This window comes from Ovis canadensis, chromosome Y (genome assembly GCF_042477335.2).
Source record: "Ovis canadensis isolate MfBH-ARS-UI-01 breed Bighorn chromosome Y, ARS-UI_OviCan_v2, whole genome shotgun sequence".
Taxonomy (NCBI): domain Eukaryota; kingdom Metazoa; phylum Chordata; class Mammalia; order Artiodactyla; family Bovidae; genus Ovis; species Ovis canadensis.
This window is the reverse complement of record NC_091271.1, coordinates 12,760,847-12,832,935: the sequence shown is the minus strand read 5'-3', so window position 1 is coordinate 12,832,935 and position 72,089 is coordinate 12,760,847. Positions and strand designations below refer to the sequence as shown.

The 72,089-nt window shown below is 43.5% G+C and overlaps 2 pseudogenes; one reads left to right on the top strand and one right to left on the bottom strand.

Annotated features, from left to right (window-relative positions):
- Positions 1-22,663: 22,663 nt before the first annotated feature.
- On the top strand, positions 22,664-23,413 carry LOC138431317 (testis-specific Y-encoded protein 1-like; annotated as a pseudogene).
- Positions 23,414-40,629: 17,216 nt separating this feature from the next.
- Positions 40,630-50,676, bottom strand: LOC138431315 (zinc finger protein 280B-like; annotated as a pseudogene).
- Positions 50,677-72,089: the final 21,413 nt, after the last annotated feature.

Genomic DNA, 72,089 nt, shown 5'->3' with positions numbered 1-72,089 from the left:
ATATTTAAAAACAGAGACATTACCTCGCCAACAAAAATCTTTCTAGTCCAAGCTATAATTTTTCGAGTAGTCATGAATGGATGTGAGAGTTGAACTCTACAGAAAGCTGAGCTCTGAAAACTTCATGCTTTTGAAGTGTGGTGTTGGAGTAGACAATTGAGAGTCCCTTGGACAGCAAGGGAATAAATTCAGTCAGTTAGAAATTCAGTCCTGAATATTTATTGGAGGTACTGATGCTAAAGCTGAAGCTAGAATACCTTGTCTACCTGATGTGAAGAACTGACTCTTGCAAATGACCCCAGTGCTGGGAAAGATTGAAGGCAGGAGGAAAAGCAGATGAGAGAGGATGAGATTGAGTCCATCACTGACTCAATGGAGATGAGTTTGAGCAAGCTATGAAAGTTGGTGATGGACAGAGGAGTGTGGTGTGCCACAGTTCTTGGGGTTACAAATAGTTGGACTGAGCGACTGAACTGAACTTGTGTTGGGGATAGAAAGTCAATTCTGAGTCAGATTGGTAAGAAGTCTCGGCTCCCCAAAGCGGAGAAAGGTGTCTAGATTGCTGAGGAGGAGATGGAGGGTTCTGGAATTCTCAAGGAGGAGAAAAGGGCAAAGATGTTTGTTTGCTGGTTGTTTATTTTTCTCTATATTCCTATATTCTCTATATTCATTAGTCTTGGTCACATAAAGTGCTTTCTCTCCCCCCCCCTTTATACCTGGAACTGACAATTACATAGCAAACAACTCAGTTTAAACTCTGTAATTGGGATTACATAGCAACAATGTATCATGTTTGAGGACAGTTTCTCCTTCCTGAAAACCTTCTGACTAATCCTAATATTTTAGAAGGTGTATTATGGGAGTGGGTCTGGTAGGGTCTTTCTATTGTTAAATTCTAATCCTGTTATCCTAAAATATAAATTGTGGAACTAGGTCTGGTAAAATTTTCACAAACTTGAGACATTATTTCGATTTATTATAATGACTATATTAAAATGTGTATAACTCCCTTGCTTACACTAGCAAGGGGACATTCTCCGGTTCCCTTCTGATGTCCATGTCAGAAGCTTTCTCTGTCCCTTTTCTTACTTTAATAAAACTCTGCTATGCAAGCGCTCTTGAGTGATTAAGTCTGGTCCCTGATCCTGTAGTTAAATCTTCTTCTTCAGCGATCATGAATATGGAACTATTCATCTTAAGCTGTTAGAGAAGGAGAAGTTTCCATACCGCAGGAAACCCTCTCAGAGGTTGATTCAGTGGGCCACTTTGGAATCTCAGAGGGTAGTATAAGCACCCACTCCCCCTCAAACAAAAATCATCTCAGAATTCAAGCCAAAAAGGCAATTATCAGTGGAGAATTGCCTCACAGTCTCATGTTCAACCACCTTGAGTGGGGGCTATGTACAGAGGCACCCTCTGCATCTTCAGTCCTTAGAATAAAGAATGCCCTGAGGACACTCTGAGAGGATTAATGTGATATAGCAGCCAGAAAGACAGAATGCTAGAGAGACAAAAATAAAAAATAAATAAAAGGAATATTCCCATGGGAAGGCTCTAAGACCACACTGTGACCCCTGACCTGCTCATAGAACAGACTGTACCCTTGTATTTACCAAAGGAGAGCAAGTCAACTTCCATTATGGCCCTCCCAGGAGGCAACGATTCAGAATGTTGACAACCAGAGGCAGAAGACCATAATCTTTTAGGCCCAGGAGACTGCATCTCCTGCCAAGCTGTGAGCAGACTCTATCCATGAGCAGCCCCTAACCACAGCTTCCTGGGATGTGGGACAGTGTATAGCTGCCAAGAGTGTCATAACCTGAGATCAGCTCCTCTGAGGAGATGCACAGCTCACCATGGACTGTATCTTTGTGGAGTATCTGAGAAACCACCCAGATTGAACCTGAGCAGTGCACAAAAATGATGGCCCACCAGGGACTATGACATCACGGCTTATGCCAGACATGTTTACACTTGACAAACCAGACAAATTATGTGTATGAAACAAATGGCCTAGACTCAACACAAATATTAAGCTGTGAAAGAAAGAAAGAAAGAAAGAAAGAAAAAAAAATTATTTTCCAGACATAATGAGTCTAATTGCTAATTAAATATAGTGTATGGTCCTGCATAAGACTTCGATTTGTGGAAACAGCTGTAGGTAGTGTTAGGAGCATTTGAAATTGGAACATGATAGGTCATCTTATTTAGTAATTTTGGCATATTTATTGATCATGTTGTTTAAAAGTGCTTTCAACTCAGATTTTTTGGATTGAAAAACAGTTTTGTTCTCTTGAATCATTCTTTTCCAGTTAATGATTTTGGGCCTGAATCAATGTATATTTGTAACAAGATGACTATTTTTGTGTAGATGGGTTATTTTTATTTGTTTAAAATAGCTAAAAATTCCCAGAGTGATTTGTGAATAAAAGTAATTTATGTGACAAAGAACTATGCTTTTGTAATTTTAAAAGACTTTAGTTGAAGTAAATATTGTATACTTTAGTATACTAAATTAGAAAATTTGACCCAAACTGAACTGCCTAAATTTAATTTTTGCTTAATATACTGTAGCTATAAGAAGACTTTGTCACGTAGGCATGAGCACACGCACATCATACACACATTGCTGCACATGCATACAGGACAAACACACACACACACACACACACACATATCTGAGTTTTCTCCTAATCCTTAGCAGATACTTTTCATACACTGTGTGAATTGTATTTTTTGTATCACATTGCTGCTGCTAAGTTGCTTCAGTCATGTCAAACTCTGTGCGACCCCATAGACGGCAACCCACCAGGCTCCCCCATTCCTGGGATTCTCCAGGCAATATCATTGGAGTGGGTTGCCATTTGTATCACATTAAGTATGGCTTAACATCAAACACTTTTGTTTGTTTGCATTTTAAATACAATATACTGTGAGATTTATTTTATAGATTTGGATAAATACTTCAGATATTATATTGGTTGGTCTTTGAGATTTTCAGGTAAAAATTGCACTTAAATTTATAATGTTCTTGAATTTAGAAATCATTATTACCAGTATTTCACTGATGCGATAAAATGCATTTGACCTGTTCTAGCCAGTTATGATTCTCATCCTTCCGGCATCACAATTTGTTACTATCCGCTTATGTTTAAGACGATAGGATTCTGGCTGACTGACGGTATATGTGTTCTGTGGGAAGACTGGTTGTTTCTTTTCTGATTTTAAATATAATATGCAATATATATCCTCTAATAATTTTGGATAAATACTACAGCTCATCATTCTGTCCTCATCTAAAGTCCAAGTATATTCAAGGTTCTGTGCTAGGTTTTCAGGGTTTATGCTGCAGGCTGACTTCAGTTTTCTGTAGTAAAGCAAGGAGATATCTTTGTATTTTATGATATATATTCCACAGAGCTATATTATTCATTTTCCTTTCAATATTTTTTTTCTTAATTTTTGACAACAATGCAGCTTGTGGGATCTTAGATACCCAGTCAGGGACTGAATCCAGAATACTGCTGTGAAAGCCCTTGGTCCTAATCATTGGACCACCAGAGGATTCCCTCCAGGTTTGCTTTCTAAATCTTTTTGAAAAAGTCCTTTGCTGAAAAAAGAACAGTAGCATATGACAGTGATTTTCATTAGCATTCTCACTCATCAAAAGAAAAAAAAATAATAAGTTTATATTAGGTTCTCAGTTATGATTTTTCAATTTAAAGGTCTCAGATCCAAGTATGAGAAACCACTGCTGTAGATGATGTAATTAAATGATACAAAACCTCTATCTCCAAAAAAAAAGGATTTTTGGGGGGCTTATAGGAGAAAGGTAAGGCATAGACTAGGTCTTTTAGAGTGTAAGTTATAAATCTGAGATGAATACTTAGAGAACTACCTGGTGGTTGGTCATTATGACCTCAGTGTTTGGAATATGACTTGTGAAACAGAAATCCTTTTGATTTCTGTATCAAACCCATTGCTTGTGCTTAATTAAATTTTGAGTGAAATGATTGCTGTTTCTCTCTATTCTATTACCAGGTCATGTGTTCTGTAAATACCTAAGACTTTCTGATTTGTAAATTTTCAGTCTTCTGTTTCCTTGTTTAGTTTTTGGTGTGATTGTTCTATTAGTGATTTACAGAGACAGTTTGAAGTCAGCCATTCCACTTTTCATCTCCACTAGGTTTCTTTTAAAGAATCTATATGACCTGATTCTTTAGTGAGATATTCTTGAAAATTAAAAACAAACAAACAAAAAAACATTGTGCACATTGTTTCTTGTATTATTTTTGTCTGCACTACCTGATGTAACGTCTCTGTTAGGTACAGCTTTAGGCTTTCTGAGCCATGCTTTGTATGAACTGCTCATTTCCTTATATGTGACCAGACATTTTCTCCTATTTCTTTGTGTGTCTCTTGATTTGTTGTTGTTGTTGAAAACTAGAAAATGCAGATATAACATGGTGAGACGAGACATCAGATTTCTTCTCGCAGAGTTTTTTCTTGTCATCGTTTTGCTAGGTTGCAAAGAGCAAGAGCGGCTTTCGGTAGTTTTACACTGTGTTCTCTTGCAGTAGTTTTAAGATTTCAGCTCTGTGTTTACATCTCTGATCTATTTCAGGGTAATTTTAGGTAGATTCTGGTGTAAGAAAGGAGGTCTACTTTTACGTTAAGCGTTGTTTTTCCAGTCCTGTCTATTGGAGAGGATGTCTTTCCTACAGTGTGATCTTGGTTCCCTTCATAGGTATTAGTTGACCGGTTGTGAAAACTTTTATTTCTGAGTGCTCAGTTTTGTTCCAGGATCTGCATTACGGGGTGGAATGCAGTCCCATATTGTTTGGACATTTGTGTTTCAAAAGCAGGAAGTGTGTGTCCTCCAGCTTTATTCTTTCTCAAGATTGCTTCGGCAGTTTGGATTGTTTGAGGTTCCATATAACTTTGTCTGTGGGGGGGATAAATGCTACTTGAATTGTTATAGGAATCACATGGAATCTGTACATTACTTTGGGTAATATGAATGCATTAATATTATAACAGGTTTAAGTATGTTGATTTATATCCTGATACTTTACTGATTTTTTTTTTCATTTGTATGTTTTGTGATCTAGAACATCCATTGATAACCTTTCCATTTTTTATATTTGATGACTAAAAACATATAATCTGTCCATAAATGTGTATATTCTCATGTCCATTTATTTTAGTTTAACTACATATAATCCTGCAAATGGATCAAATAATAATTCCCAGTTTAATTCTGTTTGATGGGCAATGTAACCACATTTATATTAATCCCCTAAGGGATTAAAATACTAACTGTAAAGTGATACCCACATATAGCTCTTCTGATTATAATCTGTTGTGGATAATTACAAACCTTTGCTACTCAAATCATAATCTAAAAGTAATAGCAACATCACTACTCCATGGAATTGTGTGAGCAGATTTTTTGCCTATCTCTTCACTACTGAGTTACATTCAGTGTTTTACCAGAATACTTATGTGTATTTGGTGCACATAGTTTGAGAAGTGTTGGTTTGTATTACACTGCAGTTTCATGACTGTGATATTTTCAGTTGCCTTTCTTTAGGCCCTTTCTAGCTTAATTGTAAGTATTCAGAATATTTTCCTCTGTGAGTGACTCCGCTTCTTTATAATGGAGAAAAGTGAACTCCTTAAAAGGCAGTAATTCTCAGGCATAGTCGCATCATAAACTCACAAAGACTTCACTTCAGGCCTGTCAGGTTTAAGGAATATAAAAAGCACCACAGATAATTCAAATCAGTAAAATACTCTAAGAATTGTGGATTATAGAAAGATTTCTCTTGGGTTATAATACCACTTTCAGTTTGAACTACAGTGTTAGAGTGTGAACAAGGACCACATTGCCACCCCACATTTTTCCTGTTCTTTCTTTGCTTCAGTGCATTGTATACATAACTTTCCTTGTTATTTGGAAATAACTTTATTTGGTCACGCATGCAAACTTCATCACGATGATTGTGCCTGTGTGTGTTTGCAGATGACAGAAGGAAGGTGAGAGAATAGGGAGGTTTTCCTTAAGGGTGTTTAATTTGAAAGTAATGTATGAGACAACTGATGATTCTTTGCATAACTGGTTTTGATCCTTCCTGTTTTTCTCCAAGGATAACAAAGCTGATGTAATTTAAAGTAAAATGCAGATGAAGCTAGAAGTCTGAAGGCTTATAGAGAGCTTCTGGAATATGGTAGTTAATATCAAAGTGATTACCTTTCCCTGTCTTTTCATAGTATTTACTACTTTGTATTTAGGTGAAACAGTCATTTCAGAATTCTCTCCTGTCTGTATTTTTGCATAGATGCTTAAATTCGCTTTAAATTAAATTTAAATGTATTAAATACTTCAGAATATTAACAACTTAGTAATGAATTCTCTTCCTAATATATGTTCTTTTGGTGGGGAATTAAAAAACTCAGAAATCTTAGACTTATACGTAATAATTGTTAAAGGAATGCCTCTTTTACACTCTTAAAAACAATTCTTAAGAGATTGTACCTGTTTTAAGCTAATCGAGGACACCATTTATGGTATTGGTATTAATTTTTTTGGAAAAGAGTATTCAGGTATTTTTTAGTATTTAGAGTACTGCCGTGGAGCTTTGGGGACAGTGTTTTTAAATCCCTTTTATTTCTTAGAACCAAAAGTATTCTATTCTTCCTCTAGTACACTTGGAACAATTAAAATAAGTTTCTAGTAACAAAAAGAGGACGTGTACTAAACTCACATTTTGAATATGATAACTTTTTAAAATTCTATTACAGTGCATTTTATTATAAATTTATGCATTTTTGATTAAGAGTGAAGATTCTGATAAGATACAGGCCGTTTAAGAAATACTAAGATAATTGGGAATCAGATACATACTTGGCAGTGAATTTCTTTTAGCAGTTTAATTGTGAGTTTGTAGTTAGGAAGACTTTTCTTGGACTAAAACTGTTGAACCAAGGATTGGTTACAAGCAGGTTTTTGTTTTTTTTTGTTTTTTTGTACAGTTCAGTGTTTCAGTATTAATCCAGTGTTATTTATTTAAATAGACAATTAATCTAGTAACATCTTGGTTTTATATCTCTAAGAGTGTGTTCTTATTGTTTTTAGCTGAACTTGAACAGATACCTTTCATCCTGAAGATGATAATGAAATCCAGTTTAAGGACCTTGCAGGTGAAAATGAAGATACTGAGGTTTAAGTCCAGGCTGAACCATGTGTGTCTGTGTGTTTACTGTTTTATATAAGAAAGTAGTCAGAAATTTCACCGTCTTTGGCCTGAGAAGGTTGAATGTTGAATTGAAGATATAGTGAAAATTATGTATCCATGAATTTGAATGTTCATTAATATTTAGAAGCCAGCTTGGCAATGTTTCTAAATTTTCTAAAACTTTATAATTCTTCGGATCCTTTTTTTTTCTTTTTTAATTAATTAGGTCTGATGCTAGGTACTCCATAATGACACTTTATCAAGCAAGGGGGTCTACAGTGATGGTGGTAAGAAGTTTAGCAGGAAGTTTTAAAATGTATCATGTCCCAAGGCTGATACATTAAAAGAAGAAAAGCAAATTGAAGCCAGCTTGCTGAAGCATTGGGATTTCAGTGTACTCCAAAGCATTCTTAAAATGAAGGCCTGTTTTTTGCTCATGGATTTAGAATTCACATTAATTGCCTGGTATCACTCTAGGACAAACTTCTGGCTTTCAGTTTGTGGGAAATGGTTGTGTATCATGGTAAGGAAATAGTGATGATAGGAGTTTTATATGCCTCACTTTTCTGCTATGGATGTATTTAAGTAAACATTTTATTGATTTGTATCTCGACTTATTGGACAGGCATATCAAGTAACTGGAATGACAGTATGGCTTATACTCTTGCAGGCCATCTTAGACTTCTTATTCTTTTGGTACTTCTGTAGTAAAAATGTACGGTAGAAGCCAAAAATGTAAAAGAATCAATGAGTGTTTGATTGAATAATAAGGCAGAAGGTTAGGATTTAGGGAACAGATTTTAGGAAGTCTAAATTGGATCACTGACCTCCAACACAGTTTTCAAGATCTTTCAGTCATCAGCATTCTTATTAGGAGCATTTTCAGACACTCAGAGAAAGTGAATTTTAATTTGAAGAGAGCAATCATATATTCACCAAGATTATACAGTTTACAATTTTCTACTCAGTGTGTCACATCTATCCTGTTCATACCAGTCCATATTATACGTTGACGGATTTCCAAATCATTTAGGAAATAAAACCAAGACACTACCCTGGTGATCTAGTATTTTAAGATTTTCACTGCAGCGTTCACGAGTTCAATTCCTGGTTGGAAAAAAATGACCTGTGTCCTGTGGCGGCATGGTCACAAATAACAATGAAAACCCAAATTGTTTCAGATTACTCACTCCATGAATTAAAACAGCTGAATATGTATCTTTAATGGTGAAATTTTTACCAGAATTTTTTACCATATTTTTATAGATTTTTGAACATATGATAATACTCTACTATAGTGAAAGTGAAGTCACTCAGTCGTCTCCGACTCTTTGCGATCCCGTGGACTGTAGCCTCCCAGGCTCCTCCTTCTGTAGGATTCTCCAGCCTAGAATACTGGAATGGGTGGCCTACCTTCTTCAGGGGATCTTCCTAACCCAGGAATGAAACATGGGTCTGCATTGCAGGCAGGCATTTTACCCTCTGAGCCACCAGGGAAGCCCAATACTCTACTGATATTGTAATGCATTCTAAACCACATGAGAAATATGAAATGAAAAAAAAAATTAGAAAATGTTGAAATATCATTAAATGTTTTTTTTTTAATTTTTTCTATCCCAGTTTTGCTATCATTTCTCAGAGGCTCTAAAAATATAACATATGTTTTTATTTTATGTATTTATGATGTTTTTGTCATCATCTTTTATGTATTTGGAGTTATGAATTATGCAAATGTTAAAATGAACATCTTAAAGAATCATCAGTTAAATCTTGACTTAAAAAAAAAGTCAGTTTTATTTGAAAAAGTGGACCCCAGATTTCATGAAACAGTTGCAAATGACAAAGTATAAAAGGATTATATACAAAGAAAGAATCCAGTAATGAAATGTGTATTAAGTAGATGTCTATGTAGTGATGACTTTGTAGTTTATAGGTTGTTTATAATGATGACAACAGATTTCATAGAAGTCCTGTCCTCTTTCTGGCATTTTGTTTAGTTTTGCCAGAGATTCCTTGTGGCTAAATTAATACTGTGGAGGTACAACTGACAGTTATTTTCTTTGGTAAGAATGTGAAATTCACCAGTTGCATAGTATGTTATTTGAGACCTGAAGGTTGTCATCACTGAGCTGGAGATAAAGGCAAGGAATCTAACCAAAGGGAACACTTGAATACCAAGCCCCACAGATGCAAGCCTGTCCTTAGAAGGAAAGGAGAATAGCTTTCTGGAGCTGTGACTAAGCAGCTCAGTTGAGGAAAAGACTAAAGACAATGGTGATGAAAAGAGTCTGTATTAGTTTGGAAATTTTGTTTATGATTCTATGCTTTACATCAGAATCCCAGGTCTTGCCAGAGTCATTTATCCTGGTGATTTACTAGAGTGTCACTCCTGTGATCAGATTGAGTGAGAAGTATTTGATTGTGTACCACCCTTCTCTCTTTAGGAGGAAATAAGATGCTAAACTCCAATTAAAATGAATGCTGCTGCTTCTAAGTCGCTTCAGTCATGTCTAACTCTGTGCAACCCCATAGAGGGCAGCCCACCAGGCTCCTCTGTGCCTGAGATTCTCCAGGCAAGAATAACGGAGTGGGTTGCCATTTCCTTCTCCAGTGCATGTATGCATGCTAAGTCGCTTCACTCGTGTCTGACTTTGAAACTCTATGGACAGCAGCCCTCCAGGCTTCTCTGATCACAGGATTCTCCAGGCAAGAATACTGAAGTGGGTTACGATTTTCTTCTCCCATTAAAATGAATAAGTTAATTTAAAACATTAAAACAAAAATAGCTTGTATAGCATGTGATGTTCTCATGCCAATCAAAGTGATTCAGTGAAAACAGATAGGAACTGAGAAAACAATCTGGGTTGTGTCCTTCACGTTAGTACAAAAGGATTGATTTTCGAAGTAGTGTAAAGAAGATCCATTATCTATTATTACAAGAATTAATTTTTCTGTAGGTCTGATGTTCTTTTCACTTACAGATCTGAATTGAACTCAGATGTCTTAGGATTGTGCTATAGTTTGAATTGTGGTCATCACCTGTTAAGAAGAGTAACACTTCAGTATGAATGTAATTTAAAGTACACAGTGCCTTAAATACCTGCTCCAGTGTTCTTGCCTGCGGAATCCCAGGGACGCGGGAGCCTCGTGATCTGCCATCTATGGGGTCTCCCAGAGTCGGACACGACTGAAGCGACTTAGTAGCAGCAGCAGTGCCTTAAATAAACAATAGTGTGTTTTCATTGTTTTAAAGTATCATATTTCTTTTAAAAACTTATGGAGCTGAATTATTTCGAGGAAAATGTTAACACTTTGTTCTTTCAATATAATGGAACTTAGGGGTAAAGACCACAATATCTGCTTAAAACTCTAGGAAGAAAGAAAGAAGAGAAAAGATTCCTCTCCTGTTTTGCCTCCAGGTAACGAGTGTTTTGAATAAATTGTCTCATCATCATAAGCCATAGTATGAACTCATCTGTTTGCAGAGTCTTTCTATATATTCCAATTATTTATATATTTTCTTGAGATTTTTGATAGAATTTAAGGAAAGCAGAAATATGCATTTGAAGTTAATAAAAGGGGCTATTTTCTTAAAAACGTTGCCCAAGTGTAGTTTTATACCATTTGCTAACATATATTTTTTTCATCATTTTGTGTTGCCACTGTCATAAGAAGGGCATTTCCAATGTAAAGCTATCAGAAGACAGACTGATTTTCAATTCAAGTGATTAGAAGTTGCAGAAATTCTATACTAAGTAATCCTCACTTTTCTTAATATTGAAAGCTTTGATCTGTTTGCTCAGAGTGTTTTTGCTTAGCATTTTAAATATTTCTCAAGTACAACAGACATTAAGGTAATATAACTAGCTGATTCCTTATAGAAAAAAATAGATTGTATGTCATTTTATTCTCAAAAGTCATATGTTTTGTAAGTAAATGGTGCTAAATTTGATGAATCATATAATTAGGTTGTGTAAGTGAAAATCTAATTTCATAACTAAATTCTATAAACTAAGACTTTCGTAAATTTATCCCTTAGCTGAGATAAGGGAAAGGAAGGAACATCCGCTGAAAAAATTGAGAAAGTGTTGCATGCAGTGTATTTTGGCCTTACTTTTTGTCACTGGTGTATTTTTGTGCGTGCGTATTTTCCTGCAAATTAGAAAAGAACCTTGCTTTTTAACAGTGTGCTTTGAATATATCCTCTGTAGTAAGAGGAAATGAAATTCAGTGCTAGTTCATTAAACTCAATAAAATTATACTCGTGTGTAGTGAGAGACCATTCATCAAGTAATTTCTGAAACACATTTCTTCTGAGAATTTATAGGGAATACACATTTAGCTGGTTTCTATAATATAAAAAAGGCGGGAGTACACCCTCAGATGGTTTCATTTCATGTTGCTGGAGTTTTCTTTCCCAAGCTGATAAACTGAAGTAGTAGTGAAGTCGCTCAGTAGTGTCCCACTGTTTGCGACCCCATGGACTATAGCCCAGCAGGCTCCTCCATCCATTGGATTCTCTAGGCAAGAGTACTGGAGTGGGTTGCTATTTCCTTCTCCAGGGGATCTTCCCAACCCAGGAATCGAACGCAAGTCTCCCACATTGTAGGCAGATGCTTTACCATCTGAGCCATCAGGGAAGTCCCGATAAACTGTTTACATAAATAAATCCAAGAGAAAGTTCACCGATGTGATTTGCGGTGCTTCATCTGTGGAGTTCCTGAACCCTTATATGCTGAATGTATTTGAGATGCAGGATTACTTTTAGTATGCTGCAGAAAAACCTTGAGAAGCTGACTTCATGGATAATCAAAACTTCCTAGTTATTTAGTCTTTTTACATATCTTTCTTCAACCCTTTGCCAAAAATATCAGAATCTGTACACATGACAAAGTGAAAAACTTCTCTGCGGACTTTCTCAAACACATAGAGGTTTGCCCAAAGATTTAATCTACCCTGAAATTGTGTGCATCAGTTGTCATGGTCTGATCGTTGTACACTTGTTTGTTTGTTTGTTTTTATCTTTCTAAAAATTGTATACTGATGCCCTAACCCCAGACGATGATAGCATTGGGAAGCAAGCCCTCTGGGATGTCCTTCTGCCGCCATGGAGAAACTCTTGGGAAAGGAATGTCTCCACATATGAAGGAGACCTCAGGGGGTTTGCCATAGCAGAGGGAGCAAGGACTCAGCAGTTTGCAAAGCAGAGGAGGATATACACCAGAACCATAACCCTACCAGCACACTGATGCTAGACTTCCCATGACTAGAAGTGAAACTTTCTGTTGTTGAGAAGGCAGTTTGTAGTATTTTGACATAAGAAATTGAATGAAGGGAAACACTGGTGACAGCACATTTTATTCTCACTCTTTAGTAACTGTGAGGCCTAGTGTTTCATTTTGAGTTGCTTATGTGCATTTTACATGGAAGACTTATCTTGATACATGTCATGTAGAAATTGTATAGATACATTTTTGTTAGGCCTAGAAACTTTATTCAAAATTGAATGTCCCACATTAATTGGTGCTAAAAAGTGAGTAATCTCTTTTGCTCCCTCTCCAGTCATTTGAAACATTCTATAACATGCCCTGAGGGGAGCACAAAGTAATATTTTAATGGAAACTTAACAGTTATGTTTTATAGGATTTTAGAGTGTAAGAACACATTTCTTGGCATTAAAACTTGACACTACCCTCATTCAAATCAGATATTGTTACATAGATTCAGAAGGCAGGCTGGACCATGGACCCCCAACACTGACATTTCAGAAAGCAACCTTTTCATTTTTTTCAAATTATTTTAATGGGAAGACATTCAGTTTACAATATTCGGTTAGTTGTTGCCTTACATCAACAAGAGTAGGTCACCAGTGTTCCCGCATCCAGAACCTTCCTCCCACCTCACTCCCCAGACTATTGCTCTTTGTTGTCCCAGAGCACTAGCTTTGGGTGCCCTGCATCATGCACTGAACTTGCACAAGTCATCTGTCTATGTAGGGTACATCTTTCATTGCTATTCGCTCAAATCATCCCACCATTGCCCTCTCCACAGTCTGTTCTTTCTATCTCTGTCCCTTTTGCTGCCCTGCATGTTGGGTCATCATAACCATCTCTCCAAATTTCATACATATGCATTCCTACACAGGATCTGTATTTCTCTTTCTGACTTTACTTCATTCTGTAGAAGAGGCTCCTGTTTCACCCACCTCTCTAGAATTGACTCAAATGCATTCCTGTCCACAGCTGAGTAATAGTCCACCATGTATATATACCACCACTTTCTAATCCATTCATCTGCAGTGGATATCTAGATTGTTTCCTTGTCCTAGCTATTGTAATTAGTCGGGGGATGAATATTGGTGTACACGTGTCTCTTTCAGTTCTGCTTTCCTTAGGGTGTATGCTGGGGTGATTACTGGGTCCTACAACAATTCTATTTCCAGGTTTTTAAGAAATCATATGGTCTGTTGTGGCTTTACCAGTCTTCCTTTCTACACAACAGTGTAAAGTTGGTTACTTTTCACTCTCTCTCCTGTGTTCCTTATTTGAGACTTTGGGTGATGGTCATTGTGACCAGTGTGAGATGACACCTCATTGTGGTATTGACTATCATCTCTCTGATAATGAGTGATGTTGAGCATCTGTCCTGTGTTCATTAGCCATCTGTATATGTTCTCTGGAGAAATGTCTATTTAGTTCTTTTGCCCACTTTTTGATTGAGTTGTTCATTTTTCTGGTATTGAGTTGCATGGGCTGCTTGTATATGCGGGAGATTAATTCTTGGGCAGTTGCTTGATTTGTTGTAATTTGCTCCAGTTCTGGAGGCTGTCTTTTCACTTTGCTTACAGTTTCCTTCACTGTCCAGAAGCTTAGAAATTTAAATCAGTCACTTTTGTTTCCTTCTGTGTTTATTTCCATTACTCTGGGAGGTGGGTCATAGAGGAGAAGATCTTGCTGTGATTTCTGTCAGATAGTGTTCTGCCTTTGTTTTTTTCTAAGAACATTATAGTTTCTGGTCTTCCACTTAGGTCTTTAGTCCATTTTGCATTTGTTTGTGTGTGTCCCATTAGAAAACATTTGATTATTTTAATGCGGTTGACCTGTTTTCCCAGACCTGCTTGTTCAAGAGGCTGCCTTTGCTCTGTTGCATATTTATGCCTTCTCTGTCAAAGACAAGGAGGCCGTGGGTGTGTGGCTTCGTCTCTGGGCTCCCTATTTTGTTCCATGGATCTGTATCTCTGTCTTTGGCCCAGTACCTTATAATCTTGATGATTAGCTCTGCAGTATAGTCTGAAGTCAGGAAGTCTGATTCCTCCGTTTCCATTGTTTCTCAAGAGATATTTCCTCATTGGAGGTCTTTTGTGTTTCCACACAAATTGTGCAGTTACTTGTTCTAGTGCAGTGAAAAACACCATTGGTGTTTTGATAGGGATTTCACAGTTGAATATGAGAATATCAGTGTGAATAACTGTCCTGATAGATTGCCTTGAGTTGCATACTCATGGTGACTATATTGATTCTTCTGATCCAAGAACATGGTATACTTCTTCATCTATTTGTGCCATCTTTGATTTGTTTCACCATGGTTTTATCGTTTTCTGTACCAGGTTCTTGCTTTCATTAGGAGAATATATTTCTAAATATTTGATTATCTTCCTTGGATGGTGAATGAGATACTTTCCTTAAATTCTCTTTCTCATTTTTCATTGCTAGTGTATCAGAATGAAAGGGATTCCTGAGTATTAATTTTGTATTATGCAGCTATACTCTATTCATTGATTAGCTCAAGTAATTTTCTGCTGACATCCTTATTGTTCGCTGTGTGGAGGGTCATGTCATCTTCTAAGAGGAAAATTTTTTTTTTTCCAATCTGCATTCCTTTTACTTCCTTTTTCCCTGATTGCTGTGTCTAGGACTAATTTTAAAACCAACTCCAATGTGTTTTTCACCTCAGAAAAGCTTACTGATGAAACTACGAAGCATTGAGAAATCTCAATTCTACCAGATTTCTGCAATAAAATCATGAAGATCTTCAGGAGTTAGGGGTAATTTTTTGGGCGGCAGGGAAGCAGAATCTGTTTATGTATTTAGAAAACTATATCATAATCAAGTTAGTTTGGAATACTTGTAGTCTTTCCTTCAGTTTCGGAAGATTCTAGAGCCCTAAGTGTAATGCAAGGCTTTGTAACTGAAACCAAGAAACTCACCAAGAGCTCACCAAACTCTAAAGTGCACGTTAGAAAAATTGTGTTATGGTGCTGTTAAAAGTTGTGAGCTTTATAGCCAAATTAAAGAATGGCAAAGACACCTTCAAGATGATTGTGCTGAAGATCCTGCTAAAACAGTTGAGGCCACAGGGCAAGGGAATAGGGGAGGCATGGGAGACCCCTGAATGAAGTGTGGTCTGGGGCAGAGGCAGGCTCCAAAGGCAAAGCTGAGAAGAGTCCCTTAGGGACACAGCTGTAAGTGTCACAGCCATGACTTTGGGTGTCTCCCTCAGGCCTACATTTGAGGAAAATCAGCACCTGAGGCCTCTAGGTCAGGAATGACAAGAGACAGTACACCGGAGCAGCCACCAGAGACAGTTATTGTTGTAAATGTTGATGATCCTGGAAAATAGCTGAGAGAGCGGGAGTCCAAGACCCATACCCATCAGTCAGAGCCCCTGTAGTTGCTCTCACTAGTGCAATGCAAAGACACAAAGTGGTCCACCAGCAAAGAGGAACTGGAAGGGGCTGCTATTCTAATCTGCTCTGAGTGCCAGACAAATTCAGACACATGCCTGCCATCTGTTGTGAATACAGGGAGCAGGTCAGATTCCTAGGGCTTTCTTGCTGAAGACACATACACACACAAATACATGCACACATTTACATGCACACCATCCCCTTGCTTAAAGACACAGTGTGCAACAGGGACTGCAAATCCTGACACGATAAGCAGTGACATTACACTACCCAGCACACACAAGTCAGGAGGAGGAGAGTAGCAGTCAGAAACAACCCCTGCTTAGGGGATGCAGACCACCTCAGATGCAGAACACCACAAGGAACCCAGAGCCCTAAGTATGTCTGATGGTATGGCAGGGACTGAGGACATGAGTGGTGGCTGGGCAAGTGGAAGTACCCAACATCCTTGGAAGTTCCTATGCCAGTGTGCTTCTTCCACTCAAGACTAGGGCTGTTGCTATTGGATCTTCTGGCCCAGCATGTGGCTCCTTGACCTCAAGGAGATTATGAACCACGCTCAAGTTTTTGTCATGAGCAGTGACCAAGATAAAGACTTTCTTAGCTACATGATTGACTTGAAGATCAGTGAGGGAGAGTGAGGGGATGTGGGTATGGGACTTGGTGGGGAGTTACAGGGATCATGTTATCTATGTTCATGTGATGTGAGAATGTGCAGAGGTTTTGTGGAAACTGTTAAGGCCTGCCTAGGAGGCAAGCTGAGGCACCCAGAAGGTTGCACCTTTACCCTCATCCTTGTCCTGGAAGGCGCAGGTGCGGAGCCATCCAAGGTCCAGCTGCAAGCTGATCTTTTCCTTTAGGGACAACTCCTACTTCTGGAACATGGTGATCATTAAGGAGTATTACTTTGACATCACTGGTAAGACATGGCTTCATGGAGGTGTAGGTGTGTAATGGGATGGATGATCCCCCTGCGGAATCCACCCCTGTGTTCCCTGTCTTTCTGCAGGATGTAGGGCACGTTATTCCACTCCACTCCACTGGTTCTTTGACTTTGGATGAGGAGCACCCAGCTGCAGGCTGGACATCAGGAGCCTTAAATTTCTCAACTGGTTGTCAGGCCACAACTGCCCAGAATCGAACAGGATTGCTGAGGTGGAGTTGCTTTGGGCCTGCATACAGTTGATGACTGATGTTGGAGTTCTTGAATGCTCACTAGAGTGTTCGGGCCTGGTCAGCCCTGGGCTGACCTTGCTTGTGTTGCCAGCAGATCGTTGGCGAAGACATGTGGGACAATCCTGTGATGTATTACCCTAGGAAGGAAGGTTCTGCCATGAGCGGTAACTGACAGAGACATATGTGGGGAGGGTGTCTGGAGGTGGGCCCTGAAGGGATAGCCGTATCGTGGCCAGGACACTGTCCTTTCCCAAATGGGGATGCTCAGGCTCATGCAAGCTGGCTGCAGAGCCAGATTTTGGGTCCTGCATGTAGCACATGACCTGCTGAGACTGGGGGCTTTGGAACTCAGTGTGTCCGTGAGTGAAGCAAGTCTCCCTCAGTGCAATAGTCCTAGGTGATACTACTAGAAAAGGGATGAATTAAGTATCTTTGTCAGAATCTTTTCCGTGGGTCAAGCCATTCCCCAGCCTCCTCTTACTCAATGAGTTTAAGATTGCCTGTGCCTTACACTCCCGCCCCTTACCCCAGGAAAGCCTATCATTAAAAGGGAATCCTGTCCAGTGTCCCAGTGCACCTGTGTGCTCACTTTGGGATCTTCTGTTAATTTACACATCCACCAATCGGCATCTCTCCACAACCACACCTGCTGCGCTGGAAGCTGCTTCAGGCTGCCTTCGGAAAATACAGAAATGCTCAGGGAGGAGGTGGACAGGGAGCTCCAAAGGCAGGACATGGTGCCTCCTGACACCATCTCCAACAGTGCTGGATATGGTGCCTTCAGCTCCTGAAACACCTGTGTTCCCTGTATATGTTTGTGTCTCTGTATCAAGCCTATAATTTTATACACGTGCATGCTTGTGTCGCCTGTGTTTATGTGTGTATGTGTGTGTGCGTGTCTGGTCCAGGGAAAAAGCAGAGATGAAGGCAACAAGAGAGGAGATGCCAAGCAACCAGAAGAGGAGACAGAAGGCATCACAAATCTGAGGGTGGTTGCTCACTGTACCTCCACCGTGACCTTGTCCAGGATGGTAATGAGGAAAGGATGGCCAGTAATAACACAGGAACTTGGCTCCAGAAATCTGCAATTAGAAGAAATATAGAGACACGCTCACCATTTCTACCGTGTTGTAGTATGTGTTTGGACCAGGAAGAGCGAGTGCATGGTCTCTGGATTCACCCAGGCAAATCAGGTGGTGCAGGGCTTTAAAAGCACTTCCTGTGGAGCCCACAGTCTGTGCTGACATGAGCCGGCATGTGGAAATGGTGGATGTGGATACAGAGGACCTGGGATGGTTGAGGAGGTTAACGTCTTGCTGAGAAGGACAGAGACCTGAAGGAGAAAGAGGTACATATTGCCTGCTGCACTGGAGACTTGTTCCACACACATAAAAAGGAGACCCGGGTAAGTCCTGGACCAGGGCTGCCCAGGCTCAGCCCATCAGCCAGCACGCTCTCTCCATGAGGGTGGCACACACTGGCATGATGCCACAGAAAATGCAAGACATGCTAAGGTAGGTTGTCCATTCAAAACCACGGGCATCCTAAGAGAGACAAGGTGTGAGCGTGGCATGCCTCCAGGTGCTTCTAGTCTCCCTGGTAGTGCAGAAAGGCGAAGAAAGTGCATGTCTTGGTGTATGCGTGTGCTCCTCTGCAGGGGTGTGCCTATGAGGGAGGGAACAGGGAGGAAGCAAGGATGGTGGGCTCATTGCATGTCCCAAGGGACCTCAGGAGAGTGGGAGACAGGGAAGCCCCTGGGGGCAGTTCGGGGCCTGCTGGTTTTCAGGGTCTAGGGAAAGTCCTGCCAAATATATCCCATGGTTCAGGCTGAAAGCCCTGACGTAAATTCCTTCCTTCACCTGGGCCTTGCCTGTGGCTTTTGGGGCCTGAGGGGCAAAGGTGTGTGTCTGCATCTGAGAGAGGATTCCAGCAGTCTTGCTGGTGCAGGTTGTCTGATATTTTCAAAGGGGATTTGCACCATTTGAAACTCAGAGGGAAGCTGCGTCCAGATAGAAAAGCTGCTATCTGCCCAAGGGAGGCCTGAGCTATGGGCCCAGTAAGGGCAGGTTTCCCAGGTCATCATCTGTTTGGTGATTCCGTGGGCCAGGGTAGTAATAAACAGAAGTGACTACATGTGGAAATGCCACCTTATCTTTATGGCCTCAGGTTGCATGCCTTGTATCAGAAGTGGCCCTCTAACTATGTGCACCTTCCTCACAACATTTTTATTTATTTTTAAAGCTTCATAACTTTTTATTGAAATACTCATATAGAAAAATACATAAATCATGAGTGTACAGTTCAATGGATACTCACAAACTAAACACATGCACGAAATTAGCATCCAAATCAAGAAACAGAACATCACTGGCAACCCTGAAAACTCTCTTGTGTCTCTCCCAATCACCGCACTCCAAAGATAACTAGGATATATGACTGTCAACATATAGATTAGTTTTATCTCTTTTGGACCTTTACATGAATGGAATCATACAGCATGCATCTTTGTGTCTAGCTTACTTTACTTAACACTATACTTAATGAGACGAATCTGTTTTCCATGCAGCAATAGCTTGTTCATTCTTGGGCTACAGTTCGGGATCTTTCTTCAATCTAAATCTTGGCAAATTCATCTTCAAGAAGTATATTGGAGATGCCCAGCTGGAGTGTTTTATCATGTTCAACTTTCGCTTGAATTTCCATGTTTCAGTGAAGACAGTTTCTGCCTCTTTTTTTGGAACACTATTTCACAAGTCCTGATGTAGAAAATATTCCTGAGAGTCTGAATTTTCCTTCCCAAGAATCCTTTTTATATTATCTAATTACTCTCCCTGGGACCATGATATTTTTCCAATGATAGAAGACTATTATTGTTCCCTCTTAGTCATCTTTTTGGCAGTAGTGCCTTTCTTCTTGCTTTTGTAGAACAACTTCTAAATGTCTTTCTGCCTTCTGCCATCATGTTGAATTTTAGGGTCCAATCTATCAGCAAAATTCCAAGGACCATGTCCAGCCAATGGACACACACTGGGTTGTAAACAATCTTCATCTAAGGGAAGAATTTGTTTTTGTTTTTTTATTTTTTATATTTTTTTATTTATTTTACTTTACAATATTGTATTGGTTTTGCCAAACATAAACATGAATACTTCCAACACTGGATCACACAGAGGCCCATCACAGTCCCTGGGGGCCCTTGGAGGCTCGGGCATCTCTTTGGCATTTTCCTGCTAAAGGGAGATAGCACTTGGAAGCACAGGTAGACAGGTGCACATAGACGGCTACACAGATAGAAAGAACAGGGAGCCTCACTCAGAATGTTGTGGGCCCTAACGGGTGGTAGGCTAGCAAAAGGGACATGACATTGACCAGCAATGACCTAGATAGGTGCACACCAAGAAGACAGTTCTCCAAGTCAGCTGAGCCCAGACGTCCTTGTTTTCTGGTCCCCTGAAGGATTGCACAGACAATGGATCAGAATAGCCTGATTGGTACTGGGAAGCTGTCCAAGGTGATGGGAGAATGCAGAACGCAGGTGCCTGTCACTCAGCTGTCCAGGGCGAGTGTTTCCACCTGCCCAATTCTCTGCAGATCGGTCCCTGTCACGAGCAAATGCCAAAATTTTGTAGCCTTTGAGGCTAAATCACAGAGTTAGAAGTGTAACCTGACATGATCAACGAGCATGTGAAAGAAAATAACCAGCACCAAGAAATGTGGGTGGTTACCAAAACTCATGTTCCTGGAGAAGAAAGCTTGTACTTCTGCATACCTGCAAGTTTCCTGTCAGGGATATTAGTGTGCACACATGCATGTCTGTGCATATGTCCGCACAAATATGCCTGACAGTATGCTTGTGAATATGAAGTGTTGGAAGTGACCTAGCTAGGTGATGGAAGTTGGATAGCGAAAACATGAAAGCCATAGGGAAAGGTACATACTTAGTCCATCAGAAGCACTGGAGCCAGGGTACCAATGCGTGTTATCTCACTGAGTGAGCAGTTTCTAAGTGGAATCACAGTGGGTGACCCCACAGCCCCTTGGACATGCAGCTGCAAAGGCCTTTCCATCCTTCTCGAACACTGGGCATTCTTTCCCTGACCTTATCATGAGCATGAGCAACACTTGCCATTTATGTGAGGTTTCAGAAATGGACCAGCACGGCAGCATAGGCACTTGCTACCTGAATAGTCTTCCAGTCTGAAACATCACTCTTTGTACTCTTTGCAGAAAGCATATACAAGGGGTCAGGGCTATAGGATGGATGGCTTAGATTGATCCTGTTCCTGTTCCCAGCCCCAAAGGATTGGGTAACTGGGAAGGCTGGTACATGCTCTCAGATGGAGAACAGAGCTACTTGAAAGGGCCTCGATAGGGTAAATGGGCAGACATACATGTCTCCCGCACCAGTTAGTCACGGAACTTAACAGGGAGTTGTCCTTAGCGACTCACTGGCAGGAGTTTGAACAAGGTTCAGGGAGCTTCCCCATGCCAGCAGAGGATGCCCCATTTCTCCCGCTGTGAAAAGTGTGGCCAAGCCACCTCAGGCCTGTGTAGGTTCACGTCTGTCCAGTGAGGGAGGGAGGGTTACCCGACCCCTTCTGCAGTTCAGCAGTGACTGTCCACGGTTGGCTTTCAAGATTGAGAAAGCACTCTCCAAACCTGTGGACTAAAAATATCTGATCTCCCTTTGGTGCAACTCACTCAGGAGGAGTAGGGGCTTGCCTTCACTCTAAGGATAAGCTTCTCCTATGAGTGTTGGTGTCCATACAGTGGCAAAGGGCAACGGCACCACTTAAAGAGGTGGAGACACACAGACACCAGCCCTGGTACACACAAGGAAGGATTGCTCCAAACAGTGCTATGCCAAAGCAGAGACAAAGAGACAAAGAAAGAGCTCTGTACCCTAAGGTCCTGCTGTCCCTGAACAACGGAGATCAACGTGGCAAACGGTGGGGTTTTTCCCTACTCCCCTAGCATCCGGCCAGCAACAGTCTGTCTGTCCCATGGAGAAAAGTATCCAGCCACTTGGCACCCCTGTGTATCCTTTGGATACTCAGGGAGAGCTCCCAGTTATTGAAGGTCCTGTGGGACACAGGAGTGTGCTGTTTGGATTGTGGATCAGGAATGCGTGGTTGGAATTTCCAGATCCAGATCAATGACAACGCCTGAGGTAGCAGCAGATGCAAAACCTGCTAGTTCTATGGAACAGAATCTGGCCATGTAGTGGTGCTGGATCCCAGGAACCACGGAAGATGACATCCAGTCTAGGGGTGTGTCCATCGTGTGCTGTCCACTACCCTCTCGGCTGTTGGTCTAGATTTGGGTCAGCTGCCTGTGCGTGGCTCACAGCCTAGGGCCCCGCCTGTTTGGCTGGTGTCCCAGGGCCCGTTCACCCTGTCGTGGGCTGCCACCACCCATTTCTATAGTCTCAGGCCACCCCCCACACACACCAGCCATAGCCTCTGAACCATGCCCCACACTCCCCACACCAAAAATGCTAGTGGGACCCACAGGGTTACTGCACCCTGAGCCACCATTGCTCACCACTTGCTGTGGTGCTATTATGTCCTGTCCCTTAGCATCTGACCCAGGCTGGGGTCATGGCCAGAGCCAAGAGGAGTGTGAGAGGCGGTCAAAGGAATGCCGGAGCATCCTGAGACCCCGGACCTTCTTAGTTGTAAGCCTGGGTGCTCAGGGGGATGGGGCCCCGTGGCCTGTCCTGGTGATGCTGTGCTTGGCGGGGAAGTTGCAGCCACCAGCGGTCACACCAGGCAAAGATGCCACCCTCTTCAGAGTGAAGGCAGCAGAGGACGACAAGGCCCAGGCAGATGGAGACTTGGTTGCAGAGGACATCATTGAGGATGCGGAGGTTGTGCCGGATGAATAACAGAAACAGGGGTCTTCCCTGGAGCTGGAGGAGAAGACGGTGGAGGAGCAGTGCCAGGAAAGGCCTGGAGGCCCGAGTGAGCTCCCAGCACTAGATGTGCTGCAGGCACTGGCGACCCTGCAAGTGGGACTGAGCTCTGAGCCTGAGAAAACCTGCAGGGCCTACATTTGGTTCATGTGCAAGAGCCATGAGAGGAGGAAGCGTGACTTGGCTCAGAAGAGTACCATCATCCAGGGCATCCCTGGCTTCTGGGCCAAAGTGGTATCCTTTCTGCTACTCCTTGGGGTCTGCTGCTCAGGAGGAGGGGGAGGTGCAGTGGAAGGAGCTGGTGGAGGGGTGGAGGCAAGGGCGCAAGTTAGGTGCTGGTGGACCCTGAAGGAAGTGTGGTACTGGGCAATTGGCAGGCTCCAAAGGCCCAGTGAGTAGAGTCTGGGCAGGGCCACACCTGTAAGTGTCGCAGCCATGACTTTGTGTGTCTACTTCAGGCCTGCATCTGAGGAGGAATAGCCTCTAAGTCAGAAATGACCAGAGACAGTACACCAGAGCAGCCTTAGCTGACAGTTATTGTTGTAAAGGTGATTCCTTAGAATAACGAGAGGTGGTCCTGAAAGGAAAAGTTCAGCTTGCTGCATGACCGTGGATGGCTCGCACTACGTGTTGTGGGAGGATCATGTTATCCATGTTCCTACACTGTGAGAGTTTGGAGAGGCTTCATGGAAGCTGTTAATGCCTGCCTGGGAGGCAAGCTGAGGATCCTAGAAGCTTGCACCTTTTCCCTCCTCCCTATCCTAGCAGGTATAGGTGCGAGCCATCCACAGTCATGCAGCAAGCTGATCCTTTCCTTTCAGGACCACCTCTATTTCTTGAAAAGAGTGATCATTAAGGAGTATTACCTTGACATCACTGGTAAAATGTGAGTCCAGGAATGATGATTGTGAGTGTGCATTTGTGTGGAAGATCCACCTATGGGATCCACACCCATCTCCCCTCTCTTCCTGCAGGGTATAGGGGACATCGTTCCACTCCAGTTCATTGGCCCGGCACAACAGGGAGCACGAGCTGCAGGCTGGACACCAGGAGCCTTAACTTTCTCAACTGGTTGTCAGGCCACAACTGCCCAGAATCAAACAGGATTGCTGAGGTGGTATTGTTTTTGTCCTGCATACAGTTGATGATTGTTGTTGGAGTACTTGGGTGCTCGTGTGAAGGTTCGGATCCTGGTCAGCCCAGGGCTGACCTTGCTCAGCAGCAAAGTGTTGCCAGCAGATTATCAGCGAAGACGAGTGGGATGATCCCCTGAAGGACTACCCCAGGAGAGAAGATTCTTCCATGACAGAAATGCCTGTGGTGAAGGGGTCTGGAGATGGGCCATGAAGGGATAGTGTGTACTATCCGGGACACTATCCTTTCCCAAATGGGGATGCTCAGTCTCATGCAAGCTGGCTGTGAAAGCTGAATTTGGGCCATGCATGTAGCAGGTGGCCTGCTGAGACTGGGGCTTGGGGATTCAGTGTGTCTGTGACTGAAGCAAGTCCCCTCAAATCAGCTGTGGTTGCAGAGTGAGAGTCCTAGGTGATACTACTAGAGACAGGGTGAATTAAGTTTCTTTGTCAGAATCATCCTTCCATGGGTCCTGCCATCCCCTGGCCTCCTGTTGCTCACTGAGTTTGAGATTGCCTGCACCTTACACTCCCGCCCCTTACCCTGGGAAGGCCTATCATTGCAAGGGCGTCTTCTCCAGCATCCCAGTGCACCTGTGTGCTGACTTTGGGATCTTCTGTGGATTTCCACATCCGCCACTCAGTGGCCCAGCACCACCACACATGCTGCATTGGAAGAAGCTTCAGACTACCTTGGAAAAATATGGAAGAGCTCAGGGAGGAGGTGGACCGGAAGCCACAGGACAGGACATGGTGCCTACTGACTCCATCTCCGACATTGCAGCGACCAACCACCCTTCGACTGGGGACACCTCGTGCTTCCTCTTATGGTTGTTCAGCACCTGCTCTCCTGTCGCCTTCATATCTACATCTTCCTTGGGCCAGACACATGCACACGCACACACACACACACACACACACAGCCGACACAAACACATGTGTGTATACAAACGCATGCTCAGCATGGGGACACAAACACAAACAGGGAACACAGGCTCCTGAAATACCTTTGTTTCCTGTTTGGGTTTGTGTCCCCATGCTGAGCATATGTGTGTATACACACATGTGCTTGTGTCGGATGTGTTTGTGTGTGTGTGCATGTGTGTGTGTGTGTGTATGTGTGTGTCTGGCCTAGAGCAGACGCAGAGATGAAGACCAAATACAAAAACACACTCACCATTTCTACCTTGCTATTGTGTTTGTTTGGACCGGGAAGAGGAGTTACATGGTCTGACGATTCACCCAGGACAAATCAGATGGGCTGGGACTTTGAAACCACTGGCTGTGGAGCCCTCAGTCTGTGGGCACAGGAGCCATTCTGTGGAAATGTGGACATGGCTACGGCAGGACTGGGATGGTGAGGAGGCTAAGGTCCTGCAGAGAAAGGCAGAAACCCAAAGGAGAATGAGGCACAGATTGTCAGCTGCACTGCAGTCTTGTTCCACACACGTGAGGAGAACCAGGAACATCCTGGGCCTGTGCTGCCCAGGGACAGCCCATCAGCCAGCACACTCTTTCCATGAGGGTGGCACACACTCACATTATGTGATGCACAACACAAGATGAGCTAAGGTAGGCTGTCCTTGGAGAGACAAAACCGTGATAAACCACAGGCATCCTTGGAGAGACAGGGTGCGAATGTGGCATGCCTCCAGGCACTTCCAGCCTCCCTGGCAGTGCAGGCAGACAAAGATAGTGCAGGGGTGGGTGTCCGTATGTGGCATTATGCCAGGATGTGCCTGTGAGGGAGGGAACAGAGAGGAAGCAAGAATGGTGGGCTTATTGCATGTCCCAAGGCACCTCTGGAGAGTGGGAGACAGGGAAGCCCCTGGGGTCAATTTGAAGCCTGCTGGTTTTCAGGGTCAGGGTCTAGGCAATAACAGTCCTACCAAAGATAACCAACCCATGGCTCGTGCTGAAAGTCCTGATGTGAGTTCCTTCTTTCCTCTGGGGTCATGCCCCTGGTGTGGGTCTAGATGGACAAAGGAGCACGGCTGCACCTGAGGGAGGATTCTGGCAGTCTTGCTGGAGCAGGTTCTCTGATTTTGTCTAGCGGATCTGCCCTTGGTGACACTCAGATGGATGCTGCCTTCCCAGTGACTATCTTAGATGTCTTTGGGCCCAACCAAGGACAGGCTTCATTGGCACTTCAGCTCTGTGGGCAAGCAGGTATAGCTGATTGTCTGAAGACCTACCTGGCCCTAATGAGAGCAACTGAAAGGGAGTCTTGGCATTTAGTAAATCAGTGAGGCATGGGTGGTTCAAGCACTCTTGGATCTGTCACAGAGTTAGAAGTGCAACCTGACATGATTGATGAGCAAGTGAAAGAAAACAGCCAGGACAAAGAAAGTCAGGTGCTTACTAAAACTCATGTTCTTGGAGAAGAAAGCCTGTATTCTGCATATGTGCAAGTTTCCTCGCAGGGACATTAGTGTGTTCACGCATGTGTGTGCAGATGCATCTGCCAGTATGTTTATGAGTACGAGCTGTCAGAACTGGCCTAACCAGGTGATGGAAGTTGAATAGCAAAAACACAAAACCATAGGGAAAGCTACGCAGACTCTAGCTAGCAGAAGCACTGAAGCCAGGGTACTTACTGATCCCCGTTAACTCACTGAGTGAGCAAGTCCTGAGTGGAATCACAGTGGTACAGCAAGGATGCCTGGCAGAAAGGAGAGGCTGGAAGAAAGTGCCGGGGGGTGACCAGTGAGAGTGCAGAAGATCTGAGACACAGAACAGGTTGCAATCCCAGACACAGAAGCCATGGTGGGTAACCCCACAGCCCCTTGAACACCCGGATACAAGGGCCTTTCCATCCTTCCCAAGTGCCAGGCATACTTTCCCTGACCTTACCATGAGCATGAGCAACCCTTGCCTATTTTGTGTGGTTTCAGTGATGGACCAGAACTGCAGCATAAGCACCTGCTACCTGCTGTCTTCCAGTTTGAATCATCACTCTTTGTACTTTTTGCCAAACACATATATTGGGTATCAGGACTATAGGACGGATGGCTTAGCTTGATCCTCTTGCTGCTCCCAGCTCCACAGGCTTGGGTGACCGGGCAGGCTTGAATGTGTTCTCACATGGAGAACAGAACCGCTTTGAAAAGGCCTCGATAGGGTAAATAAGCAGCCGTGCATATTTCTGGCACCAGTGGGTCATGGAACTTAATGGGGAGCTGTCCTTACCATCTCCCTGGCAGGTATTTAAATAATGTTCAGGGAGTTCCCTCAGGCCCCAGGGCATGCCCCATTTCTCCATCTGTGCAAAGAGTGGCTAAGCCACATGAGACCTTTGCAGCATTCACATCTGCAGCGAGGAAGAGACGGTTGCTCCGCACCTTCTGCAGTTCAGCAGTGACCACTCACTGTTGACTTTCAAGTTTGAGAAAGCACTCTCCGAATGTGTGGACTGACAAAGTCTGATCTCCCATGGGTGCAACTCACTAAGGAAGAGCAGGGCTTGCCTTCTCATATAAACTTCTCGTATGAGCACTGGTGTCCAGAGAGTGGCAGACAGCAAGAGCACCACTTAAAGAGATGGAGACAAACAGACACGAGCCCTTGGTACACACATGGAAGGATTGCCCAAAACAGTGCTATGCCAGAAGCAGAGATGAAGAGACACAGAGCCAGCTCTGTACCCTAAGGCTCTGGTGTCCCTGAACCGTGGAGATCAACTGTAGCCAATAGTGGGGTTTTTCCCTTCTCCCCTAGCATCCAGACAACAACAGGTTCTCTGTCCTATGGAGAAAAGTATCCAGCCACGTGGAGCCCCTGTTTATCCTTTGGATTCTCAGGGAGATTTCTCAGTTACTGAGGGTCCTGAGGGACACAGGAGTGTGCTGTTCAGACTGCAAAGCAGGAACCTGTCGTTGGAATTTCCAGAACCTGGTAAAGGACAGTGCCTGGGGTATCAGCAGATGCAAAACCCATTACCTCTCTGGAGCAGTATATGGTGTGCCATCAAACAGGAACCGTGGAAGATGCCCTATGTTTGAGGGGCATGTCCATAAGGGTGCCGCCCACCATGCTCTCGGCCATTGGATAGATTTGAGCCAGCAGCCTGTGCATGGCTCACAGCCTAGGGATCCACCTAGGGATCCGCCTATTCGGCTGATTTCCCCAGGGCCCCTTCACCATGTCCAGCACTGTCTGCCACCCCTTTCTTCAGCCTCAGGCCACTGGAAAAACACCAGCCCCCGCTTCCCTACCATCCTCCTTACTCCCCGCTCCCAAAGAGCTAGTGGGTCCCACTGGATTACTGAAACCTGAGCCGCATTTGCACACCACTTGTTGTGCTATTATGTCCCATCCCTTTGCATCTGCCCCAGCCTGGGGTCACGACCAGAGCCAAGAGGAATGTGAAAGACCGTCAGAGGAATGCAGGAGCATCCTGGGACCCCAGACCTTCCTAGTTGTGATCCCCGGTTTCAGGGCCCTGGGGTTGGTGGCCTGCCATCCTGAGGCTTTGTGAGGCTGGGACCTTGCAGCCACTAGTTGTCATGCCAGGCAAAGGAGCCACCCTATGCAGGGTGGAGGCGGTGGTCGATGGTGAACCCCTGGTGGACAGAGACGTGGTGGTGATTAGGTGGTTGTTCCAGCTGCTTGTGGAAGAAGTCATTGAGGAGGTGGAGGTTGTGGCAGACGAGGAGCAGCAATACGGGTTCTCCCAGGAGCTGAAAAGACGGTGGGGGAGCAGGGCCAGGAAAGGCCCGGGAGCACTACTGAGCTTCCAGGGCAAGATGCGCTGCAGGCACTGGCTGCCCTGCTGGTGGAACTGAGCTCTGAGCATAAGAAAAACTGCAGGGCCTACTTCCAGTTCATGTGCAGGAACCAGCAGAGGAGGAAGCCTGACTTGGCTTGGAGGAGAGCCACCATCTGGGGCATCCCTTGCTCCTGGGCCATAGCTGTATCCTTTCTGCTTCTCTTTGAAGTCTACTGCTCAGGAAGAGGAGGAGGAGCAGGAACTTTTTCCCTCCTTCCTATCCTGACAGGTGCTGTTGTGGAGCCATCCATCGTCCCACTGCAAGTTGATATTTTCCTTTCAGGACTCCCCTACTTCTTGAACACAGTGACCACTAAGTAGAATTACCTTGACATCACTTGTAAAACGTGGTTGCTGTGGTGATGAGTGTGGGTGTGCAAGGTTGTGGATTGTCCACCTGGGGGATCCACACCCATCTCCCCTGTCTCTCTGTAGGGTACAGGGCACGTTTTTCCACTCCTGTCCACTGGTTCTGTGACTTTGAACGGGGAGCATCCAGCCGCAGTGTGGACAGCAGGAGCCTTAACTTTCTCGGCTGGTTGTCAGGTCACAACTGCTCAGAATCGAACAGGATTGCTGAGGTGTGGTTGCTTTGGGCCTGAACACAGCAATTCATTTTGGGATTCTTGGCTGCTGGTTCACCTTGCTCATATTGCCAGCAGATTGTCAGCGAAGATGTTTGGGGTGATCCCCTGAAGTAGTACCCTGGGCAGGAAGGTTCTTCCATGAGAGTAACTGACAGAAACATGTGTGGAGATGGGGTCTGAACGCGGGCCCTGAAGGGACACTCGTGTGATACTACAGGGACACTGTCTTTTCCCAAATGGGATGCTCAGACTCATGCAAGAGCCTGAATTTGGGTTGTGCATGTAGCAGGTGCCCTCCTGAGACTGTCTATTTGGGGACTTGGTGTGTCCGTGAGTGAAGCAAGTCTCCATCAAATCAGCTGTGGTGGCAGCACCAGAGTCCAGGTGATACTACTAGAGGCAGTGTGTATTAAGTATCTTTGTCAGAATCATCCTTTGTGGGCCCTTTCATCCCCTGGCCTCCTGCTGCTCACTGAGTTTGAGATTGCCTGGGCACTTCACTCCTGCCCCTTACCCAGGGAACGCCTATCATTGAAAAGGTGTCCTCTCCAGGTTCCCAGTGCACCTGTGTGCTGACTTTGGGATCTTCTGTGTTTAAGGTCGGACTCCAGGGGCCATGATGGGCCGCCCCTCCTCTCCCTCCCACCGGCGAGAAAGTCCCTAATGGAGGATCCTCCCAGATGCCAGGGACCAATGACAGCACACTATGCCAGCTAAAGCCGCCCCACCCCAGCCGCATAGAGAAACCTATCAGTTCGCGACACCACGAACCAGCAGCCTATCCAAACCTCCATCCCCTAGCCCAGCCATCCCTCGCAATGTGCATATATAAACAAATTTCCAATGCGGTCCGGTCGCCCGGATTTCCTTGACCTGCCCCGCTCGGGTCTGGGAACCCTGCCCGGGAACGCTTTGCCATTAAAGCCTGTTAAACATTTTTTGGTGTACCTGGTTGTCTTTTACCTAACACTGTGAATTTCCACATTCACCACTCAGTGTCTCACAACCACCAAACATGCTGCGCTGGAAGGAGCTTCAGGCTGCCTTGGGAACATATGGAAGAGTTCGTGGAGAAAGTGAACAGGGAGCCCCAAGGGCAGGACATGGTGCCTACTGTCGCCATCTCTGACATTGCTGGCCTCGGTCGTCTTCACCTCCTGAAACACCTATGCTCGTTGTTTGCATCTGTGTCCCCGTGCTGAGCATGTGTGTGTATACACACGTGTGCTTATTTATGCTGGCTGTGATTGTGTGTATGTGTATGCGTGTATGTGTGTGTGTGTGTCTGGCCAAGGGCAGAGGCAGAGATGAAGGTGCCAGGAGAGGAGGTGCTGAGCAACCAGAAGAGGAGTCATGAGGCGACCAAGGTGAAGGTGGTTTGTCGCCGTATCTCTGCATTGACCCTGCCCAGGATGGGAACGAGGAAAGGATGGCCAATGATAACTCCAGACTGTGGCTCCAGATATCTGCAGTTAGACCAGATACAAAACACACTCATCAGTCCTACCGTGTTGTTGTGTGTGTTTGGACCAGGAAGAGGGGGTTCATGGTCTAAGGGTTCACACAGAGCAAATCGTGTGGGGTGGGGCTTTGAAACCACTGCCTGTGGAGCCCTCAGTGTGTGGGGCTGTGTGCTGGCCTGTGGAAATGGTGGATGTGGCTATGGCAAGATCCGGGATGGTGAGGCTAAGGTCCTGCCAAGATGGGCAGAGAGCTTGAGGAGAAAGAGTCATAGATTGCCTGCTGCACTGGAGACTTGTTCCACACACATGTGAATAGGACAGCTGGGAAGGTCCTGGACCAGCGCTGCCCCGGATCAGCTCTGCAGCCAGCACATGACCTCCCTGAGGGTGGCACACACTGGCACGATATGACACAAAACATGAGACGTGCTAAAGTATGCTGTATCTGCAAAACCACAGGCATCCTAGGAGAGATATGGTCTGTAAGCGTGGCATGCCTCCAGGCACTTCCAGCCTGCCTCCCTGGCAGTGCCAAAAGGCGAGGAAAGCACAAGTGGGTTTACCTGTGTGATCTTCTGCCAGGATATGCCTGTGAGGGAGGGAACAGAGAAAAGACAAGGGCGGTGGGCAAACTGCATGTCCCAAGGGACCTCAGGGGAGTGGGAGACAGAGAAGCCCCTGGGGCAGTTCAGGGCCTGCTGGTTTTCAGGGTCCAGACTCTAGGCAATAGTGTTCCTGGCAAAGATACCCCATGGTCCGTGCTGAAAGTTCTGACATGAATTCTTTCTTTTCTTTGGGGTCTTGCCCCTGGCTTTGGGGGCCTTAAGGGCAAAGGTGCACATCTGCACCTGAAGGAGGATTCTGGTAGTCTTGCTCGAGCAGAATCTCTGATTGTGTTGTAGGGGATCTGCACCCAGGTGACACTCAGAGGGATGTTGCCTTCCAGGTGACCGTCTTGGATATCCCTGGGCCCAACTGGGCACTGGCTTCCTTGGCATGGGTGCTGTGTAGGGAAGCAGGGATGTGTGCCTGTAGGGAGTCCTACCTGGGCTTAATGAGAGCAACTGAAAGAGAGCCTTGGCATTTAGCAAATCACTGAGGCATGGGTCGTTCAAGCCCTCTTGGTTCATTTGAGATAGTAAAGCTGCTTTCTATCCAATGGAGGCATTAGCTCTGGGCCCAGAAACTGCAGGTTTCCCAGGGCATTATCTGTTGGGGGACTCTATGTGCATGGGTAGTGTTAAACAGAAAGGAAGACGTGTAGGGATGCCACCTTACTTTTATGGCCTCCAGTTCCATTCTTTGTATCGGAAGAGACCCTGTATCCATGTGTACCTTCTTCACAACCTTGGATCAGACCCAGGCCTATCACAGTTTCTGGGTGCTTTTGGAGGCTCAGGCGTTTCTGGCCTTTTCCTGCTACATGGAGATGGCACATGGAGGCACAGGAAATGGTACACACAGAAAGCTACACAGATAGGAAGAACAGGGGGCCTCATTCAGAATGTTGTGGGCTGTAAGGGGTGGTAGGCTAGCAAGAGGGGCACAACATTGACAAGGAATGACCTAGATAGATGCACACCGAGAAAGCAGTTCTTCAAGTCAGCTGAGCTCAGAGGTCCTTGTTTTCTGGTCCCCTGAAGGAATGCACAGGCAATGGATCAGGCCAACGTGACTGGTACTGTGAAGCTGTCCAAGGTGATGGGAGAATGCAGAAGGCAAGCACATGTTATACAGCTGTTCATGGCAAGAACTTCCAACCCTGCCTGCTGCTCTTCAGGCCAGACCCTGTCAATAGCAAATGCCAAGATTTTGTAACCTTTGAGGAAAAGGCACAGAGTTAGAAGTGTAACATGACATGATAGATAAGCAAGTGAAAAAACAAGGACAAAGAATTGTGGGGGCTTACCAAAACTCATGTTCCTGAAAAAGAAAGCTTGTACTTCTGCATATGGACAAGTTTCCTCTCAGCGATGTTACTGTGTACACTTGCATGTTTGTGCACATGTGCCTGTAGAAATTTGAGTTCTTACCAAAATTCATGTTTCGGGAAAAGAAAGCTTGTACTTCTGCATATGGACAAGTTTCCTCTCAGGGATGTTACTGTGTACATGCGCATGTTTGTGCACATGTGCATGTAGAAACTTGAGTGCCTACCAAAATTCATCCTGGGAAAGAAAGCTTGTACTTCTGCATATGGACTGCTTTCCTCTCAGCGATGTTACTGAGTACACATGCATGTTTGTGCACATGTGCATGTAGAAATTTGAGTGCTTACCAAAATTCATGTTCCTGGAAAAGAAAGCTTGTACTTCTGCATATGGACAGGTTTCCTCTCAGTGATGTTACTGTGTACACATGTATGTTTTGGCACATTCGCGTTTAGAAATCCCTGCCAGTTCGCTTGTGAGTATGAGCTATTGCAACTGACCTAGCCAGGTGATGAAGTTGGACAGCGAAAACATGAAGTTCTTAGGGAATGGTACATTGTCTCTGGCCAGCAGAAGCACTGAAGCCAGGGAATCGCTCCCCGTTTTCTCACTGAGCAAACACGTTCCAAGTGGAATCACAGTTGTGCACCTAGGATGCTTGGCAGAAAGGAGAGGCAGGAGGAAAGAGCCTGGGGAGTGTGAAGACGAAAGTCCACTACACCTGCAGTTTATTAAAAGTAGAAAATGTACCTAATGAGCTGGGAGGACAAACTGTACTTAATTAATTGAGTTATCTAAGAGGATTTCCATCCAAACAGCCAAAAGTGCTTCCTGGTTTCTTCTTGCTGGTTGTAGTAAAACATGAAGGGAATTTTTTTTTTTTTAATGTTTAAGATAAAGATTATTAAAACAGGAGACAAAATTAGCTGATTTGGGAATTTTCCAGTCTTTTAAGATGACAGAAGATGTTAAAATTAATGTCCTCAAGCAAGATCATATCCAGGGCATTGAGATTAGGTGGTCTAAATATGACATTTTACACCACGGATAGGCCAGTTCTTCTTCATATTATTTTTTATAAACAAAGGTGTTCTAAAGATGAGTGTGACTGCAAAATTCTTTGTTAAGCCTCCGAAAGCTGGAAGGGGATGCCTCATGGCATTATTTAGTCAGGCCAATACCCTCCAAAGAGTTTAGGGGTGTCACTCAGAGATCCTTTCAGTCACACAATAAGACTTCTACCAAGGTTCAGGGTGTTATCCCTCAGCTATCTCAGCAGAAAACCAAGACAGAGTAAGCCTTATTATGAAGACGTGTGATTGTGGCTTTGGAGTGGAGTGCTTTGCCATGAACACCAGTAAGAGTATCAGGAGACACACCAAGGTTTTAAGATAACATATTTAAGTTCAGCTCGGACTGAAAGGACCAGCAATAGTACAAAATAGGAGCTCTGGACTTCTACCTTCTACAAGCAGGAAGCAGGCTTGGGAGACTGTTTCATGTAACCATATATCTTTGCAATGGCATCATGTCAGGGGGTAGAATGAAAAAAATCAGAGACTGAAGCCTAGGAAGTTTCCAGGCCTTAAATACTAATCAAAGGACTGCCCGCAAGAACCCATGGGATTTCAGAACTGCTACTGTTGACTCCCATCTCCCCTCCCCTTTCTGGAACAGGAGTGTCTATGAAGGTTATCTATGCCTGAACCACCACTGTATGTTGGCTGTGATAGGGAGCAGATTAACTCATCTCTTTTGTTCACACATCCTCAGGTCTAGAGGAACTACACTTGTGTAATTTGAACTGATGTGTTGGAGACTTGAGAGGCTCTTGGACTGCAAGGAGATCAAACCAGTCAATCCTAAAGTAAATCTCTCCTGCATATTCATTCGAAGGACTGATGCTGAAGCTGAAGCTCCAATACTTGGGCTATGTGATGCGAATAACTGTCTCATTGGAAAAGACCATGATGCAGAAAAAAATGAAGGTAGAAGGGGACAGCAGAGGATGGGATTGTTGGATAGCACCGTCGACTCAATGGACTTGAGTTTGAGCAAGCTCCTGGAGTTGATGGACAGGGAATGGACAGGGAAGCCTGCAGTGCTGCAGTCCACGGGGTTGCAAAGAATACGACACAACTGAGCACCAGAACACTTGAGATACTGTACACGTGGACCCTGATCCATAGCTGGACCTGACTTAGATGACAAGGTTCTGAACTTCAAGTTAATGCTATAACAGATAAATTGTTTAAAAGCATTGCCAGGAAAAGGCATTTTGGACATACACGCATGTAAACAATTTCTGGCCATGTGTGTACCACGTGGTTTTAAATTATGTCCACGGTTCCTTCCTTCTCCCCTTCACATGTGTGGTGGATTTAGTGGCTCACTTCTCATGTTAGAATATTGTAGAAATGAACAATCAAGCATCTGAGACTAGGTCATAAAAAGCACTGCAGCCTCCTTGCTCATCCTCTTGAAACACTCACTCTAGAAGCCAGCTTAGTCATATCTCGAGAACACTCAGGTAGCCCTTTAGAGAGGGCCATGTGAAAGAACCAAGGCTTTCTCCCAACAGCCAGCAAGCAAACTGGTTTCAACAGCTATGTGAGTAAGCCATCTTGGAAGGAAATCCACCAGCGCATGTCAAGGCTTCAGAGGATGGCAATCTCATGAGGCACTGAGCCACAACACTCAGTTGAATTACTCCTGGATTCCCAACTTTCAGCAGCAGTATGGAATAATATTGTTTTAAGCTGCTAGTTTTGGCTAATTGGTTATGCAGCACTAGTTCATTAATGCACTGCCAACTTTGGGCAATGTCTTTATTCAGGGCTGCCTGTCCAACTAGTCCAATCTAATCCAGAATCTGCTACTTCAGTTTAGAAAACATAGCCCACCCTTGATTTGACCACCCTCAGTATCAGATCAAATATCATTTCACTCACCTGAATATCTTATCAGCCTTGCCTAGCCTCAGCAATGATCCTCTCAGTTGAGCCAGAATCCACCCTCACCCTTATAGTCCTCTTAATAAGTTTCCATCCACTGACACCCATTCTGTTATTGTTGTCCATTGCTTTTCAGTCTCCCATCTCTGTTTGCAATCCCATGGACCCACCCTGTTCCTTAGCTATAAATCCCCCTCCTGGAGTCACACATAAGCTCAATCTCTCTCCCATAATACCCCACTGTAGTACTCTTACCTTGAAGAAAGTTTTTCTTACCACCTTTCGTAAGTGTTATGAATAATTTTTTAACATTCCCAAGTTATGTTAGTAAGCATTATTATCAAAGGAATATAGTTCCAAGTTCTGTTAGTAAGGATTATTCTCAAAGGAATATAGTTTTATATCTTTATTTTTATAATATATTCATTTGGGGAAACAAATTTCTAGAATTAAAGCATTTCATATTTTTACCATACAAACAGAAAATATCTTTGAAAATACATTTACATATCTTAAAACATGTAGTAATCTGAAAAGGATGCATATATAGACATGTCAGTCTATATACACACATACCCTCAGAGCTCCAAGGAAAACTTAATTCTCAGTAAACAATAAATGAAAACATTCAGCCTGAAAATAGTGAACTCTTTGGAATCAACTTGCCAAAAATCTTAGACAATGAAATTTTAATTAAAAAACATGTATACATAAAAATATTTGGGATTCAGACAAAATTGCTAAATAAAGATAGGTCAACCCCTAAACCGTCTATGGAAAAACAAAAGAAAAGAAATCCTCAGTATCATGTAATAACCTATCATGGAAAAGAACCTACAAAAGAATAGATGCGTATCTGCATAACTAAATCACTCTGATATACATCTGAAATTCAACACTGTAAATCTATTTACTGGAAAAAATTGTAAAGAAAGCTTCTAAAATACAGAGTTATAAAGAAAAAAAAATCCTAAAGAATGCAGAAAGTATATATGAATTGAAACAAAAATAGAAAAAAACACAAAAATAAAGCTTGTTGGGATAATAAGACAAGAGCTGCTTCTTGGAAAAAGAAAATCAGAAACATTGATACAACTGTGGCAAATCTAATAAGGGGACAGGGAGGTTAATTCCAATACTAGAAATGAGGAACGAAATGGGATTCTGAGAGGATAACATTCAACTCTGAGTGGAATTACTTTTGTTTCAGAAAGGTCCAGTCAAGCAACAACCTGGGGAAAGAAAGGGAAGGAAAGAAAGAGGAAGAGAGACAAGGGAAGATAGCAAGAAAAAGAAAGGAAAGGAGAAGGAAGGAATAGTAAATGTCTCAACAAATGTTGTAAACTATCCAATAAAACAATTCTCTTCAAGATTTAAAAGCAGAAACGGAAATTTATTAAGCTAGATACTCATTGCTTTTGATGGTACTCAGAACAAGAAAGCCCATTTACACATCACTGTTTAGAAGTTTAGAACTGGCCAACACAATACGATTATTTAAAAAAATAAAAATATGCCATGTTATTTGTAAAAAGACAGCAGAAATAAATACTAATTTTACTTATAAAGTTTTGGCAACATTAATAAAATAATAAATTTTACCTGAAAGAACAAGCAAAGCAGACAAGGAAATTCACAAAGGGCAGTAACAAAATAGTAATCTTGACAAATCTTCAATATATTTGTAAAGAAAACAAAGTGTCATTGTGTGAACAAAATATAGAGGTATCAATAGAAAAACAGAGGAAGCTCCTGAAAGAACTCAACTCACTATTAACTATCTTTGATTTGCAGGCACGGAAACTGACTCAAGTTAATTCTAAGAAGCAAAGCCCTGATGTTATTATCTCTTCCTTTTTCTTTTTTCTTTCTTTTTTTTCTTTGTGAAAATTTAGGAAATTTAGGCTGGAGAGGGAAGAAGAGGATAGAGACTTCAAGTGCCTTTAAGGAGGAGGAGGAAACAGAGGGGGTTGGAGATTTGATTGTGTTATTTGAACAGCATTGGTGAAGCTCAAACAAGGGAGGTAGCAAGCCATGCAGGCCTGCGGGAAGAGCATTTCCAGAAGAACAGCACTTGCAGTCTTGGGATCGGGAAGAAATGGAATTTGATGGGGGGAAACCAAGGCCAGTGTTGTCAAAAAGAGTACATTAGTGGGGAAAATAGTAGAGTAGAAGGACCGAGAATGGAAGAGAGGAGCAGTCAGGGACCTATTGCAGGAACCTTTTAATTTGGCAATAAATACAACTTGTAGTCCTTAGGAGCATACTTCACAGCAACTAACAGCAACAGTGTTGATAATACTAGGCAACAATAAAAACACATAACTAAAACATTTCGTATTTTTACTATAGAAATCGAAGAAAGGAGATAAGAATGCAATAGTCTGCATACTTATTGATACAGAGAGTTTTCACCTGAGACCAGAACACACACACACACACTCTTGATACAACTAAAAGTGGTTTCAGCTGACACTTAGCAAAGTGCTTTGGCCCAAGTAAACTAACTGGAAAGGCCTAGTAAAATATTCACAGGGCAAATAAATCAATAAAGCTTTGAGTAAATAAATGCAATTTATTTGAATTTGAATTTACACTCAGGAAATTACCTAAAATGGAGACAATAGATTCACTACAGATTAATCATCTGTAGTCCTTCCTCTTCAGTTCTGAGAGGGATGCTAACCCCTTGGTGATTATCACTTTCCAGCATTTTGTGAAAGCTTAGAGGACTTAAATAAATTGAGGAGAGGGGAGAGTGGGGAGAGACAAAGAGGAGGAGAAAGGAAGAGGAAACGGAGAGATTGCTCCTGGCACAGGTCTACAGACAGGATGCCAACTTCCTTGAATGGTGCACAGAGATTGCTAGGTATCTGTGCCAGAAGTGGAGAAAGGGTGACATTCAACTCCAGGAGGAGACTCAACTCCAAGAACCTATGGAGGCAGCCAAGTGTGCTGATGTTCAGGAACCAATACTTAGAGGGTACCCCACAGGTCTGTGAAAGAGCCCTTGGAGACCACAAGAAAAAAGGTTTCCACAAGTATAATCACAGATTAGATGGTTGGATAGATTAGAGGAAGGATAACTCTATGACCTGATAATTACTGAAATACATGAGACAATTCTTGCACTCAGACTGTGTCAAGAAAGACTGAAACTCAATTAGTTTGATACAATGGGAAATTACACACCCAAAGAATTAGCTGTTAACTGAACTACATTTGTGTCCAAGGCAAGATAAAATACAAAACTGAAATCTTCACACGTTCAACTAGGGTAAGACACATGTAACTGGAACAGGTAAGGAAAAGTTCTAAAAAGGGTTTAATCACCCTGGACTATTTGTATCCACTATATTTACTATTCGTGGACAACTCCATTGTAGCTTAAGGGTAAGAGAACTCAATTTACCCCCATTCAAAAACTGAACAGATTTCCTGTGTTTGATACTTTTCAGTTAAAACTATGGGTTCAGCACAAATCAAAGTGGATGTCAAGGCTCTTTTTCCTTTGGGAATTTTAACTTGCTTTACTACTGTGTGTGACACAGATATGGCTACCTCATTGTGACTATAGGAAAGGGGATGGAATGAATCAAATTCCCCTTTTGATCACTAAACAGGAGGTCCACAGACACCACATCTCATTCTATTAACTATCTCTGCTTCTCCAACTGCAGTCAATGATACACAGGGCCTGCCTGATGCTTGCAAGGGTCTCTCACCAAACACAGGCATTTTAACGGTTGGCTTCCTTGAGATGTCCCTGGGCTAGGTAAAAACACTCTGAGACAGGGTTCCTTCTACCTTGGCTCTATGCCTGGAGTGAATGTATGCCTCTTCCTCTGCTGGGGCAAGAAGCCACAGCTCTTCACTGATTAAATCCCATGTCTGGTGCAAACTCACATCACAGCTTCTCCATCAACTTCTCCACTGCACGCTTTCAGAGCCAGGTTATCTTAGATCAGCACAAGAGGCACTTCAGAGAGTGACATTCAAATCTGGCTATATAGTTGATACTGAGATCTTCAAGGCATGAAAACAGTTGAAAATTACGTTGCTAAAACACTCTACAGATTATAGTAGAGCTTTCGAACTTACAAGTAACATGAAATACCAAAATAGGTTCTTACTTTTCCTTTCTCCAATTCTCTCATTCTCTCTCTCTCACACACACATGCACACATCCTTTTTACGTTAAGACAATTATATGAAAAACAGATAATAGATTTTTAAATAACATCTCAATATGCAGATCAAACAAAACTGTACTTCCTCTATTTAAAACAAAAACACATAAATTACCCATTGGTTTCTCTATATTTGATATTATTGAATAATGTTATAATTTGATTTTTTTCGTTGTTTTTAATGGAGTTTTTAACTTTGACTGAAATACTTGCTTCAGACGTACTGAAAGTAGAATTAATTTTTCTTTTCTTTTTTTGACCTCCTACTTTTAGATTTGGGGGGTGATGATTCAGAATCAGATGTGTTCACAGTAATGGATGCTACTTCCACCAATCCTGGTTGAAGGGGTTCCAGTGATACCTGAATAACAATTTTTGTTTCAGGAGGTAATCCTTCTAGCTGCTTAGGCTTCTTAAACATTTGATGATATTGGGTCTTGTGCTCCCTTTTCTCTTTGAAAGTTAAAAACTGTAGCTGACATTTGGAACACTGGTGAAAACTCTTTTCCAGTGCCCTCTATAATGAAGTCTGTAGGGTGCTGCAGTTTTAAAAATTTTGAGACAAAACGGGCAAAGTAAATTCTTAGTGTTACCATGGTATGCTCTGAAATGTGCATCCACATCTGCAAAAAATGATGATCTGTAACTGCAAACCTGGCATACATAGGGCATTTCACCAGGCTTATGATTGTCTTTCATGTGCTCTAAGAGAACCTGATCTGTCTCAAAGGACAACTCACAGATGTGACAGACTGCGGAGGGCTCCTGGGGAGTGTGGACACTTTCAATGTGACACTGCAGCTGGAAGGGAGTAGAAAACTGGCGAAGGCAATGCTGGTAGGTGGTGTGGTTTTTCCAGCTGTCACCTCTCTGCCTCTCAAGTTCCAAATGGTGCTCCATGTGATTCATAAACTTGACATTTTTTAGAACTTTCAAGCAGCTGAGGCATTTAAACGCTGTGTGGGTCTTCGGTTCTGGCTGCCCAACTCCTCTATGCTCTCCATAGTAGAAGTCACGAAGTAACACAAACAGATTTCCTTCTGTGGGATCAACGGTCTTGTTTGGACTTGCTAAACTTGGAAAATCAGTTTTTGTCAGTCCATCTTCGCCTAAAGGTCTTACAGGCTTGCAATGAACATTGTCCTTTGGAAAAGGTGTTGGACAAGGTTCTCCATTCTGAACATGGCTTAGTGAGGTATGGACACAGTCTGGTGTGCTTTGCTGAGTGGTCACTGTATGAAAAAAACCTGACGGGGAAAAACCTAAAGAATGTTCCCCTACAATGCCATCACTGAGTTTAGGCCTTCTGGGATTTCTGCGATTTGTTTCACAAGGGAAAGTCGCTTTGATACATGAGGACTTTTAGTCATATCTCCTGCAGAAACTGCTGTTTCTACTGGATGCTGCAATGAACTTGTGAAGGTAATCAAAGAAGAACATAACTCCTTTGGAAAGCTATTAGGCACTATTTGTGGTGAAATATTTTTATAATCAGCTTGAGACAAAGGTTCAATAATAACAGGACCCGAAAAACCCTCCCTTTAGCCGTCAGGCACTGCTTTGGCTGAACCACGCTCCAGTCCTACCGGTCCCCGTTGACGGAAGAGACAGAACTGCCTGCAGCTCACCTGCCCTAAGCAGTTCCCGGATTAAGCCTGAAGAGGCGAGCCTGAGGGGATGTGGCCTCCTTAGGTCTGGGGCACCGCCTCAGCTACCCCTACAGGCGTGCGGGCTGCCTCCGATGATTGGCTGCCAGGTGTCGGCGCCTGCAATCTGATTGGCCGCGAGGCCGAGTTGGGCGCATGCACTGGGGATGCCTTCCCCCCCCCCCCCACAACCCCCCACCCCGTAAAAGCACCCACTGTGGGCGTGGTCAGGCTGAATCTGAATCTCAAGGGTCTTGGGTCGAGATTTGCTCAGCTCACCATCGGGAAGAAAGAAAAAACAGATGGCACAGTCTCCAGGGCACAGGGCTGAGAACGGCCTCCGAGTCTACCAGGAGACTCCAGTGATGGTGTCCAGCACTCACAGCCCTCAGGGGTGACCTCCTTTAAGCAAGTTCTTTGCTTAAGGAACTTCACCGTACAGTGGATCTTGACGCCCCTCCTCCTGGAATTACATTTCAATCAAGGCAGGGCAGCCTGCCCCTTTTTTTGCACTGTCTATTGTGAGCTAAGAATAAGCTTTACTTTTTCTCCCCCTCCTTCTCCTCCTCCTCCTCCCCCTCCTCCTCCTCCCCCTTCTTCTCCTCCTCCTCCTTTCTTCCCTTTTTTTTTTTTTAATTTTAGAGCTTTCCAGTTTTAATGGCTGAGGAAAACCTAAAAGAATTTTGTTTTCTGACGTGAAAATTGTGTGAAATTCAATTTTCGGAGTCCTTAAAGTTGGAACAGGGACTTGACAGTTTCTTTGGTTATTATCCATGGCTGAAAACTTAATTAATCGCCAATGATCATATTCACAAAGCCTAACATATTTCTTTTTTGGCCCTTTACAGAGTGTTTTTCAAATGCCCTGTTCTGCTGGAAGTCTCCTAGTAGACTGTTGAGATCTCCTATGGGAGGATAAAGTTTTGATTTTGTTACATTAGTTTCTTCTCTGTTATATTCATTTTTCATTCTTTAGTAATTTCATTCCTTCATATCGCTATAAGTTTGTTCTGTTGCTCATCTTTACAGCTTTTTGAGATAACTATTTGTAACTCTCATTTCTCTTGTATCTAATGCTATAAATTTACCTTAATTTGTTGTTGTTGTTCAGTCCCTCAGTCATGTTGGACTCTTTGCAACGCCATGGACTGCATGCAGCACACCAGGCTTCCCTGTCCTTCACTGTCTCCTGGAGTTTGCTCAAATTCATGTCCACTGAGTTGGTGATACCATCCAAACATCTCATCCTTTGCCGCCCACTTCTTCTCCTGCCCTCAGTCTTTCCCAGCATCAAGGTGGTTTCCAGTGAGTTGGCTTTTCCCATCAGGTGGCCAAACTATTAGATCGTCAGATTCAGCATCAGTCCTTCCAGTGAATATTCAGAGTTGATTGCCTTAGGATTAACTGGTTGGATCTTGCTATCCAAGGGACTCTCAAGAGTCATCTCCAACACCACAGTTCAAAAGCATCAGTTCTTCAGCACTCCACCTTCTTTATGGTCCAGCTGTCACACCCATACATGACTGCCAGAAAAACCATAGCTGTGACTAGGTGGACTTTGTCAGCAAAGAAATGTCTCTGCTTTTTAATATGCTGTCTAGGTGTGTCATAGCTTTTCTTCCAAGGGCCGCATAGCTTTTAAGCTCATGGCTGCATTCACCATCCACAATCATTTTGGACCCCAAGAAAATAAAGTCTGTTACTGTTTCCATTGTTTCTCCATACAAATTTAACTATGTCCCACAATTGTTGCTGAATACAATGTTCATTATCATTCACTTCCAAGTATATCCTAATATTCCCTTCTAAAGACAAGACTATATATTGCATGGGTTCTCTGGTCACGCAACTGGTAAATCACTTTCCAGCCAATGCAGGAGACACAAGAGGCCTGGGTTCGATCCTGGGTCATGAGGATCCCCTGGAGAAAATAATGGCAATCTGCTCCAGGATCCTTGCATGAAAATTCCATAGAGATATATATTATGTATTAATATAGTTATTTATATTTTCCAAGTGAATGGCATTTTAAAAGATGTTTCTTGGTCAATTTCTCATTATTGCATCATAGTCAGATGACACAGTCTAAATATTACTGATCCTTTGTATTTGAAGATTTCCATTCAGTTAAGTATACCGTACTTCAGATTTCCATCTCAGTGAAGTCAAGATTAAGTGGGTGTTATATAGAGAAAATACTTGCAATGTCTAAAATGTATATATGTGAAATGACATCCTTTATGCTTCACAGTTATGCCAGCATCTTTCAGTAGGGTACCCTTAACTAAGTTCCAGGGTTTTCTCAAATTTTTCCAGTTTTTCCACAAATGTTCTTTCCCACTTTCATATTCTCATATAGGATACTGACCTGCATGAGAATATATAGCAAAAAGCTATAGATACCTCCCTTAGCTTACTCTGGTCTATAGCAGTTTCTTAAACTTTCCTTGTTTTTCATGACTTTTGACAGTTTTCAGGAGTCCTCCAGGGACAGGTATTTTGCAGAATGACTCTCTATACGGGTTTGGTATGTTTCTCCTGATTGCCCTGGGGTTTATATAATTTTAGAACTATACCTCCAAGGCAAAATATCTTTCTCATCACTTCCCATCAAGGATTCATGCTATCAATATGACTTACTGCTAGTTCCTCTGCTATAAAGTTGTCTCCTTCCTACTGACATATTCTGTTCTTGGAAACAAGCCACTAAACACAGCCTACATTTAGGGAGGGGCATGGAATCTCATCTTGAGGACAATATCTAAGAGATGCACAAATTACTGAGTATACAAGTTAATGGAAACTCATTTATAAGGAAGATCTGGTTCTTCTAGGCATATCTTTTAATTTTAAATTAATTAAAGTAAAGATTTAATAGGTTTCCCAATTGATGCTAGTGGTAAAGTACCTGCCTGCCAATACAGGAGATGTAAATGACGTGGGTTCAACCCCTGGGTCAGGAAGAACCCCTGGAAAGGGAAATGGCAACCCACTCCAGTATTATTGTCTGGAGAATCCCAGGGACAGAGGAGCCTGGTGCACTACACTGATGGGGTCTCAAAGAGTTGGACAGACTGAAGCGGCTGAACACACGCAAAGATTTAATACCTCAGTCACACTGGCTACATTTTAACATTTGCAAAGTGGCATATTAGACAAGGACATAGAAAATATTTTTATTGAGAGTTCCTTAGTGATCCAGTTGTTAGAGATTTGTGCTCCTACTGCAGGGGCCAGAGAGTCAATCCCTGGTTGAAGATCTAAGGTCCCTTAATCCTCACAGCAAGGCCAAACAAACAAACAAACACACAAACATACAAACAAAAACCCTGCCAGATGAACACTCCATCTGATAATTTAGATAAAGAATATAAACAGAACATCTCACAGAAAAGAAACATAAGCATTCATATATGTGAAAAGCTGATCACCCTTATTAGGGAATACATGTAACAATTATTAAAAAAAATTTTTTCTATTGCTGCAGAAATGTCTCTGACTAGCACTGACTTAGGTCATTGTTTTGCCAACCTGTCTTCTTTTCAAATGTAGTGCATATTAACACATGAAACTGCTTTAGCTCTGTCTCAATAATTTGCTATTTTCACTACCATTCAGTTCAATAGTGTTTTTTCCCATAACAATTTCTCTTAGGAGCAATAAGTTATTTAGGTTCAGAAGCAGGAGAAGGAAGAGCCTAAACCACAACATTAAAGAGGCTTGTGAATTACAGACATGCCACTTTTGCACTTTGGGTTCCTGGCAATCCTTACTCTATCCTCAGCCTGTTTGCAGTGATATTGCTTCGTTTTCAAACTTTGGGAGTTCTGTACTCCTCAGTTATCTTTCTGGGTTTTTGTTTGGTCATGCCACAGAACCTGTGGGTTCTTAGTTTCAATACCAGGTGTTGAACCATGGCCATTGACAGTGAAAGCATCAAGTCCTAACCACTGAACCAACAGGGATTTCTCATATCTTTTTCTTTCTTTCTTTCAAATATTTATTCATTTACTTGCTGTGCTTGTTTTTAGTTCCAGCACAAGGACCCTTCAATCTTCATTGTAGCATGTGGCAGCAGGAATTTTAATTGTCACATGTGGTAGTTTTAGTTGCAGTATGTGGGATCTAATGCCCCGACCAGGGAATGAACTTGGACGCCCTAATCTGGGAGCACCGAGTATTTCCACCAGACTACAGGGATGTCCTTCCCATGACTGAACCCAGGTCTCCCACATTGCAAGTGAATTCCTTACTGTCTGCACCACCATAGCTTTGACTATAAGAATTTTGGTCAGCAGAGTGATGCCTCAGCTTTTTTTTTTCTTTTTCTTTCTTTCTTTCTTTCTTTCCTTCTTTCTTTCTTTCTTTCTTTCTCTCTTTCTTTCTTTCTTTCTTTCTTTCTTTCTTTCTTTCTCTTTCTCTCTCTCTCTCTCTCTCTCTCTCTCTCTCTCTCTCTCTCTCTCTCTCTCTCTCTCTCTCTGTCTCTCTCTCTCTGTGTCTCTCTCTCTCTTTCTTTCTTTCTTTCTTTCTTTTTTAATGCTGTCTATGTTTGTCACAGCTTTTCTTCCAAGGAGCTAGCTTCCTTTAATTTTGTGGCTGCATTCACCATCCACAGTGATTTTGGAATCCAAGAAAATAAAATCTGCTGTTATTTTCAATTGTTCACCATTTCTTTGCCATAAAATGATGGGACCAGATGTTTTGAACTTCATTTTTTGAAATTTGAGTTTTAAGCCAGTCTTTCACTCTCCTCTTTTGTCACCATCAAGAGGCTCTTCACTTTCTGCCCTTAGGGTGACATCATCTGCATATCTGAGGTTGTCGCTGTTTCTCCAGCAATCTTGATTCCAGATTGTGCTTCATCCGGCCCAGTGTTTTTCATGATGTCCTCTGCATTTAAGTTAAATAGGCAGGGCAATAGTATATAATCCTGATGTACTCCTTTCTCTATTTGGAACCAGTCACTTCTTCCATGTCCAGTTCCAACTGTTGCTTCTTGACCTGCATACAGATTTCTCAGGAGGCAGGTCAGATGGTCTGGTATTCCCATCTCTTTAAGAATTTTCCAGAGTTTGTTGTGGTTCACACAGGCGAAGGTCTCATCACTTCATGGAAAATAGATGAAGAAAAAATGAAAACTGACAGAATTTATTTTCTTGAGCTCCAAAATCACTGCAGATGGTGACTGCAGCCACAAAATTAAAAGATGCTTGCTCCTTGGAAGAAAAGCTGTGACAAATCTAGACAGCATATGAAAAAGCAGAGACATTACTTTGCCAACAAAGGCCGTGTAGTCCAGGCTATTGTTCTCCCACTAGTCATGTATGGATGTGAGAGTTGGAGCATAAAGATGGCTGAGCACCAAAGAATTGATGCTTTTGAAGTGTGGTGTTGGTGAAGATTCCTGAGTGTCTGTTGGACTGGCAGGGAGATCAAGCCAGTCAGTCCTATAGGAAATCATCAATGAATAGTCACTGTAAGGAATGATACTGAATGTGAAGCTCTGATACTTTGACCACCTTATGGGGAGAGCTAACTCATTAGAATACACCCTAATGCCAGAAAAGTTTGAAAGAAGGAGGAAGGGATGACAGAGAATGAGATGGTTGGATGGCATCACACACTCAACGGACTTGAGCTTGAGCAAGCTCCAGGAGACGGTGAAGGACAGAGAAGCCTGGTGTCTGCAGTCCATGGGATCGCAAAGAGTGAACATGATTGCCCAACAACAAATTATTATTTGTCTTGCTTGATGTTTTTCTTGTTTCTGCAGTTTTTCACTTCTAATTAAATTTGTTCTTTGAAATTCATGGAAGGTCTAGGACCAGAAATGTTTCTACAAATAAGGGAGGACGTTGGTGGGGGTTGAGCAGGGGATGGTCTATCGCTGGGAAAGCCCTGCAGGGTCCTGCTCAGTTATATGATGAAACAGACTGACAATGCCAAGTGTTCAATAGAAATGGAAATGCCAGTACTGTTAGTGGAAATACACATTGTTTCAATCAGTTTCAAAAAAGCATTTGACTGTACCTGCATGTTAGAATGGCTGAGTCAGTAACATCTGCCTGCAATGGAGGAGACCTTGGTTTGAACCCTGGGTCAGGAAAATCCTCTGGAGAAGAAAATGCCAACCCATTGTTGCATTCTTGCCTGGGAAATCCTATGGACAGTGGAGCCTGGTTGGATAGTCTATGGGGTTGTAACAGTTAAATACCACTTAGCAACTAAACCACTACCACATGCATTGTCAGAAAAGCTTATGTCTACACATATAGATTTAGCTATCCTAGAGAAATTACAATGAAAGACACAAAAACGTTCATAGGCAGCTTATTCAAGAAGGAAAAAATAAGAGCCTTAAATTTCAGGCACAGTAAAATGGACATATAAGACTATGCCAACTCATCTGAGGGAATTCTACCAAGCAATCAAAAAAGAGTGTTCCACAGCTACATACAATAAGAATGCATCTCACTTATTTAAAGGAAAACCAAGGACAGGGGAACAGATAGTCTATTGTGTGATTCTATTTATTTAAAATTTGAAACAAAGGAAAATGAATCCCTGGTGCTAGAGGTCAGAGAAGTGGTTACTTTGAGGGGCAGAGAGTGGCCAGTAAGGAATATGGAGATTTCAAAGCTACTTGATAGTAGAGAGAGGAAACAAATACAATCTCAGTTACAGTAAAGCCAGACTTTATTTACTTGGGCTCCAAAGTAACCGTAGATGGTTCCTGATGCCATGAAATTAAAAGATGCTCACTCCTTGGAAGAAAAGTTGTGACAAAGTTAGACAGTGTATTAAAAGAAAGAGACATTACTTTGCCAACAAATGTCCATAAAGTCAAAGCTATGGTGTTTCCAGTAGTCAGGTACAGATGGAGGAGCTGCACCATAAAGAAGCCTGAGTGCTGAAGAATTGATCTTTTCAAACTGTGGTGTTGGAGAATGGAGAAGACTCTTGAGAGTCCCTTGAACTGCAAGGAGATCCAAGCAGTCAATCCTAAGGGAAATCAACCCTGAATCTTCAGTGGAAAAACTGATGCTGAAGCTCCAATACTTTGGCCTCCTGAAGGGAAGAGTCAACTCATTGGGAAAACAAAACAAAACAAAACCCTTGATCCTGGGAAATACTGAAGGCAGCAGCAGAAGGCATGACAGAGGATGAGATGGTTGGGTGGCATCAGCAACCCAACGGAATGAGTTTGAGCAAGCTTCAGGGGATGGTGATGGACAGGGAAGCGTGGCATACAGAAGTTCATAGGGTCACAGGGAGTCAGACATGACTGAGCAACTGAACAACAAAAGCCAGGCAGGGTCTTTATGTACAGCTGGCTGAACCTCAATGGGGCTTTTCAGAATTCCTGGAGGTGGGTAGAAAATAATTTTTCAGCCAGATCTCTTGCTGCAACATGTCTGGAATATTTCGTGTTTGTAGTCAATCTTTTTTGTGTTTTTTTATGTGTGGAACTTGGGAGTCAGTGTTCCTCACAATGATGGATGGTGTCTCTCTCAGTCCCAGCTGAACTGAACTTTGGATCATGACCTCTGTTTCAGGAGGTAACCCTCGCAAGTGCTCTGGCTTTTGGAATGACCGATGATTCTTGGTTTGGTTCTCTGTCTTTTCCTTCACGTTCAAACTTTGTAGCCAGCACTCGCAACATGGAAAGACCCTCCTGTTCCAGTTCCTCTGAGCGTGATTTACAAAGGATGTCACCTGTTTGAAAATCTCGAGGCAAAACAGACAAACAAATTGTTCATATTTCCATGCCATGTACTAAAATACACCTCTACATTCACAAAGGCTGACAATCTGTAATTGCAAACACGGCACGCATAGGGCATTTTGCCAGGTTTGTGACTGTCCTTCATGTGCTGTAAGAGAACCTGATCTGTTTTGAAGGACAATTCACAGATATTACAGACCGTGGAGGGCTCCCAGGAAGCAGGGACACTTTCCATGTGACACTGCAGCTGGAACGAGGTGGGAAACTGGTGGTGGCAGTGCTGGCAGGTAGTGTGGGTTTCCCAGCTGTCACCCTTCTGCCTCTCAAGCTCCAGATGGTTCCTCAGGTGGGTCATAAACTTGGCATATTTTAGAACACTCAAGCAGCTGAGGCATTTGAAGGCTGTGTGAGTCTTCTGTTCTGGTGCCGTCTCTTGTATGCTGCCATAGTAAAAACCACCAAATAACATTTACTTTCATCGGTAAATTTGATCCCAGATTTACTTTCATGGGATCAACAGTCTTGCTCTGACGTGCAAGAGTCAAAAAGTCCATTTTCTCCAGCCCTTACAAACTACATGTTCCTTCTGGATCCATAAGACAGAAGCATGCCTGGTCATTGGTGTGAGTCCATGAAAATGATGCCCCACCATGCACACGGCTCAGTGAGGTTATGATCTTCCAAGGTCATAATTGTGTTTTTCCAGGAGAGATACCTGGGGGGCCATGGGGGAGGCAGGTCCCCCTGGGATTCCATCGCTGAGTTTGGGTCTTTTGGGATTCCCACTGTTAAAATTCACATCAGAAGTGGGACACCGCTTTGAATTAAGAGGGCTTTCATCCTTACCCCCTAATGAGAGAACAGCTCCAGAGAGACAGTGAGGCCGCAGAGAGAGCAATTCTGAATTGTGAAGGACAGTTTCCGGAGAGTTCATTTTCTAATCAGGTTTAGATGAAGGCTCAGAAATAATAGAACTGCCTCTTCCTCCCCATACACACTGAGAAGCTCGTGATATGGCAGCTGGCTCTGATGCTGGGGTCTTAAGATTTGCAGGTTGCAATGTGCAGGAGGGATCCGGACTCACGTGGTCCTTCATTCTTCTTGAAGATGAGTCCCTGGTCACTCTGTTCAAAACGTTAGAAATGACTGGCTTTGAACTTGAAATCACTCTGACAAAGAGGGTTTCAGCATCCTCACTGACGTGCTCCACTCCAACAAAGATGACCTCAGCATCGTTGTTGTCCTCACATCTGGATTTGGACATGGCGGTCTTTTTCTTGGGTTGTGGTGGTGCTTGTGCTTCCTCACATGGGAAGAGATGGGCCATTTTGCAACCACTTTTTGCTTCAAGTGGCCCCTTCTAGTGTTTTTCTCCCCCTAAAAGCAATCACCAGGCAAGGTCATCCCCTCTGATCTCAGGTGTCAGTCTCTGTGGTTTCAGGTCACCCTCAGTTATTCACCGAGAATATTAAATGGAAAACTCCAGAAATATATAACTTATGAATTTTAATCTGCAGGTAATTCTGAGGAGAGTGATTGGAATCTCACACCATCCTGCTTCCTCCTGCCCAGAATGTGAATCGTTCCTTAGTCCTGAACATCCCACATGTCTGTCACTCTGTTACCACAATGACTGTTGAGATGCCACAGGGCTTGTGACCAAGTTATCCTTACTTTACTCAATAATGGCCCCAAACCATAAGTGGAGGGATGCTGCCCATTTAAATATGTCGGAGAAAATCCATTAAGCGCTACCTTTCAGTGAAAAGATAGAAGTTCTCAATTTTTATATAAAAAGAGAAAGAAAAAAATGTATGCTGAGGTTGCTAATATCTGTGGTGAATGTGAAGAAGAGAAAATAAATCTGGGTTAGTTTTGCTGTCAAACCTCAAACTGTGAAAGGTATGGACACAGAGTGAGGTAAGTGCTTAGCTAGGGTGAAAAAAAAATCACTCAATTAGTACAGTAGTATATTTTACATAGTGACTACACTCACAAAACTTTTATAAAAGTATATTGTTATAATTGTTCTATGTTATTGTTACACCTTCCCTGGTGGCTCAGATGGCAAAGTGTCTGCCTACAATTCTGGAGAGCCAGGTTCAATCCCTGGGTCAGGAAGATCCTCTGAAGAGGGAAATGGCAATCCAGTCCAGAATTCTCGCCTGGGAAATCCCATGGAGAGAGGAGCATAATAAGCTGCAGTCCATGGGGTCACAAAGAGTTGGACACGACTGAGAGACTTCACTTTCACTTTCCTGTTATTATTAGGCACTAGCTTATCTCTTACTGTGCCTCTATACAGTAGACTGCATCACAGGTATGTTTGTATAGAAGAACCATTGTGTATATAGAGTTTGATACTGTGTGAGGTTACCGATGTCCCCTGGGGGTCTTGAAACTTATTCTTTGCCGATAAGTGGTGAGGCTTATATTTCTTTCAAAAGACAAAATTAGTACCTGATTTAATCATTGGCTGAAACATTGAGATAACTATTAACATGCTTAGACATAAGGAAATATCTCAAACTCAGTTAAGTGACATGACCATTTTAAACTTCCTCCTCCAGCCACCACTTTTGCCTTGTCTCCCCACGGTGGCCCCAGTGCTCCTGTTTAACTCTGCAGGAGAGCTGGTAGGCACCATTTTGCTGATAGATCTACAATCTCACTCAGAAATGCTGACCGACAGAAAATGTCCAAAAGAGCCCCCAGCTGTCCCTTGGGGGTGCCTCTCACTCCCTCCACTCTCTGAGTCCAGAAGGCACCATAGTCTATACATGGATCAAAAATGTGTTTTCTAAAAATTCCAGCCAGTTCTAATAGCAAGGCTTGAACCTGCCTCATGCTGGCAACTCTCTCTCTCCCTCTCTCTCTCTCTCTCTCTCTCTCTCTCTCTCTCTCTCTCTCTTTCTCTCTCTCTCAGAGAGGGAGAGCATTTACACTGTACTTGAAACTATTTACACAGCATCAACATTGTACTAGTATTATAAGGAATGTGGAGATGATTGAAAACATGTGGGAGTATCCCCTTAAGTTACATGCAAAGACTGCACCATTTTATATAATAGACTTGAGCACCCATGGATTTTGGTATCTCCAGGTGCAGGGTTCCCAGACCCAATCTCCGAAGGGTACCGAGGAGGAAGGATGGGGACTGTTCATGACTTCCACTGCTCCCCCTGCCTTGGATGCTGTCTCAAGTACCAGCACCCAACTCTTGACCTGCCTCGGTCCACAGTTTCTCTGCCAGGCTTTCCTAACCATGATGTAAGAAAGCACAGCTTCCCTCAACTCACATGCCATATTCACCTCCAGAGCTATTGGGTTGCTGTATTTTGGTTTCTCGAACAACATGTAGTGTCTGTCAGTGCTACATGTCTGCTGCATAAATAAACAGTAACTGTTATTAAACAATCATTTATCTGTACCTCAAGCTTGACCCACTGATTCCTGGCTCCCCAGGTACTTACACTTGATCTTAGTCAAAAGGCTGAGAAGCAATTGCTCCAAGCATTTAATAAACTCCAAATCTGAATGGGTTAAAACTATCATGCAAGAGAGGAAGTCAGCCAGTATGTAGCTGGATGCTGACAGGGGCGGTGGTGCTCATTGAAGTAAAAGATTTATAACACAGTTTCTCTCTATATAATATGTTTGTCGATAGCTTCCATGCCATTAACACGTTTCATAGACATTAAGGGACATTTGGCCATTTGTGATACCAGATCACATTTCATCAGTAGCAAATCATAGTTTGTTTGGTTGTGTGTAAATGATGTCCCTAGCGGTAAAGGTCCCTCCTGCCAGTGCATAAGACCTAAGAGATGCAGGTTCCATCCCTGGGTCAGGAAGACCACCTGGAGGAGGGCATGGCAACCCACTGCAGTATTCCTGCCTGAAGAATCATATGGACAGAGAAGAATCGTGGGCGACAGTCCATAGGGTTGCAAAAAGTCAAGCATGACTGAAGCAACTGAACACACACACATACATAGGTATATAAATATATATTTTATAGTGGTATGAAAAATAATGCTCTGGGACTTCCCTGGTATTCCAGTATTTAAGACTCCTCACTTCCAGGCCAAGGGCACGGCTTCAATCCTTGGTCAGGGACCTGTGATCCCACATGCCACTGGGTGTGGCCAAAAGTAAATGGAATAATGTATCTTACAGCTTATGTCATCTTAGATTTAATGAAGATTTCTATTTTTCATAAGCAGAATCCAGCCTCCTTAATTCATGTCACAAGTCACTAATGGGATGCTAGCTGCATTATACAGGCAAATGGTTTAGACAGAGATTGACAAATTGGCTTGCTTCCTGGTTTTTTTTTTTCTTTTTTTTTCCCTCAAACAGTGAACTGAGTGATTTTTATGTTTTAGTTTAGTTTTTGTTTTGTTTTGTTTTTACTTTTAAAAAACGTTTAATATTTTTTTCTACATTTTTTTTTTTAGTTTGGGGAAACACAAAGGAAACTTTTGTGACATGTGAAAATTATATAATATCTATATTTCAGTGTCACAAATAAAGTTTTATTGGAATACAGCCATCATCATTTGCCACTGCCTGAGGCTATTTCACCCTGCTAATGGGAGAGACCTCATGGCCCTTAATGCCTGGTTACTCTCTAGCCCTTTACAGAGAAATTTTGCAGACTCATGGCTGCAGAGAACAAAAGGAAGCATTCCAAACCCCATGGCTCACCAGCTCCTGAAGTCCAGTTGACTCAGTGCAGCTTAACACTTCCTACTCTGAGACGAAGTGGAGGGTGAAGCTGGAGTGTCTTTGTCTCCACGTCCCAGAAATATTTCTCTGGGAATAGCAGCACCGCTTCCTGTGTCCAGTGTCTGTGAAACTCCTGCCCGGCTCTCCAAATGCCTTTTCCCAGTGAGGCTGCATCAGGAGATTCCAAGCCTTTTAAAGCCCATTCTAGTCCAATCCATAGTACCCAAACCAGGCTCTAATCAGGTTTCTGAACCAGTTTTTCCCCATAGGATCTTTCAACTAGAAACTTTTCTAGCAAAATGTTAGAGAGGGTAAAGAATCTGAGTGGGGCTTCAGGGCCCCTCCCAGGGGCTATTTTTGAAGTCTCAGTGTGGTGAGAGTCCCCACTTGCATCTCTGGCATCCAGAGGCCCACCACCTTATCTCCAATTTATCTGAATCTTTAGTTATTTGGGGTTCAATAGTTAAGGGCAAGGGAAGGTGGTCCACACAGCTCTTCCAACAGGGCATGGGCTGATGTCAGGAACCTAAAAAGTCAGGAGTTCTCTTCTAATGGCAAAAATATTCTCCAGCGGCAAACAGTGAACCCCTGTTCTCTTCTGAGGGCAAGGGGGTGGGTTGGGGAGGAGGCAGGGTGAGGAGGGCAGGAAGCAAGCTTACTCCCAAGTGATCTGCACTTAAAGACTCAGCACCCGCTGGATTCCCAGGGTCCTCACTGTGAATCTACATGCTGAACCCCAGGAGCGTTTTCTAGGCAGAGGCTCATGCGTTCTTAAACCATGTCAGGGGTGTCAGGCCACACGCTCACCCTCCTCCTGCTCCCTTCCCCCCTTACTCACCCTCTTCTCTGTCCTTTCCGGCACCTAGATTATATTTCAAGCTTTCCCTCCCACTACGTTTACAGCCCTGTGCACACAGATTAGTGGGTTTCAGAGAGGGTTTCAGAGAAGAAATATGTGGATTTCCATTCATTATAAGGTAATAGAGTCACTGAATTAGAACAAAAATGATGTTCACTAATGAACGTGATCTCAAATGCTGTAATCAGATATAACATCAAAAATGCCATTATTATCAAATCAACATGTTCTCCCCTTAAATGTACAGAATATATGTCTATTACATCTCAATGAAGCAGGGAAAAAAATAAAAACTGACCATTATAAAGAGCTCATTTTATACTCTTTTAAGAAGCATGATGGCCTGTGCTGTGCCTAGTAGCTCAGTTGTGTCTGACTTTTTGCGACCCCATGGACTGCAGCCAGCCAGCCTCCTCTACCCATTGAGTTCACCAGGGAAAAATGCTGGAGTGGGTTGCCATGTCCTTCTCCAATGTTGGTGAGTATCAGAACCCAAGGCTAGGGACTTCCTGGCAGTCCAGTGGTTGAGAATCTGCCTTCCAATGCAGGGAATGTGAGTTTAATACGTGGTGGGTAAGATCCTACATGCCAGAGGGCAGTAGAATGGACAAAGGATCCTGCATGCCACGACTAAGACCCGAAGAAGCCAAATAAGTAAGTAAAAGTGAATATTTTTAAAAACTCTATGCTCTTTGCATTCTTCTGGATATATTTGAAAGCATGATATTATAGTTTTATTTTTTTATGGACATACCATGAGACTTCCTGCAGGAGCTTAGTTTCCTGACCAGGGACTGAACCCAGGTCACCAGAGTGAAAGCACTGAACACTAACTGCTGGCTTGCCAGGGAATTCCTAATCTGATTTACTTAAAGGGTTTATTTTTATTGTATGCCAAAAGGTACATCCTTTCCAGTGTTTACACTTACAACAAAAACATTTTGGATGTCAATTTTAAAACGTTTGCAAAAACGTAGGAGAAAGGAAGAAACATTTTGACTACCGATTTATGCTTCTAGGCTTCCCTGATGGCTCAGAGAGTAAAAAATCTGCCTCTAGTACAGGAGACCAGAGTTTAATCCCTGTGTCAGGAAGGTCTCCTGGAGAAGAAAATGGCTCTCCACTCAAGTCTGCTTGCCTGGAGTATTCCATGGACAGAGGAGCCTGGCGAGCTACTATCCATGGGTTTGCAAAGTGTCAAACACAACTGGACAACTAACACTTTCACTTTCATATGCTTCTAAAGATTGCTCAAATCTCAGAATCACCTGGGACATTATTAAACATAGAGATTCCACGGCTGCATATCACACCTAAGAAATTCAAATTGCCCTAGGAGAGGGCCTGGGAATCTGAAAGTTCAAAGTTCGCCTCACTTGATTCTGAAGTGAAGTGAATCCCAGGGTGTAAAGTCATCCAATACTTTGGGAAAGATTGATCTCTGGTGGCTCAGCACTAAAGAATCCACCTGTTAACGCAGGAGACCTGGGTACAGTCTCTGGGTTGGGAAGCTCTCCTGGAGGAAGAAATGGCAACCACGCCAGTATTCTTGGCTGAGAAATCCCATGGACAGAGGAGCCTGGCAGGCTACAGTCTATGGGGTCACAAAAGACTCAGACACACAACTTAGCAACTCTGCCTCAACAGTGAAAGTGAGAGGTGCTCAGTTGTGTCCAACCCTTTGTGACCGCGTGGACCATATGCAGTCCATGGAATCCTCCAGGCTAGAATACTGGTGTGGGTAGCCTTTCCTGTCTCCAGAGGATCTTCCCAACCCAGGGATCAAACCCAGGTCTCCCACATTGCAGTCAGATTCTTTACCAGCTGAGGCACAATGGGTGCCCAAGCAACACTAAGAATATGCTTAAAATACCCAAGAATCTACACCTTCAGGAGACCCTAAGGGTTGAGGGTCAGGAATTCATTTTTTCCTTCATGTGACACACTGAGCACCTGCCTTGGGAGGAGCAGATTATTGGTAATTCAGTAAACTAAAGAGACATTGTATCCATTCGGCTAGTCAAATGCTGGAGAGGGTGTGGAGAAAAGGGAACCCTTCTACACTGTTGGTGGGAATGCAAACTAGTACAGCCACTATGGAGAACAGTGTGGAGATTCCTTAAAAAATTGCAAATAGAACTACCTTATGACCCAGCAATCCCACTGCTGGGCATACACACCAAGGAAACCAGAATGGAAAGAGACACATGTACCCCAATGTTCATCGCAGCACTGTTCATAATAGCCAGGACATGGAAACAACCTAGATGTCCATCAGCAGATCAATGGATACGAAAGCTGTGGTACATATACACAATGGAGCATTACTCAGCCATTAAAAAGAATTCACTTGAATCAGTTCTGATGAGATGGATGAAACTGGAGCCGATTATACCGAGTGAAGTAAGCCAGAAAGAAAAACACCAATACAGTATACTAACACATATATATGGAATTTAGGAAGATGGCAATGATGACCCTGTATGCAAGACAGGAAAAAAGACACAGATGTGTATAACAGACTTTTGGACTCAGAGGGAGAGGGAGAGGGTGGGATGATTTGGGAGAATGGCATTGTAACATGTATACTATCATGTAAGAATTGAATCGCCAGTCTATGTCTGACGCAGGATGCAGCATGCTTGGGGCTGGTGCATGGGGATGACCCAGAGAGATGTTATGGGGAGGGAGTGGGAGGGGGGTTCATGTTTGGGAATGCATGTAAGAATTAAAGATTTTAAAATTTAAAAAATAAAAAACTAAAAAAAAAAAAAGAGAGAGAGAGAGAGAGACATTGTAGCTTGATCTGGGAGCTTCATCCTCCCCAGCACTCTTCAGAGATTCTAGGAGCTCCACACCATCTTTTGGGGCTTCTGGATGTCCTTCGTATTGAAGGAAGTTAGGATATAATCAAAGCTGAGAGATCTGGATGCAAACATCTCAGTTTGGGCCACGCTTTCAAATCTCCTGAGCTGTGCTTCTTAACCGTCAGTGAATCTAAGGAATTGCCTATGTGTCTTGTGCAAAAACACATTTTCATCCAACAGTTGTGGATGGGGCCTGAGAGTCTGAGTTCCTCACAAGCTCCAGGTGTTGCCCAGGCTGCTTAAGGTGTCCATATTAAACAGTGAGTGCTAGAGAGCTTTTGAAAAGTACTGATGTTCTGATTGATTCTGTCAATCTTACTCCATACCCACAGACTCAGTATCTCCAGGAATGGGACCAGGGAGTCAACGTTATTAAAGGCCTCAGGTATTTCTAAGGAGCAGATAGGGTGCAAATGTGTAGCCAGGCAAATCACCCTACCATCAACCCTGTTTTGGAGCTTCATTGTGTCCTGCAAAATCCATATGTTAGGGGGACTTTCCCAAAGGTCCAGTGGCTAAAACTCTCCACTCCCAGTGCAGGGGGCTGGGCTTCTGTCCGTGGTCAGGGAACTAGATCCCATGTGCTGCCAGGAAGACCGAAGACCCCACATACCACAACTAACACCTGGTGCCATCAAGTACATTAATTCACTAAAACAAAAATATCTGTAGAGTGTCTAACCCCCAACACTTTGGAATGTAACCTTATCTGTAGATTATGCCTTTAATGAGGTGATTAAGTTAAAACGAGGTCACTAGGGTGGGCCCTAGTCCAATCTGATGGTTCTCTATATAAAAAGAGAGAGGGAAATTCCCTGCAAGGCCAGTGGTTAGGGCTCAGATCTTTCACTGCCAAGGGACCAAGTTCAATCCCTGGTCTGGAAACTAAGACCCAGAAGAAAAGCAGCATGGCTGGAAAATAAAGAGGAAATTAGGACACACAAGGCATCAAGGATGCATGGACATAAAGGGACAGGAGGACACAAGAAAGCAGGTGCCTGCTCATCAAGGAAAGAGATCTCCAGAGACACCACACTGTCAACACCTTGATCCCGGATTTCTAGCCTCCAGAACTGGGAGAAAACAATTTCCTGTTGTTAAAGTCTCATGTATTTCTGGTGGCCACCTTAGTACATTAATGTGTTCTTTAGATCAGGAGTCCCTAGAGAGGGCTCACCTCAAGGACAGTAGGGAGTATGCAGGTGATGACTAGGCTTCCAGCCGACTCCCAAACATCAACAAATGACCACCCACCCAGATTTTCCAGGACGCAGCCTGCTCCTGTGGACCCCGTCTTGCAGACCACTACTGCTAAACGTCCCCACACAAATCTCTTTCTGCCCTGCCTCTTTTGTTTGTTTCTTTGTTTGTTTTTTACTTCTCTCCTATACTCTGAGGGACAGAACCTTGAGAACAGAGTGAGGCCTGTGCTCACACCATCCTGGATGTGAAGGAAAGCATGTGTTTTAACGAGAAAAAAAAAAAAAGGTAGAAACCCAAAGCTGTCTAGCAGAAGCTTGTCACCAAGTGTACAGAAAAGCCTTCACATGTTAGGTTAGGAAGAAGCAGAGGACATGAATTCAACTTCTTCTTCAGGGAAGGTTTCTGGGAAGGAGGACAGCATGCTTTCTGTAGATGGATTGAGGGCAGATGAATTTATTGGAAGGCATTAGGTAGCCAGGAAAGGAATATGAGTGGAGAGGGGGTACGTCATCCTTCTCTTCTCTCTACCTCCAGAAGTTTCTATGATACGGGCTATGGTCACAGGTATCCCAGAGGTCAGGGAGAAAGGAACGTTTGGTGACTTCATCAAAGCCTGGCCCATAGAAGCCTGGCTCTCAGCAGCCAACATCAGGCTTCTGGGGCATCCACCAGGCTCAGGAAATGACCTACTGGGAACTCTCTGGTAGTCCTGAGGTGGTTAGGACTCTGCACTTTCACTGCTGAGGGTATGGATTCTATCCTTAGTTGGGGAACTAAGATCCTAAAAGCTGTTTTGGCTGGCCAACAAAAGAAACAAAGAAGAAAGAAAGACATGGCCTGTTCCCACCTTTCCTTCTGTGGACAACCCCAAGGCCAACTCTGGTCCAGGTTCATTGCTGTGGTCAAGGAGGAAGCTCCCTGGGGCTTGTGGCCGTGGAGCGACATGTGGTCAGCCTGAGTGTCTGCCAACAAGGCTGATCATCTTACACCAACTGAGAACCCGGTAACCAGGAGGTGATCAGGCCCTTGGGACAGGGCCATGTGAGAAGTGGACTCTACAAGGTGTCCAAAAGCACACCTTTCAAGACAGCACTAATCCAGGTGGCTAGCCTCTACCCACTTCCTCCGTCTCTAGGGGAGAGCTTGGCCCTTCCATTGTTCTCACAAATCTTTTCCTCTTCTACTCTCTCTGGAACAGCTTTATCTCAAGAAATTGTTGTTCATTTGCCCAGTTGTATCTGCAACCCCATGGACTTCAGCACGCCAGACATCCCTGTCCCTCACCATTTCCTGAAGTTTGCCCAAGTTCATGTCTATTGCATTGGTGATTCCATCCAGCCATCTCATTCTCTGTTGCCCTCTTCTCTTTCTGCCCTCAATCTTGCCCAGCAGCAGGGAGTTTCCCAGTGAATCAGCTGCTTATACCACATGACCAATATAGTGGACCTTCAGCTTCAGCATCAATCCTTCTGACAAGTATTCAGGGTTGATCTCCCTTAAGATTGACTGGTGTGAACTCCTTGCTGTCCAAAGGACTTTCAGGAGTGTTCACCAGCACCACAACTAGAAGGCAACAATTCTTTGGTGCTCTGCCTTCTTTGTGGTCCAGCTCTCACAACTGTACATGACCACTTGGAAGATCATAGCGTTGACTATACAGACCTTTGTTGGCAGAGTAACATCTCTGCTTTTCAACACACTGTCTAGGTTTGTCATAGCTTTCCTGCCAAGAAGCAACCGTCTTTTGATTTCATCGTTGCAATCACCATTGCAGTGATTGCACAGCCCAAGAAGAGGAAATCTCTTAGTACTTCCACCTTTTTCCTTCTATTTACCATGGAGTAATGGGCTAGATGCCACAATCTTAGTGTTTTCAGTATGTAGTTTTAAGCTGGCTCTTTCACTCTTCTCCTTCATCCTCACCTAATCAGTGCAGAGCGTCTGGCTTCTTGCTGCTTCTGCCCTCAGCTCTAATTCCCTGAGTAAGAAATCATAAACGGATGGTTTTGTAGCTTCAATGCAAGGGTGGGACAGAGAGGGAACAAAACATGGGATCATGACACATTGAGAAACTCAATCAATGACGACTTGCACCACCTGCTTACCTAAAGGATTAAAGGTGACGTGAAAGTGTTAGTCAGTCCTATCTGATTCTTTATGACTCCGTGTACTGTAACCCAACAGGCTCCTCTATGGAATTCTCCAGGAAAGAATACTGGAGTGGGTACTTACTCCATTCTCCAGGGGATCTTCCTGATTCAGGGACTAAGCTTGAGCCTCCTGCATTGCAGGTGGATTCCTTACCATCTGAGCCACCAGGAAAGCTCAAATCAAGGCAATGCTAATTTCCAGAACATTACCATAGCACAATTTTGGTAGTCCATGCCGGTCGCAGCTCCATCGGTCACAAAAAGGGGTATAGTTGGCGCCTACCACTCTGAAGGGGTGCTGTTATTTGGCTTAGTTGCTAAATCTCCTCTGACTCTTAGAGGACTTGATCTCAGTAAAGAGCTCTGGTGGGAAAAGAGAATTAGTTAAAAGCCTTAGTATGGCCAGGTTTGCAGAGAACTAGGATTTGGAGGAAATTTTATCGTTACCATTTGGCTCAAGCTAAATACCTGAGGATTAAGGTTTTATGAAAAAAAGTTACAGATGAATGACACCAAGGAGAAAAATGCCAAGTTACACTCAACACTGAAACACTGAACTCAGTAGTGACATTTTTTGACGATTGGGAATAGATTTCCATCAGCCTTTGAATAAATATTTGCCTGTGAAAGTTTATATTCATGTAAAAAAAATAAAATAAAACATGTGGGGATATGAGTGACATAAATGCACATTTGGACAATGGGTTCAGGGATGTTGGGTTGTCTCTTAGAAACTGGAGGCTTGCCTGGCTGCTCAGTTGTGCATGCAATGCAGGAGACCCAAGTTCAATCCCTGGGTTGGGAAGACCTCCTGGAAAAGAGATCTGTTACTGTAGTATTCTCAGCTGTAGAATTCCATAGGCAGAGAAGCCTGGCAGCCTACAGTCCATGGAGTCCCAAAAAGTTAGACACGGCTGAGCAGTGGGAAAATGGGCATGGGCTGGTGGGTCCCAGAGGCTCCCGATGGACTGCGGGTGAATATCACCCAGGACTCTGGGGCTGATTTTGCACAGTGAACCCATTTTGGCACTGCCCAGGGTACAAGATGGAGGATTTGCATCTGCTGAATCCACTGGGGAAAATGCTGCAGTCTAGGGCCTGGTGAGGTTAGCAGTGAGGGTCCCTTGGAAGAAGGTTCCCTCTAGTGATGCTCACTCCTGCACACTTAGTTCAGCTGCCAGAAAGGGAATCAATGCAACACATTCATGCAGACAGACTAGGCCACATCCTCTCAGGTTTTATCACTGTGTTCAAGGCAGAGTGATAACCTGTTATTGAGAATTTCCTATGTAGTCAGAAGTCTTAGAGTAAAACCATAATTGTGAGTTGGACTTAGAGAGACTGGAGCCACTTCAACAATGATGTTTATTTAACTTTCTATCTTCTCTGGACTGCTTAGGAGCTACAATTTCCCCTCATGGTCCCTCCTTGTCATCTCGAGAATCACCTACTTTCCACAGCTCACCTGGAGCCTAAAACAGTTCAGGACAAATGTGGCAGGAGGGAGGGAGAAACAGAGCTTCGGACTTGAAACCTCATGCCTGATGGACCAATGTCCTCCTTGCTTAATTATTTGTCATCACCTCAGCTAAGACATCACTCTCTCGGAAAGAATTCCCAAGGGCATCACACCGGACCATCACTATGCGGACTCCCAGAAAGGAGTCCGCTTTGACAGCATCTAACCTAGGCCACTCCTCTGACCCTAACCAGGAAGGTCACCTGACAAGATGCCCGGGGACAGAGCGGCAGCATCGTGAGGACTTCCGAGTGGCCTGGGCACCCTGGCAATGTCCACAGCAGGCACAGAGTACATGTCCTGACGGTAATGAAAGAGAGACGACCGTTCTGGTCTACGGAGCTGGCGCCATGCCTTACCTGGGCACCTGGTGCAGGAGGCTATCGAGGAAAGAGATGGAATTCAGGTAGATCTCCTACAGGTGGTGCAGATGCGGGAACTGGGCGGTAAGCTGGGTGATCCAGTGCACCTCCTGTTTGGGAGCTGTGTGTGGCAACACGTGGATGCACCAGAGCAGCAGCCAGGGCAGGTTGCCCATCCGGCCCAGGTGCAGCGCAAACCTGCCCAAAGTGGCCAGATTCCAGGTGCAATGCACCTCCAAGTCCTCGACACAGTCCAGCTTCACCACCTTCAGGATCCTCGTGATGCTCTGCGTGGGCATGGTGGAGATGCTGAGGTTCTGGCAGCTCAGGTGCAGCAGGCTTCTCCAGTTTGGCCGTCTTCAGCAGGTAGCTGAGGGTCTGGTTCCGGGTGTCCTCCTTGATGTAAAAGTCAAGCAGCACCTGCACAGGGGCCCGTGTGGGCTTTAGCCCACATGTGCCTCCACCCTGCACCTCTTCTGCATGGACTGGGCTGGCTCGGGCTCCAGCAATGAGCAAACACTCTCCATGTTTCTGGATCACATGGTGCAGATGTCCTGGTGGGCTTTCCAGTGCAAGTTCAGCAGCTGCAGCTTCCACTGCCTGCAGGGCCACAGGAGACACGCTGAGCTGTGCAGAGGCCGACTGGCACCAGAACCCCACGAGGGCTCTGCACTCCATATACCACAGCTCCCCGGGCTTCAGGAACCCCCTTGGTCCCTACCTTAAGGGACACTGGTGGGGAGCACATGCCTTGTGTCCCTTCTGCCCCTCAACCAGTCCTGTACATCTGGATGCCTGTCCAAGTGAACTCCTCATCCTCCCGCCCTGGCTGCATCTTGCTCACACCCCCAGGCCCCACCAGTCTGCCCGGTTGACCTTACCTGGGTTGGACCCCCTGAGCAAGCAGGATGTCCAGGTCATCAAATGGAGCCTGGGAGGTCTCCAGATGAGGCTGGTGTTCCTTCATCAGGGTCCCCAGGCAGAGGCAGGGGAAGGGCCTGGACTGCACCACCACTTTCAGGGCCTGGGTGTGCCTCCTAGCAAAGGCCACCATAAACAGTGGCAGGAAGAGCTCTAGGGGCAGCTCCTCCAGGGCCACCATGGCCAAGGCCTCATTCCACAGCAGGCTCTGGCCCGCCAGGCCCAGGAGTTGGGGTGGGTCCTGGACACCCGTTCTGAAGAACCTAATACAGAGTGAGTCATGGGGGGATGTCAGAGAGCAAGTGGGGGCATGGTCTTCTCTGGCCAAGGAACCGGGGAGAACTTGCTGTCCCTCCACCCTAGCAGAACCCAAGGCAGGCTCAGAGACATCCTCTGGGCACGAAGACACAGCTTTGGCCTCACTTGTACCAGGACAAGCATCTCTCCAGGTAGCAAAATAAATAAATAAATAAATAAATAAATAAATAATAAAAAAGGGACAAGGTGACCTCTTGCCCCATCCCGTATCTACCAGTTGCTGCATTTAACTCTAGCCCTGCTGGCCAGTAGATACTTAGGAGCCTGACAGCTGGCCCCACTTCCCTCAGAGAAAGCTTCTGATTATTATTCAAGGGATGAAAACAGGAATAAGGAGGTTAGCCCAACACAGTCTGTCTCCAAACTCCGACTAATAACTCATGCAATGGGTGCTGTTATGTCACTTAACAAAAAGACAGACCTTTCACTCTGTGTCTCTTCTACAAATGTTATTACCATTCAGTTCAATGGAGCAAAACATTCACATTCAGAAAAAAGCCACCACTATATAAAATAGTCTACAGATTTTTTTTAATTCCATGGAATTATAAAAGAGTTTTTAGCTTTTAAAACAAAAAGAAACCCCCCAAAATTTTAACCTAGTAAAATCACAAAACTATAAAATGATATGAACTATAATCACTGGTAACAAACTACAATGTAAAATGTCACCAGATCCTAATTAGATATCTTTCCTTTAATCAATTCCAGGAACTTCCCTGGCAGTTCAGTGAGGAGGACTCTGTGCTTTCACTGCAGGGGCAGTGAGTTCTATCCCCATGAGGGAACTATGACCCCAGATTCTATTTGGTGTGACCATATCCCCTCACTCTCACCGTACGCTATGCCATCCCCCCTGCACACCCCCTGTCAAATTCTATTTGATTAAGAAATATTGTAAAGCTGGAGGAGCAATAGGACAGGGAGACCACTTTCTCCCTCAAAAATTCATCAAAAGAACATTTCAATGCTGTGCAAATTCCACAAAACAACTTCTGAATGCTGGCAGAGGACATCAGGCACCCAGAAAAGCAGATCAGTGTCTTCAAAAACAGGTAGCAAAAAAATATAAAAGATGAAAAAAGAGACAAAGGAGGTAGGAAAGGAGCTCCATCCTGGGAAGGGAATCCCATCCTGGGAAGGGAATCTTAAGAAGAGAGGTCTCCAAACACCAAGAAACACTCTCCCTGCCGAGTCTGTGGTGAGCCTTGGAAGCACAGAGGGCAACATATCAGGAAGGAAACATAAATAAATAATTAAAACTAACAGATTACAAGCCCAACAGTAACTCTCCCAGCGAAAAGCAGCACAGATGCCTGCATCCGACACTATCAAGTGAGGGCAGGGCAGGGAGGCACTGGAGGTGGGGACTGCAGTGCTTTTTAAGAATCAGGCAGGAACGCCTGAGGGGTAACCAGAATGAACTAATTTGGACTAGCAAACCAGACTGTGGGATAGCTACCACGTGAAAAGCTTGAACATAAGACACCACCAGAACTGCACACAGAACAAAGGATGGAAGAGAAATAGCCGGTTACAGACCATCCCCCTCCGGTGACAGGCAGTCAGAGCCATAAGGGCTGGAAGGAGGCAATCGCAGCCCCAGAGAGACTTTACCTACAAAAGTGCAAGCAGTTTTCTTTGCTAAGACTTCTGGGGGTTCTGGACAGTCACCATCCACCTCACAATGGGCACCAGCGGTACATCCAGAAAACTGAGCAGCAGAGACGGGAAAGGCGATGAGTCACATCCACCGTGCTCGCCGAACACCTGAGCTACTCGGATGTGGGAAGAACACAAAACGCAGCCCCAGCCAGATCTGAGCCTCTGAGAGCTACCTGAGCGCCAAACCTGAGTGGTTTAGACCGGGGAGGTGCATGCAGCCTAGGGTCGGCCTCAGACTGCTCATGGTGGAGCAAAGTAGAGCCTGAGCGCTGTGCGCCATGAGCAGAGGCAGGCCCAGCAGGGCTGAGACACTGTAAGCACACACAGGTGTTATTTGTTTGCAGCATCCTTCCCTCCCCACAGCACGACTGAACAAGGGAGCCTAAAAAAAAAAAAAAAAAAAAAGTGTCCACCACCACCCCTCCTCTGTCAGGACGGATATCAGACACTGAAGAGACCAGCAAACAGAAGAAATTAAATGGAGGGAACCATCTTGGAAGTAACCCCACACTGCCCACAACACCAGAGAAAGGGCCAGATATATCTTTACTATTTTTACGATCATTTCTTTTTCTTTTTTCTTTCTTGTTGATGTGGTTGTGTGGTAGTTTTTTCTTCTTTTATTTTTCTTCTTTTTTTTTAACTTTTAAAAATATTTAAGTCCTCTATTTATCCTTTAATTTTTATTTTTTGTAACCTACAATTACTTTTCAGAAAAAAAAAAAAAAGACCATATTTTTTAAAGCAAACACCGTATATAGTCTTTGTGTGGTTGTTGTTGTTGTTTTAATAATCCTTGTGGCTTTTTTTTTCCTTCTTCTTCTTCTTTTCTTTAATATTGTATTTTTGAAAATCCAACCTCTACTCTAAATTTTTAATCTTTGCTTTTCGGTATTTGTTGTCAATTTTGTTAAATTTAAAAACCCAAACTTCACTACCCAATTTTACCTGAGAGCGAGATTACTGGCTTGACCACTTTCTCCTCCTTTGGACTCTCCTTTGTCTCCACCAGGTGGCCTCTGTCTCTTCCCTCCCCCTTCTCTTCTCTACCTAACTCTGTGAATCTCTGTGTTCCAGATGGTGGAGAACATTTAAGGAACTGGTTACTGGCTGGATCTGTCTCTCTGCTTTTCATTTCCCTCTTTTATCCTCCTGGCCACCTCTGTCTACTTCCTCCCTCTCCTCTTCCCTGTATAACTCTGTGAATACCTCTGAGCGGTCCAGACTGTGGAACACACATAAGGAAGTGATTGCTGGCTAGCTTGCTCTCTCCTCTTTTGATCCCACTTCATCTCATTCCATTCACCTCTAACTACCCCCTCCTTCTACTCTTCTTCATGTAACTCAGTGAACCTCTGTGGGTGTCCCTCAACTTGGAGAAACTTTTCATCTTTAACCTAGAAGTTTTATGATTGGTGCTGTATAGGTGGAGAAGCCTTGAGGTTACTGTAACAATAAAACTGAAAGCCAGAAGCAGGAGGCTTAAGTCCAAACCCTGAGAACATCAGAGAACCTCTGACTCCAGGGAACATTAATCAATAGGAGCTCATCAAATGCCTCCATACCTACACTGACACCAAGCACCACCCAAGGGTCAACAAGTTCCAGAGCAAGATACACCATGCAAATTCTCCAGCAACACAGGAACACAGCCCTGAGCTTCAATATACAGGCAGCTCAAAGTTACTCCAAAACCATTGGCATCTCATAACACATTACTGGTCACTCCATTGCACTCCAGAGAGAAGAAATCCAGCCTCACCCACCAGAACTCCAACACAAGCCTCCCTAACCAAGAAATCTTGACAAGCCACTGATACAACCCCACCCACAGTGAGGAAACTCCATAATAAAGAGAACTCCACAAATTCCCAGAATATAGAAAGGCCACCCCCAAATTCAGTAATATAACCAAGATGAAGTGACAGAGGGATACTCAGCAGGTAAAGGAACAGGAGAAATGCCCACCAAACCAAACAAAAGAGGAAGACATAGGGAATCTACCTGCGAAAGAATTCCGAATATTGATACTGAAAATGATCCAAAATCTTGAAATCAAAATGGAATCACAGATAAATAGCCTGGAGACAAGGATTTAGAAGATGCAAGAAAGGTTTAACAAGGACCTAGAATAAATTTAAAAAAAGTCAATATATAATGAATGACTCAATAAATGAGATCAGAAACAATCTGGAGGCAACAAATAGTAGAATAACGAGGAGGCAGAAGATAGGATTAGTGAAATAGAATGGTAGAAATGAATGAATCAGAGAGGAAAAAAGAAAAACGAATTAAAAGAAATGAGGACAATCTCAGAGACCTCTAGGACAATATGAAACGCTCCAACATTCGAATTATAGGAGTCCCAGAAGAATAAGACCATGAGAAAATCCTTGAGGATAGTTGAAAACTTCCCTAAAATGGGGGAGGAAATAATCACCCAGTTCCAAGAAACCCAGAGAGTCCCAAACAGGATAAACCCAAGGCAAAACACTGCTGTGTTTAGGTGAAATATCCTACAAGTATCAGTTAATTTTTGTCAGGTCTCTTGTGCCTTTGAATGCTTGTGTTTCTTTTCTTTTCTTTTTGTGTGTGTGTGTGTTTTTTTTTTGACATATATATATGTGTGTGTGTATATATATATATATATATATATATATTTATTTATTTTAACTGGAGGTTAATTACTTTACACAATATTGTATTAGTTTTGTCATACATCAACATGAATCAGCCACAAGTATTTCGTGTTTCTTTTTAAACTTCATTTTTAAATGGAGGATAAATTGTTTCCAAAATTATGTTGGCTTCAACAGTACAAGAGTGTGTATTATCCTATATAGACTAATGCCCGTTTTTGTGTTTGTAATTATTTGTTGTTACTTATTCATTTTTCTAGGCCCTTCAGAAAAATTTCTCATCTATTCTCTATCCTATTTCTCTAATGTTTTATCACATTTACTACCATAACTTCTGAATCTTTCTCAGGGAGCCTACCCATTTTTTCTTTCATTATGTTGTAAGATTTTATCATGTTCCTTTGCCCACAACATATTTCTCTGTCTTCACAATTCCCTACTTACTGTGTTAATGGTCATTTCTTCCCAGTCTGCTGGGTTATAGTTATGTCCAAATCTCCACTCCAAGTCAATAAAGTTGGTTGAGTGACCAGTGTGAGTGTTGGAGTGGAAGAGACTGACAACTACGTCTAAGTCTGCAGCTGAGTCTTCCCTCTCTAATGGTGGTGCCATGTCAGTTCATGTCATTTGTAGGTGTCTATGGGATTAGTCTGGCACCGTTTCCACTGTTTCCCCATATAAGACCTTTTAGAACTAACAACCCCAAAATATTTCCTTTTCATTATAGGGGACTGGAATGCAAAAATAGGAAGTCAAGAAACACCTGGAGTAACAGGCAAATTTGGCCTTGGAATATGGAATGAGGCCTGCAAAGACTAATATAGTTTTGCAAAAAAAAAAAAAAAAAAATGCACTGTTTATTGCAAACAACCTCTTCCAACAACACAAGAGAAGCCTCTGCACATGGACCTCACCAGATGGTCAACACCGAAATCAGATTAATTATATTCTTTGCAGCCAAAGAGGGAGAAGCTCGATACAGTCAACATAAACAAGACCGGCAGCTGACTGTGGCTCAGATCATGAGCTCCTTATTACCAAATTCAGACTTAAATTGAAGAAAGTAGGTAAAACCGCTAGACCATTCAGGTATGACCTAAATCAAATCCCTTATTATTATATAGTGGAAGTGAGAAATAGAATTAAGGGCCTAGATCTGACAGATAGAGTTCCTGATAAACTATGGAATGATGTTTGCGACATTGTACAGCAGGAGACAGGGATCAAGACCATCCCTCATGGAAAAGAAATGCAAAAAAGCAAAATGTCTGTCTGGGGAGGTCTTACAAATAGCTGTGAAAAGAAGAGAGGCTAAAGCAAAGGAGTGAAGGAAAGATATAAGTATCTGAATGCAGAGTACCAGGGGATAGCAAGAAAAGATAAGAAAGCCTTCTTCAGCGATCAGTGCATAGAAATAGAGGAAAAGAACAGAATGGGAAAGACTAGAGATCTCTTCAAGAAAATTAGAGATACCAAGGGAACATTTCATGTAAAGATGGGCTTGATAAAGGACAGAAATGGTATGGACCTAACAGAAGCAAAATATATTAAGAAGAGGTTTCAAGAATACACAGAACTGTACAAAAAAGATCTCGATCCAGATAATCATGATAGTGTGATCACTCATCTAGAGCCAGACATCCTGGAAAAGTAACCTAGATAGTATATTCAAAAGCAGACACATTATTTTGCCGACTAAGGTCCGTCTAGTCAAGGCTACGGTTTTTCCAGTGGTCGTGTATGGATGTGAGAGTTGGACTGTGAAGAAGGCTGAACGCCGAAGAATTGATGCATTTGAACTGTGGTGTTGGAGAAGACTCTGAGAGTCCCTTGGACTGCAAGGGGATACAAGAAGTCCATTCTGACAGAGATCAGACCTGGGATTACTTTGGAAGAAATGATGCTAAAGCTGAAACTCCAGTACTTTGGCCACCTCATGTGAAGAGTCGACTCATTGGAAAAGACTCTGACGCTGGGAGGGATTGGGGGCAGGACGAGAAGGGTACGACAGAGGATGAGATGGCTGAATGGCATCACTGACTCGATAGACATGGGTCTGAGTGAACTCTGACAGTCAGTGATGGACAGGGAGGCCTGGTGTGCTGCGATTCATGGGGTTGCAAAGAGTCGGACATGACTGAGCGACTGAACTGAACTGAACGATGAGATTATTCAGACATTAGGCAGTCTATCTGCTGATGACTGGTTTGTGTTTCTGTCTTGCTTGTTGTGTGGTGTGAGGCATCAGCCCTGAGTTGTGCAGGCAGTTGTGTGTAGTGCATCACAGATTAAGTTGAAGGTTCATGGAGAATGTCACCCATTAATATGCACTGTAGACCGGTAATATGCACTGTAGACCGGTAATATGCACTGTAGTCTGGTGTCCCATGACTCTTGTCTCAGTGCTGACACCTGAAAAGATCAGGCCCAACTTATGCTCAGAAAGCCACAGTAAGAGATGATATAGTAAGAGACTGAGATTAAAAGAGTAGCAAGATAAATGGCAAAATATAATCAAAAGTACCACAAACAATAAACATTGCACAGAGGACAACAGCTTAATAAAGGAAAGCAATGAAGTAAATCACAAGGTAAAAACCAACATCATAGCACAGGGTCCACTGAAGAATAAAGAATACAATTCTGAAAAGAAGATCAGATGCAGCTCCCACAGAATAACAGAAAATCCCAGTTAATATGGAAATGCATACCTTTTTTGAAAAACGAAGCGATGCAACAGCAACAAAAGGCACAGAAAATAGGAAACCAAAATAAAGTAGAAATAGTTATACAAAAAATAAAAATATGGTTGAAATACTCTTAAAAGGCCTAATCAATATGTAGTAACAAGGAACAGAGAAAAATAGTGCCCCAACAACAAAATAACTCAATGCAACAACAGAATAAAACGTGTTTCCTAGTGTCTCATCTGCCAGTGTTTTAGTCCCCAGTAGGAGCCAGAGGACAACTACACCTCTTTGGGAAGCTTTCCAAAATGGAGATAACTGGACTCTGGATTTAAGGACAACTCAGACTCCAAAGTCCTGTAACTCCTGTGGATTCTAACAGCTGCCTAAGCCTGGGCATTTTCTGTCATTTGGCCTCTTCTCATCTTTTGATGTATTCTGTAGATACACTGCCTGTGTCATTAATCGTGTATATTTAATCTGCAGCATGGTTAGAAGATTTCCAATCTTCTTCCATAATGACTCGTCCCTAGGCCTCAGGAATAATTTTTATCCTTCCTCACATGTAGTCACCAAAGGAGTCTGCCCTGAGAAACTTGTGGAGCACTGGGGTCTGCTTTGGTGAGCACAGGATAAGGTAGAGCTGTTTGGAGTGCTGGAACCCTGGTGGTGCCAATTATGAATAGGAGCCATCAGCCATGGGCAGAAGAGATTTGGCCATAATGGGATCCTTGTCTAGCCTGTGTTTGCAGGAGC